This window comes from Heterodontus francisci, unplaced genomic scaffold (genome assembly GCF_036365525.1).
Source record: "Heterodontus francisci isolate sHetFra1 unplaced genomic scaffold, sHetFra1.hap1 HAP1_SCAFFOLD_58, whole genome shotgun sequence".
Lineage (NCBI taxonomy): Eukaryota > Metazoa > Chordata > Chondrichthyes > Heterodontiformes > Heterodontidae > Heterodontus > Heterodontus francisci.
In genome coordinates, this window is record NW_027142006.1 from 2,096,390 (window position 1) to 2,168,478 (window position 72,089).

Sequence of the window (72,089 nt, forward strand, 5' to 3'; positions counted from 1 at the left end):
GCACCAAGAAAAACAAGCTCAACAAAGAAGACACCAGTCCTTCACCTCACAAGCTGGAATGTAAGGACCATGTGTCCTGGCCTTACTGACATCCTTCTGCAGGTTGATGACACACACAAGACAGCTGTGATTGACAAGGAACTCACAAGGCTCAATGTGGACATTGCTGTGCTTCAAGAAACTAGACTCGTTCAAAGTGGATCCCTCAAAGAGAAACACTACACCTTCTTCTGGCAGGGGAAAGCCCAAGAGGCAACTCGTGAGCATGGAATGGTTTTTACAGTAAAAAACACGCCACTTGAGATGAGTGAACCACCCACAGTAGGCTCAGAGAGACTTCTTACTCTTCACTTGTCAACAAGCGTGGGCCCAGTTAATCTCATGTGCATCTATGTCCCGACACTCACCTCCACCCTAGATGTCAAGGATCAATTCTATGTGACACTTGACACTGCTATCAGTAGAATTCCCAGCACTGAGGGACTGTACCTTCTAGGAGACTTCAACACAAGCTTGGGTACTGACTACACAGCTTTGCCAATGTGCAAAGAGCACCAGGGGATTTGCAAGATGAATGAAAATGGACAGAGGTTGCTGGAGCTATGCTGTCACCATGGATTCTGTGTGATGAACAGCTACTTCCAGGTCAAGCTGTGCCACAAGGTGTCCTGGAGACATCCGACATCACGCCACTGGCACCAGCTAGACCTTATCATCACCAGACATACCACCCTCAGCAGTGTCCTCATCACTCACAGCTATCACAGCGCTGACTGTGACACTGACCACTCCCTGGTGTGTAACAAGGTCAGGCTTCAGCCAAGGAAGCTTCATCCATCCAAGAAGAACGTCGTCCTCAGATCAACACTTGACGACCCACTGATCCAGAAAGGACCCAGGAGTTCCTCAACATCCTCGATCAGGCTCTTTCAGACAACAATGCTCAAGGTCTCAGTGCGGTGTCAAAGTGGAATCATCTGTTAACAAGCAGATGGAAAGGTGAGTGGAGCATTACCTTAAACTCTACATAACGGAGAATATTGTCATTGAAGTGGCTCTCAGTGCCATTCCAGACTTCCCTGCCATGGAGGAGCTGGACAGTGACCCCACCATAGTGGAGCTCAACAAAGCCATTGACCATCTTGTCAGTGGTAAAGCCCCGGGAAATGATGGTATTCCACCTGGAATCATCAAGAGTGGAAAAGCGGTTCTACTGCAGCATCTCCATGAACTTCTGTGTCTCTGTTGGAAGGAAAGATCTGCACCTCAAAACATGCGTGATGCAAACATTGTCACCTTGGACAACAATAAGGGGGAATCGCAGTGACTTCAGCAATTAGCGAGGCATCTCCTTGCTAAGTATTGTGGGGAAGGTCTTTGCTCGCATTGCTCTGACCAGATTGCAGACCCTGGCATCACACATCTATCCTGAGTCTCAGTGCAGCTTCAGAGCTGGTAGATCGACAGTCGACATGATTGTCTCACTTCGGCAGTTACAGGAGAAGTACTGTGAACAGTACAGACCACTCTACATTGTCTTTACATATGAACATACGAATTAGGAGCAGGAGTGGGCCACTCGTCCCTTCGAGCCTGCTTCACCATTCAATAAGCTCATGGCTGAACTGATTACTCCACATTTCCATCTACCTCCGATAACCTTTCGCCCCCTTGCAGATAAAGAATCTATCCATCTCTCCCTTAAAAATATTCAAAGACTCTGCTTCCACCGCCTTTTGAGGAAGAAAATTCCAAAGACTCACGACCCTCTGAGGGGGAAAATTGCTCCTCATCTCTGTCTTAAATGGGTGACCCCTTATTTTTAAACAGTGACCCCTAGCTCTAGATTCTCCCACAAGGGGAAACATACTGTCCACATCCACCCTGTCAAAACCCCTCAGGATCTTGTATGTTTCAATCATGTCGCCTCTTTCTCTTCTAACCTCTAGTGGATACGAACCTAGCCTGTCCAATCTTTCCTCGTAAGACAGCCCACCCTTTCCATGTATTAGTCTAGTAAACCTTCTCTGTACTACCTCCAATGTATTTACATCCTTCCATAAATAAGGAGACCAGTACTGTACTCAGTATTGCAGAAGAGGTCTCACCAATGCCCTATATAGCTAAAGCATAACCTCCCTACTATTGTATTCAATTCCCCTGGCGAGAAATGATAACATTCTATTAGCTTTCCTAATTACGTGCTGTACCTGCAGACTAACATTTTGCGATTCGTGCACTAGGACACCCAGATCCCCTGCAACTCAGATCTCTGCAATCTCTCACCATTTAGATAATATGCTTTTTTATTCTTCCTGCCAAAGTGGACAATTTCCCACTTTCCCACATTATACTCCATTTGCCAGGTCTTTGCCCAGTCACTTAACCTATCTATATCCCTTTGTAGCCCCCTTATGTCCTCTTCACAACCTACTTTCCGACCTATCTTTGTCATCAGCAAATTTAGCAACCATACTTTTGGTCCCTTCATCAAAGTCATTTCGAGAATTGTAGAATGTTGAGGCCCCAGCACAGATCCCTGTGGACCACTCGTTACTTCTTGCCAACCAGAAAATGACCCATTTATGCTGACTCTCTGTTTCCTGTTCGCTAGCCAATCTTCTATCCATGCCAATATGTTACCCCTGACACCATGAGCTTTTATTTTCTGCAATAACCTTTGATATGTCACCTTATCCTTCTGGAAATCGAAGTACAATACATCCACCGGTTCCCCTTTATCCACAGCACATGTAACTCCCTCAAAGAACTCCAAAAAATTGGTTAAACATGATTTCCCTTTCACAAAACCATGTTGACTCTGCCTGATTACCTTTATTTTTTCTAAATGCCCTGCTATAACATCTTCAGTAATCGCTCCTAACATTTTCCCTAAGACAGATGTTAAGCTAACTGGCCTGTCGTTTCCTGCTTTCTGTCTCCCTCCCTTTTTGAATAAATGAATTACATTCGCTACTTTCCAATCTAACAGAACCTTCCCGAAGCGAGGGAATTTTGGAAAATTAAAACCAGCGCATCAACTATCTCACTAGCCACTTCAGGACCTGGCGACTTGTCAGCCCGCAGCTCCAACAATTTGTTTAGTACCACTTCCCTGGTGATTGTAATTTTCTTGAGTTCCTCCCTCCCTTCCATTTCCTGACTTACAGCTAATACTGGGATGTTATTTGTATCCTCAATAGTGAAGACCAATCCAAAGTATCTGTTCAATTCATCTGTCATCTCTTAATTATCCATTATTAATTCCCCAGACACACTTTCCATAGGACCAACACTCACTTTGTTAACTCTTTTCTTTTTAAAATATCTATCGAAACTCTTACTAGTTGTCTTTATATTTCTTGCTAGCTTTCTCTCGTACTCTAATTTTACCTTCCTTTTCAATCTTTTAGTCATTCTTTGCTGGTTTTTTTATATTCTGTCCAATCTTCTGACCTGCCTCCCATCTTTGCACAATTATAGGCTTTTTCTTTAAGTTTGATAGTATCTTTAACTGTTTTCATTAAACATGGATGGTGAGTCCCACCTTTGGAATTTTTCTTTCTGGTTGAAATGTATCTATTCTGTGTATTCTGAAATTTTCCTTCAATGTCTGCCACTGCATCTCTATTGACCTATCCCTTAACCTAATTTGCCAGTTCACTTTAGCTAGCTCTGCTTTCATGCCCTTATAATTGCCCTTATTTAAGTTTAAAATACTAGTCTGGGACCCACTCTCCTCTCCCTCAAACTGAATGTAAAATTCAATCATATTATGATCGCTACTACCTAGGGGCACCTTAACTATGAGGTCATTAATTAATCCTATCTCATTGCACAATGCCAGGTCTAGTATAGCCTGCTCTCAGGTTGGCTCCAGAACTTATTTTTCCAAGAAATTATCCCAAAAACATTCTATGGACTCCTCATCTAGGCTACCTCTGCCCATCAGAATTTTCCAGTCTATATGGAGATCAAAATCCCCCATAATTATTGCTGTACCTTTCTGACAAGCTGCCATTATTTCTTTTTTTATACCCCATCCTGCAGTGTGGTTAATGTTAGGTGGCCTGTACACCACTCCCACAAGTGACTTCTTGCCTGTATTATTTCTCATCTCAACTCAAACTGCTTCTACATTGTGATCTCCTGAACTTAGGTCATCCCTCCCTATTGCGCGAATACCATCATTAATTAACAGAGTTACCCCACCACCTTTTCCAAGCTTCCTGTCCTTCCTAAATGCCATGTAACCTCCAATATTCACATCCCAATCGATGTCGCCCTGCAGCCAGGTCTCTGTAATGACTATCAGATCGTACTTATTTATTCTATTTGTGCTCTCAGTTCATCTGTTTTGTTTCGAATGCTCCATGCATTCAGATGCAGAGCATTTAGTTTTGTCCTTTTATTATTTTTGTCACCTCTAGCCTTATCTGTCGATTTACTCTCAGATTTGTACATTCTGTCCCTTCCTATCACAGTCTGTTTATCATTTCCCATATTTATACCTTTCTCTCTTGCCTTGTCTCTCCTCCTTGATTCACCATATCTTCCCAAATTTGATCCCTTGCCCCCACGATTCAGTTTAAAACTGTCTCTACTTCCCTCGTTATGTGGCTCACGAGAACAACGGCACCAGCACGGTTCAGGTGTAGACCGTCCCAACGGTACAGCCACCACTTTCCCCAGTACTGGTGCCAATGCCCCACGAACCAGAACCCACTACTACCACACCAGTCTTTGAGCCACGCATTAATTTTTCTAATCTTATTTGTCCTATGCCAATTTGCACATGGCTCAGGTAATAATCCAGAGATGATTAACTTTGAGGTTCTGCTACTTAATTTGCTGCCTAGTTCCTCATACTGACTTTGCAGAACCTCTAACCTTGTCCTGCCTATGCCATTGGTACCGACATGGACCACGACGACTGGATCCTCTCCCTCACATTGTATGTTTCTCTCCAGCCCTGAGCAGACGTCCTGAATCCTGGCACCGGCAGGCAACACAGCCGTCTGGACTCTTGCTCTTTGCTGCAGAGAACAGAGTCAATCCACCTTACTATACTGTCTCCTACTACCACTACATTCCTTTTTTCTCACTCTTTGAGCCGCAAACACTTACTACAGATGTGTTTGCCCTGGATCACTCTGGCATCCAGGAGCTCCCACATGCTGCAGCTGTGACACATCACCTGTCCTGTCATCCTTAACGTGTTTCTATTAACTACTTAATTATTTTATTCAATTGTTTATTTTATTGTATATTTTATTAAGCTTACTACTAGTTTGTTTACTATTTTAAACATTAGGACTAAAATGGATCTTAATCACTTACCAGATCCTCATCAAACATGCAGCTTTTTCCAAACCAATCAACTACCTGCTTGCCTGTGATGTCACAGCTTACCGGATCCTCACCAAACAGCTCCTTCCACTGCACCGAAGCAAGAACCAAATCCTGTAAACTCACCCCAGCAGCTCTCTGTTTCCCTGCTCTCACTCTCCATTGTGATGTCACTCCTTGATTTTTTTTACCCCTGCTCCGCTCCTGCCGTGCTCCTCTCTCTCTCGCTCTGTCTCTGAGTTGGTGCTTTTGACACACTTGTTAACTCTCTGTTCCGTCGTGCTCTTCTGTCTCTGGTCCAAAATCTGACTCTGGTGGAATTTGAACCCACAACCTTTGAATGCCTTCTTTATCATTATTTAGAAGTCCAACACGCTATCCATTGCGCCACAGAGCCGCACATATTTTGAAAGAGATCACCAAGGCCTTTGATCTTGTCAGCAGAGACGGACTCTTCAAACTGCGATGGAAACTCGGCTGCCCTCCTGAACTCTTGGGCATCATCTCTTCTTTCCACGAGAAGATGCACAGTTCCATCAGTTACAGTGGAGCAACATCAGACACTTTCAAGATCAGCAGTGGGGTAAAGCAGGGCTGCGCGCTGGCGCCAACTCTCTTAGGAACAGAGGAACATCGGAGTAGGCCATTCAGCCCGTCGAGCCTGTTCTGCCATTCAGTTCGATCATGGCTGATCATCTACCTCAACGCCCCTTTCCCGTGCTATCCCCATATCCCTTGATGTCATGAGTATCAAGATTTCTAACAATTTCTGTCTTGAACATGCTCAATGATTGAACTGCCACAGCTCTCTGGGGTAGAGAATTCCAATGATTCACCACCGTCTGAGTGTAGAACTTCAACCCTATCTCAGTTTTAAATGGCCTACTCCTTATTCTGAGACTTGGTCCCCTGATTTTAGACTCACCAACCAGGGCAAACATCCTATCTACATCCACACTGTCACACCCTGTAAGAATTTTATCAGTTTCAATGAGATCACCTCTCATTCTTCGAAACTTTAAGGACTACAGGCCCAGTTTCAGTCCCACCATCCCAGGGATTAGTCTGGTGACCCTCTGTTTCACTCCCTCTATGGCAAGTATATCCTTCCTTAGATGAGGAGACCAAACTATACACAATACTCCAGCGCGGTTTCACCAAGGCTCGATACAATTGCAACAAGACATCTTTACTCCTGGACTCATGACCCCTCGTGTGAAGGCCAACATACCATTTGCCTTCCTAATTGATTGCTGCACCTGCACAAGAGCTTTTAGTGTCTCATGAACAAGGACACCCAGGTCCCTTTGGACATCAACACTTCCCAACCTCTCACCATTTAAGAAATACTCTGTCTTTCTGTTTATTCCACCAAAGTGGAGAACTTCACACTTATTCACATTATATTCCATCTGCCATGTTCTTTCCCATTCACGTAGCCTCTCCAGGTTCCCTGGAAGCCTGTCTGCATCCTTCTCACAGCTCACACTTCACCTAGCTTTGTGTCATCTGCAAACTTGGAAATATTACATTTAATCCCCACATCCAAATCATTTATTTCGGTTGTTAACATCTGTGGCTCCAACACTGATCCTTGCAGTACCCCAATAGTAACAGCCTGCCATCCTGAGGAGGACCCGTTATTCCTGCTCTCTGTTTTCGGTCTGTTAACCAATTCTCAATCCATACCAGTATATTATCCTCAATCCTATGTGCTCTAATTTTATTTACTCACCTCCTGTGTGGGACATTACCAAAGCATCCACTGGTTCTCCTTTATCTGTTCTACAGGTAACATCCTCAAAAAACTCAACGGGTTTTTTCAAGCCTGTTTTCCTTTTCATAAATCTATGTTGACTCTGCCCAATCATATCATGATTTTCTAACTGTCTAGTTATCACATCCTTTATAATTGGTGTATTCTTCTCCATGCTGCTATTGTACACTTTCAGTCACTCAGATGGGGGTGTTCACCTGTATATCAGAGCTGACGACAAGCTATTCATCTTTTGGCAAGACTCCACTTGGACGTAGAGACTTGGACGTAGAGACTCCACTTTCCATCAACACTGACCAGCTCACTTTGGAGGTTGTCAACAGCTTCACATACCTTGGATCAACAATCACCAGCAATCTGTCCCTTGATGCTGAAATCAGCACCAGGATTGTCAATGCTGCAGCTGTCATGTCAAAGTTGAGAAGACGGGTGTGAACCGACAGCAAACTGACCGAAAATACAAAATTCCACGTGTACCAGGTTTGTGTTCTCAGCACCCTCCTTTATAGTAGAGAAGCATCAACAACTTATACAAGCCAAGAAAAGCGGCTGAACAGCTTCCACCTCCACTGCCTCAGATGGATATTGGGCATCTCCTGGCAGGACAGAGTGCCGAATGAGGAAGTACACCAGCGTGCAGGGATCCGCGGCATGTTTGCCCTCTTGAGTCAGAGGCGGCTCTGTTGACTGGGCCAAATGAATGACAGTCACATTGCCAAATACATGCTCTGTGGTGAGCTTGCTATAAGCACAAGACCAACAGGTCAGGGAACAAATCAAGTCATTTGGAGAGGTTTGAGTTAATTAAGGAGAGTGGGCATGGATTTATAATTGGAATTTCATGCTTGATGAATCTAACTGCATTTTTTGATACACTATCTGAGAAAGTTGATGAAGGGAATGCAGTGGATGTTGTTTATATGGATTTTACAAAAGCATTTTATAAAGTACCACATAAAAGGGAGGTTAACAAAATTGAGGTTCATGGATTAGGAGGGTCAGTGTCCATTTGGATAGGAAATTGTTTTAAGGACAGAAAACAGCGAGTCATATGAAATGGTTCTTGGTCAGACCGGAGGATAGTCGACAGTGGTGTTCCCCAAGGGTCAGTGCTAGAACCATTGCTTTTTTTGCTACAGATTAATGACTTGGATCTTGGAATATCGAGTAGAATCTCAAAATATGCCGATGACACCAAACTTGGAGGAGTGGCAAACAGTGAGGATGATATGAACTGCCTGAAATAGGATAGTTATCGGCTAGTAGGATGGGCAGATAGGTGGCAGATGGAATTTAATAGTGACAAGTGTGAGGTGATGCATTTTAGCAGAAGAAATAGGGAGAGGCAATATATACTCAATGCTACAGTTCTGAAGAGTGTGCTGGAATAGAGGGACCTGGAGTACATGTCCATCATTCTTTGAAGTTGGCAAGACATATTGCGAGAGTGGTTAGCAAAGCATGTGGGATCTTGGGCTTTATAAATAGAGACATTGAGTACAAAAGCAGGGTTGTTATGCTGAACTCTGGTTAGGCCCCAATTGGAGTGTTGCATCCAGATCTGCTCACCAATCTTTAGAAAGGATGTGCGGATTCTTGAGAGGATGCAGAGGAGATTTACCAGTCTAGTTCCAGGGATGGAGGGTTTTAGTTTCAAGGTTAAGTTAGAAAAACAGGGTTTTTTCTGCCTGTATCAAAGGAGATTGAGGGGAGAATGGATAGAGGTGTCGAAGGCTCTGACAGTTTTAGATAAGTTGGCAAGGAAAAATTGTTCCCATTAACTATTGGTACAAGGACTAGGGGATTCAGATTGAAGGTTTTGGACAAGAGATGCAGGGGGAATGTGCGGAAGAGCTTTTTTACACAGTGATTGGTAATGATCTGTAACTCGCTGCCCCCGAGGGTGGAGGAAGTGGAGACAATCGTTGGTTACAAAAGGAATTTCGATGGGCATTTGAAGGAAATAAATTTACAGGGCTAGGGGGATCGAGCAGACGAGTGGGACTGACTGGATCGCTCCATGGAGAGCTGGCCTGTACTCGATGGTGCGAATGGCCTCCTTCTATACCACAAATGACCCAATGACTCGATGAGTCTATGTCACTCTCTGAATCAACACAACAGAGTGACAGATTTAACACAACATTATAACATATGTTTGGTTTGACAAATTCAATAATAACTCGTCTCCACTCCTAGTATTTCTAAATCCCACACATTCACTATAATGAGAACAATTATTTCCTGTTGTGTCTCTCTCACATTTGTAAACTTCACTATATTGGAGTGAGGTGACATCTACTGGCGGGAAGCAAGAACTGCAATCAAGCAGCAGAAACTCCACAGTCTGTCAGGGTTAAAGAAACATTGCAATATGAGGAAATAGTGAAGGGGTTTGATCGGGTTGATGGAAACATGATTCCACTTGTGGTATCATATGAAGCAAGGGCCAGAAATATAAAATTGTCGTTAATAAAAGAAATGAGGAATTCATGAAAAATGCATTTGCTCAGAGAATGGTTATCGAGATAGACAGCACTGATATAGGCCCTTTGGCCCACTGAGTCTGCACTGACCATCAACCACCCATTTATACTAATCCTATGTTAACCCAGAATTCCCTACCACATCCCCACATTTCTCCTATCACCTACCCTGGGGCCAATTTCCAACAGTCAATTTATCTATCAACCCACAAGTCTTTCGTTGTGGGAGGAAACCAGAGTACCTTGTGGAAGCCCACATAAACAACTTGCAAACTCCACACAGGCAGTATACAGAACTGAATCGGGGTCATTGAAGTTGTGAAGCTGCAGTGCTCACCACTGCACCACCCTTAGAATGTGGATAGAGTAAAAAGTGAGATTGGATGGACAGAAGCAGTCTGAAAAGATGGCTCAAACAAAAGGTGAAAACCCTGAAATGTTAACTCTGTTTCTCTCTCCACAGATGCTGTCAGAGGTGCTGAGTATTTCCAGCACTTTCTGTTTTTATTTCAGCTTTGTAGGATATTGTTTTGATCTGAAAAAAATGCATGATCGGCTGTGGGTGCCAGTGAAATTCCACAGGAGCGAATGAAAACCATGCCAACGGTGGCTCGTTGGTTTCGGGGTATGATTCTCGCTTTGGGTATATAAGTGATTAATATGTGAGAGATCCTGGGTTCAAATCCCAGACGAGCCCTTCTCTGTTGCCATTTTTAGTTTCAGGTCATTGATTGCTTTCAGCCTTCCAGAAAGCGGAATCGATTTCCAAACTGAGCCTGCTTGAGGACCGGGGAACTGGATTCAAAGAGCTTGTCGACAAAATTGAAATGAACAAAATATACAGATTGTCAAGTGACAATATAAGGTTGCAGCAGTAACTAAAGGCCTGCTCGGGTCAGCAAATGAAACCCGACCCAAGCCTGACAGCACCACATCCGACCTGGTCCGAGTCCTTTCATTTTTTCCCGTGCCCGAACTGACCACCAGAATGTTCAGTTAAACTTGCTTCCGTTTTTCACTTTTTAAGCTTGTGCAGGTAAGGCAACAAAAACTGTAACTGGACTTGAAAGGTTGTTTAAATGTACATTAAGATTAGAGCTATGTACGGGAGGTGATGAGCTGAAGATTGTTACCATAGTAGTTAGTGATTGTGAGGTCACTAGTTAAAGAGAAACTCATGGAGTTGTGCCCAGACAGGTTGTCCCACACTTCTTTGATTAAAATATTGCCCGAAGGCGAGAAAATATCATTATACATTCCCTAGACTCCTGCTTTACAGGTTGAAATACTTTCTGCAAGTTTATCCAGAGAGCAGCTGAGATGCAGAGACCAGGAAGGTCTTGAGTGATTAATTATTATAAAATATACATTCTTATATTAAAGAGATTGTGCTCTACCTTCGATGGAATCGCTCACTGCAGACTAGTGCGGAGTGTTTCCCGCCTTGACGTCCTGGCTGTCACTGGATCTTGAGTCCAGGCATCTGGATTACTGGTCCAGTAATCTTTGAAATTTCTCCCTTGTTCTAATATTTTAATCTGGTAAGTCAGATTTTACAAAAAAAATTAAATGATTTAAGACTGCTTCATGTTCAGCAGTGCCAAATGAATAAAGAAATTCAAATATATTCAAAATTATATATCAACTATTAAATACTAATGCCCAGCTTTGAATACAAAAAATGCCTCTAATTGTGTTCTGGTCTGGAATGGAATTCTTCAGTGTTTCTGTTTAGCTTGGATTGACTCATCGATTTTCTTGTTTTTCACTTTGTCGATGCCTTTGAATAATTGTGGATCCTTCTTCAGGGAGTCTTCTTTCACCAGGTAGTTCTGACCTCTGATGATGTTGATCGTAATCAGCTTCAATTTGCTGATAGTTTTGGAAGTGAGCAGATTTCCTTTGCTTGAGTTCACAACATGTAACTGTGTGGACCCATGGGAGGATTTGAAAGCTGCCCTTGCATTGGAGCATACAGTTGCATCCATCCAAACAGAGGGACAGTAGAAGTGACATATTCAGTTCAGTCTGTCGATCATGGGACTTTTAATCTCAGGGTTGTGAGTTTGAGCGCCATTTAGTTTTTCCATTTTTTAGGCTTCATTCGCAGAGAGTACAAGGAGTGTTTGAAATGAAATTCAACAACAGTATGAGAAACGCTCTCTTTCATTCGGGACTCTTAACTCTCTGCAGCATCTCGCTGTGAAAGACTGAACTTTATCTCATTTCTTTTTCAGCTGGGGGTCAGTGCAGCTCAGTGGGACTTTTGGCTGTCTCCCACCTCACAATTCATCAGTGCTGAGAAAGCAATGGGAAATATTACGCATGGCTGAGTAAGCAGAGGACACCGATTTAAGGTGAATGGGAAAAGAACCAAAGGCAACATGAAGAAAAACCTTTTTTATGCAGCAAATGGTTAAGATCTGATATTTACTGCCTGAGAGTGTGACGGAGGAAGATTCAACCATAGCTTTCAAAAGGATATATGATAATTATCTGAAGGGAGAAAAAATTCAGGTTTTCATGGAATACATGAGGATGTGGCATGAGCTGAGTTGCTTGTGCAGAGAGGCAGCACAAGCACGATGAGCTGAATCCCTCCTTTTGTGCTGTAAGTATTCTGTGATCTATGATTCTATACAAAGTGAAACCAACACTCACATATGAGAAACTGACAGGTACAGTGTAAACCCCACACTAACAAACCAGCAAATGCCATCGACAGAGTAAAACCAACAGTCCTAGACAAGAAACTGACAGATACTGTGTGGAACCCAAAAATCACTTATCAGGATTTGGCAGTTAATGTGTAAAAACCTCTCTTCAATATCCGTCCTGCAAGGTACAAAGAAAATTAGGTACAAACCCAGGCTCATACTTCGAAGACTGAGAGATGAAGAGCAAAACACAGACTCACCTACAAGAGGCTGACAAGTACAGAGAATAAAACAGAGGGGGTGCAGATTAAAAACACATGCATGTAACGGATACTGATAGGGATAGAATCAAACCCTTTCTCACACATGACATGAAAATTGGTGGTGTCGTAAATAGTGAGGAGGAAAGCCTTAGATTACAGGCCAATATAGATCGTCCGAGGCAGAGAATATAAGAGCAGGGAGGTTATGACGGAGCTGCATAAAATGCTAGTTAGGTCACAGCTGGAGTACTGTGCACTGTTCTGGGCACCACACTATAGGAAGGATGTGATTGCACTGGAGAGGGTACAGAAGAGAGTCACCAGGATGTTGCCTGGGCTGGAGCATTTCAGCTATGAAGAGAGACTGAAAAGGCTAGCGTTGTTTTCCTTAGAGCAGAGAAGGCTGAGGGGAGATAAGATTGAGGTTTACAAAATTATGAGGGGCATTGATGGGTTAGATAGGAAGAAACATTTTACCTTAGCGGAGGGGTCAATAACCAGGTGGCATAGATTTAAGGTAAGGGGCAGGAGGTTTAGATGGGATTTGAGGAAAAAAATTTTACTCAGAGGGTGGTTGGAATCTGGAACGCACTCCCTGAAGAGGTGGTAGAGGCCGGAACCCTCACAGCATTTAAGAAGTATTTACATGAGCACTTGAAATGCTATAGCATACAAGGCTACGGGCCAAATACTGGAAAATGGGATTAGAATAGTTAGGTGCTTGATGGCCAGCACAGACTCAATGGGCTGAAGGGCCTGTTTCTGTGCTGTATAACTCTATGACTCTATATCAGAAACTGATAGATCTGGACAAAAGCTGATGTTCACATACAATTTGTTGAAAGATATGTGGTGAAACTCACATTTATTTTTTATTTCCAAAATATACTTTATTCATAAAAATCTGTAAAAATTACATTCCCAAACAGTTTAAAACAGCATCAAGTCAAAAAATACAAACAGTGCAAAGGTGATCAGTTACCTTCTGTACAATCATGAGTTGCCTCACAACCCTTCCATTTCATTGTCATGCCATATACATTTTTACATTTACAGCGCACAAAATTTCTCCGATACAGTTCGAGGGATTTCATATGGATCCAGCCCCTCAGTTCAGCTTGGTGGGGGGACCTTACACTGTGGTCTTTCCCCATTGAGCCTTTGCTGCGGCTGCCCCAAGCTTTAGTGCGTCCCTCAGCACGTAGTCCTGGACCTTGGAATGTGCCAGTCTGCAACATTCGGTGGTGGACAACTCTTTTCGCTGGAAGACCAGCAAGTTTCAGGCAGACCAAAGGGCGTCTTTCACCGAATTGATAGTCCTCCAGCAGCAGTTGATGTTTGTCTCGGTGTGCGTCCCTGGGAATAGCCCGGAGAGCACAGACTCCTGTGTTACCGAGCTGCTTGGGATGAAGATCGACAAAAACCACTGCATCTCTTTCCACAAACTTAGCTCACATAGCAATAGCAGAAACAGTCACAAACCGACAACTGAAACATACAGAGTAAGAACCCACATTCTCACACCAGAAATTCACGGCTACAAAGTGAAGCTGACTCTCTCCTCCCAGGCACTGACAGGTACAAAATAAAACACGCACTAACATACCAGGAAATGAAATGTAGGAAATAAAACCTGATTATCATGTCAGAGATTGGCATTAATGACAGTTGTGGTACCACAGAATGCTCTGCGCTCCAGAATTTGCCTTGTCTCTGATAAGGAGCAGGCGCGGTAGTGGCTGAGCTCCATCTGCAGCTGGAGCGGAATATTCACAAAGTGCAGGGAGACCGCGCCCGTAGCGGGTGCACACAGCTGGAGCAGGGCGTCAAGGCCACAATAGGATGGAACGATCCCGTTTGTGTCCCTGCGGGTGGCGGTGAAGCTTTTCCCTGTGAGGCTTCCCGAAACTGCCCGCCAGCAAGGTCAACTGGTCAGAGAGCGTCTGTAAATGGATAGAAATTGGGGATTGGGCAGGGAGCGTCTCTAAATGAATAAGATTTGGGGACTGGGCAAGGAGCGTCTGTAAATGGATAAGAATTGGGGATTTAGCAGGGAGCGTTTTTTTATCCGTTCGTGGGATGTGGGCTTCGCTGGCTCGATCTCAGCTACAGTAATGTGTCCAGTTCTGGGCACCAGGTTTCAGAAAGGACATCAAAGCTTTTGAGACAGTTTGGAGGAGATTTACGAGAATGATACCAGAGATGAGGGGTTTCAGTTCTCTGGACAGGGTGGTGAAGCTGGGATTGTTGGCCAAAAATGCCAAGGGGAGGTGAGGAGAGATCTTTTTCCCAGTAACTGCTTCGGATTTGGAATGAATTGTCTGACAGGGAGGTGGAAACAGATTCAATTATAACTTTCATAAAGGAATTGGACAAATATTTCAAAGTGAATTTCTCCAGGACTATGGGGAAATAGGCAGGGGGTTGGACTAATTGCATCATTTTTTTCACAGATTCAGCACAGGCACAAAAGACCGATTGGCCTCCTTCTGTGCTGTATGATTCTATGAAATAGTGACAGTCAGGGCAAGTCTGTATAAGAAGGAGAAATGGAGACAGGTCAGGGAGAGCACATCACCAAAACTGGGAGATACTACATTGGACAGGGAGGGTCGGAGGGGGAGAGAGCACATACATACAGTCAGAATCAGCACCTTCAGGGGAAGACAGAGAGAGGAACCAGTGAGTGTAGTACTGAACCCAGCCAGAGTCAACCTGCTGAAACACCAGTGAGTTCACACTGGGGAGAGATCATTTACCTGCTCCGTGTGTGGGAAGGGGTTCACTCAGTCATCCAACCTCACTGAACATCAACTTGTTCACACTGATCAGAGACCTTTTCAATGTCCTGACTGTGAGAAGAGCTTGAAAAGCAGTAATGATCTGCTGAAACACCAACACATTCACTCTGGGGAGAGGCCGTTCCCCTGCCATGTGTGTGGGAAGGGATTCACTCAGTCATTCAATCTGCTGCAACATCAGCAAGTTCACATGTAACTGCAGGGGTTGGATTCTGCTGTTGTTGCTGCTATTCATCACTTTCAGAGACAAAGTTGGGTCTTACTTTATAACCAGTGTAGTCCAGAGCAAAAGCGTCTTCTTAATGTTGAGATAAACGGGAGAAGAAACCGGGAAGTGGCGGCGAGGATGGGGGAGGTGCTGCACCATCACTTTAATGGTGCACCCTCCCTCCCCCGGGTCCTTGCTGCACGCCCGCCAGGCCTGGTGGCTCTGATTGGGGTCCTGAGAGCCCCTGAGACTCGGTGCAGCTGAGGCTGCGCTCACCCCCGCACAGCTCTGTTGTGATATTTAAAATACGAAAGGCCTGTTGGACTGAGAGCTGATCTGGAATTTAGAAAGCATCATTACTGGAGGCTCATTGCTGCTCAGCACAATCTCACCCCCCGCTCCTGGGAATTGTTGATTCTACACCCTGTAGTTCAGTTCTGCAATTAACTCGAGGGGGAGATGTGTGAGCAGAAAAACAGAGCGAAATGAAAACACAGCTGGACAGATGTGCAACAGGTCAATCCACTGTTACAATAACTCCATCTCTGACTCCCTCCTGACAGTAACCAGACCTTTCACAGAGACTGTGGGTGGCTCTGAAAAGAGCCTTTGGTTTATTAGATGTCATTTTGGCCGCTTTACTTTTTCTGGGAGCTCTGAGCGCTGGTTTTCTTGGGCAGCAGCACAGCCTGGATATTAGGCAGCACCCCGCCCTGAGCGATGGTCACGTCTCCCAGCAGCTTTGTTGAGCTCCTCGTTGTTGCGGATGGCCAGCTGCAGGTGTCTGGGGATGATGCGGGTCTTCTTGTTGTCCCGGGCCGCGTTACCGGCCAGCTCGAGGATTTCAGCGGTCAGGTACTCGAGCACAGCAGCAAGATAGACCGGGGCTCCAGCACCCACACGCTCAGCATAGTTGCCCTTTCTCAGGAGCCTGTGAACACGGCCCACCGGGAACTGCAGTCCAGCCCGGGAGGAGCGAGACTTGGCCTTGGACCGAGCTTTCCTGCAGGTCTTTCCTCTTCCAGACATTTCCACAATCTCACAAATACTTTCACAAAGAATGGATAATTTCTCAGCTTTTGTCGTAAGCTTGAAACAGTCAAGATGGCCGAGTGGTCGAAAGGGCTGTGTTCAGGTCGTAGTGTTTTCTGGAGGCGTGTGTTCAAATCCCAAATCTACCAAGTTGTGTTTTGACTGAACTGGAGGGATTTGGGAGCAGCGGTGAAGGGAGAACTTGGAAGAATGTTGATAAGTAAAATGAAAATGGACCCAAAGATGTTTCTTCAATACATTAAGGTAAGAGGCAACTAAAGAAAGAGGAGTGCACTGAAAAGTCCCAAAAACTCACAGTGATTTTTGACATCTTGCCAGGATTGAGTGGCGCGTGCACGGGATGATGTCATTTTGCAGCGCCAACGTCATCACATTTCCGCAACAAATCCATCTTCGTGCATGCGTGATAAAGCGTCATTGGGTATCTAGCCACCCCATCCCCCCACCATTTGGCTGGAGGAAGTGGCTGAATGGGAGATTTTGAAGCTGTAGCTCTCCCCCCTCGGCAACTCACTCCAGGCCTCGACGATTCCCCCCCCTCAGCCGCTCGCTCCAGACCTCGCTGCTCCCCCACCCCCCCACTCCCCTGGCCAGTTGTTCCTCGCTTCGCACCACCCCACTCTCTGGCCACTCGCTCCAGGCCGCGCCGCTTCCCTCCTCTCAGCCACTCACTCCTCCGTCGCCCTGTCACCCCTTGCGGCCCTCCTGCTTCTACAGGTGGCGCCTGGTGAAGAAATGTGGGAGCGAGTGTCACGGCCAGAGCTAGTAGCTGTGGGCTGGGCTGGGACAGGGTGGGGGGTGGGGGTGCGGAGAGCGAACAGACAGAGTGCGGAATTTCACCAGTAGGGAGGAGGGGGAGAAAGCGAGTTGCAGAGGGGGGAGAACGGTCAGTCCGGTGGGAGCTAGTAGCTGTGTTCGGGTGAAGTCAGTCCTGGTCAGTTATATAAACAAATCACAATAACGAATTGGCAGCACATTTTATCCTCTGCCCGATTTTCCTTTCCATCGATCGGGATACTATTTCACTATATTCCAATGGAAATTCAATCATAAAATTCCTTTTGTATTTAATAGGATTACTGAAATGTTAAATGGATCTGAGGATTACAGTTAGTATTAACAAACGCACCCGAGTGAATTAGCACCCCAATCGATGGAAAGGAAAATCGGGGTAAGTCTAAAATGTGCCTCCAATTTCGTTATTGAGATTCGTTGAGTAATTCGATTTTGCCCAACACTGAAATTGGCGGCTTTTTTGAATTCAACCTTTCTGTCACGACGACAATTTAAGCCAATGATTTGCTGTATTTTCTAATTCGAGGCTCGGCAATTGGTTAAGACATGCGAATGGGAAGAGGGTGACCAATCAGAAGTGGGCTCTGGATAGCGCGGGCTCAAACTGCGGGAATTCCAGGTCCCTGAATGACTGAGCTGAAACTGATCAGTTTCACAAACCCTGTCAGTTTCAGTGCAGGAAACACTGTCTCGGGGGAAATAACATCACAAGTGGGTCTGGTTCCAGCGATGGCTGCTGCAAAACTCCCGGATTCCCTCATTGCAGCGAAATCATTTTGAAATTCTATGAAAACAATGAGTGATTCTGGAGGAGTGATGTGGCTTTTCACTGAGGGCATGTGTCGACTGGAGAAATAACTAACTGTAGAGCCTCAGGCGCTGTTTACACAGCCCGTTCAGAAAATCAAATCCACTGCACATCCTTGCTGCAAATGAAATGTCAAATTTGGGGATTCCAGTTTTGTATCTCGAACACAGCACAGATTTATTCTAGACAGTTCTAAACAGCCTATCCCAGCTCCCGTTTCCAGGTCATTGCTCTCTCTGTGAGGCGGTGGGTGGCTCTTAGAAGAGCCTTTGTTGTGTTTGCTGGAAAGGGTCGAGTTGTTCAGCCGCTGAATTCGTAGAGAGTGCGGCCCTGCCGTTTCAGAGCGTACACCACATCCATGGCAGTGACCGTCTTGCGCTTGGCGTGTTCAGTGTAGGTGACCGCATCCCTGATCACATTCTCCAGGAAAACCTTCAACACCCCGCGAGTCTCCTCACAGATCAAACCCGAGATCCGCTTGACCCCGCCACGGCGAGCCAGGCGGCGGATTGCTGGTTTGGTGATGCCCTGGATATTATCACGAAGCACTTTGCGGTGCCGCTTTGCTCCGCCTTTGCCCAGTCCTTTCCCTCCTTTACCTCTGCCAGACTTTCTTTTATTAATTTCCAAAATATACTTTATTCATAAAAATCTGTAAAAAAAAATACATTACAAAACAGTTCCAAAAAGCACCAAGTCAAACAATACAGAGAGTGCAAAGGAGATCAGTTTCCTTCAATACAGGAGTGAGTTGCCTCACAACCCTTCCATTTCATTGTCATGCCATGTACATTTTACAGCAAACAAATATTTTCTGGCTACAGTTCGAGTGGTTTCCCATGGATCCAGCCCCTCAGTTCAGCTTGGTGAGGGGACCTTATACAGTGGTCTTTCCACATTGAGCCTTTGCTGCAGCTGCCCCAAGCTTTAGTGCGTCCCTCAGCACGTAGTCCTGGACCTTGGAATGTGTCAGTCTGCAACATTCGGTCGTGGACAACTCTTTGCACTGGAAGACCAGCAGGTTTCGGGCAGACCAAAGAGCGTCTTTCAACGAATTGATAGTCCTCCAGCAACAGTTGATGTTTATCTCGGTGTGCGTCCCTGGGAACAGCCCACAGAGCACAGACTCCTGTGCTACAGAGCTGCTTGGGATGAACCTCGACAAAAAACCATTGCATCTCTTCCACACCTGCTTTGCAAAGACACATTCCAGAAAGAGGTGGGCAACGTCTCTTTTCCACCACAGCCACCTCGAGGGCCGCGTGTGGATGGGGTGAGACTTCGGGTGTGCAGGAAGGATCTGACGGGGAGGGCTCTTCTCATCATCAGCCAGGCTACATTTTGGTGCTTGTTTGAAAGTTCTGGTGATGAGGCATTCTGCCAAATGACTTTGGACTTCTGCTCAGGGGACCATCCGACAGGATCCACCATCTCCTTTTCCCGTAGGGCATTGAGGATATTCCGTGCAGACCACTGCCTGATGGATTGGTGGTCAAAGGTGTTTTTCCACAGAAACTTTTCCAAAAAGGATAGGCAATATGGCACAGTCCAACTGGATGGAGCATTCCGCGGCAATATGACCAGGCCCATCCTTTGCAAAACCGGGGACAGATAGAACCTCAGCACGTAGTGACACTTGAAGTTTGCAAACTGGGGATCTACACACACAAAGGTAGCCAGAAGGATGAGGGCGACGTTGGGTACATTTTTCCCGCCCTTATCCAGAGGTTTGAACATCGTGTCCCTCCGGACTCGGACCATTTTGGATCCCCAGATGAAGCGGAAAATGGCTCAGGTGATCGCCACAGCGCAGGAATGCGGTATGGGTCAGACCAGCACCACGTACAGCAATGTGAGCACCTCGCCCTTGATGACCAGGTTCTTACCCATAATGGAGAGAGATCGCTGCTCCCACATGCTCAGCTTATGTTGGACCCTGGCTACTCGCTCCTTCCAGGTTTTGGTGCACGTCCCAGCCCTTCCAAACCATATCCCCAGCACCTTCAGGTAATCTGACCTAACGGTGAAGGGGACAAAGGATCGGTCAGCCGAGTTCCCAAAGAACATGGCCTCGCTCTTGCCATGTTTAACATTGGCTCCCAAGGCCAGTTCGAGCTGGTCGCAGATGCTCATTAGTCTGCGCACAGACAGTGGATCCGAGCATAAAACGGCGACGTTATCCATGCACAGGGAGGTTTTAACCTGAGTGCCTCCGTTGCCTGGGATTGTCACCCCTCTGATGCTCGCATTCTTCCTAATAGACTCAGCAAAGGGTTCAATACTGCAAACAAACAAGACAGGGGAGAGAGGACAGCCCTGTCTGACTCCAGATTGGATCGGGAAACTTTCTGATTCCCACCCATTGATTGAGACTGCACTACTGATGTTTGTGGAGAGTAGTTTGACCCAATTGCAGATTCCCTCCCCAAACCCCATTTTGGAATGCACATCCATCATGTAAGTGTGCGATATCCTGTCAAAAGCCTTCTCCTGGTCCAGGCTGATGAGGCAGGTGTCCACCCTCCTGTCCCGTACATAGGTGATCATATCCCTGAGTAGCGCAATGCTATCAGAGATTGTTCTGCCTGGTGTAGTATAGGTCTGATCAGGGTGAATCACCAACTCCAGAGCAGACTTGAATCGACTGGCTATGACTTTTAACAGAATCTTATAGTCAGCATTAAGCAGTGAGATGGGCCACCAATTTCTTATTTCTGTCTGCTCCCCCTTCCGCTTGTCGATGAGGGTGATGATGCCTTTCCTCATGGATTCTAACATACTGCCAGCCTGGAGCATACTCTTGTTTACTGCCAGACATGTTGATTCTTGCCTCAAATCAGTGCACAATAAAAGAGACTGATTCCGTCAGGCTCCTTTTTTTACAGGCCACCCGGACGTGGCTGAGAAAGGCAGAGTGAGAGCAGGGAGGGGACGAGACAAGAGTGAAGATTAAACAGAGAGCTAGATGGAGGATACACCCAGAGTGACAGACAGAGAGAGAACGGCCCCTCATCTTTCAGCTCCACCTCCAGTTTCCTCCGGGCTGCCAATTTCAAACCCTTTATTAACAGTAGAACCGAAACCCAGCTCTCCACACAAACCCTTCCAGACTCGGCCTTCATAGTCAAGGCTTTCCAGAAAGCCGGAGCTTTTAAATATGGTCCCGATCCAATTAACACTCAGTAATATTCCCACCTAAACACAGTCCATTCTATACGAAGAAACCTCCTCAGTAACATCACCATTTCCACACACATCCGCTTCCAGCAGTTTACAACACCTTACTGTAGCTGTTTGGGGAATCTCCTGTGTTAAGATTGGAGTTGGAAAGCGGCCTTTACCCGGCAGTGTTATTGTCTCACACTGAATCTGCTAGACATCCTGTTCTCTTTATTGCGAGAGAGAAAGCACGGATTTGGGAAATGTTCATTTGAAATGATCTCTATTGAGAACGAGCCCGGCCGTGGGACAGGTATTCCAGTGCAAAGAGCTGTCCATGACCGAGTGTTGCAGACTGGCACATTGCAACGTCCAAGACTATGTGCTGTGGGACGGCATTCAAGCTTGGGGAAGCCACCATTGAGACTCAATGGGGAAAGGCTGCAGTCTGAGGCCCCAGTAGGCCATAGTACAGTGAGGGGCTGGAACCCGTGTAAAACCCCTCGGACTGTTTGCACCAGAGAATGTTTGATGTGTAATGTAAATACTGTAAATATAACCTGTGCAGGCAGGGATAGTGAGATACATCATGTGCATTATTGAAGGACACTGATCTGTATTGTACCTTATGTAATATTAAATTTGAACTGCTTTGCAATGTAATTGCACAAATTATATGAATAAATTACATTTTGTGCAAAAGAAAGCAGCTTTCCTGTCAACACACACCTTGTCTCAGGGCACAACTTTCCTGTGATCTTGTCATATCCAACTTCGCTCTATATCTTCTGACACACACACTTTACAGTCTGTCATTTCCAAAAACAAGCATTCTAAAATCAAAAGACCTTTTGTTTATTTCTCCTTTCTTTTCATTTCTCCTCTATTCTTCTCAATCACTCCCTTCAACAGTCCTATTCAGATCAAGGTGGAATGTGAATAGTGTCACAACTCACCTGACACTATTATTACCCTTCTCTTCTCTTGTCTCATTCAATGGGAAAGTTTTATTCACCAGTCTGTTGCTGTTTTACACTCTTGCCATACCATCTGGTATTGCATCCATCTGAATTCTGTGCTTTCATGGCCTGATATTTATTTTCCATTTCTGGATGATTTGTTTGCTTCAGTTCGATTCAACCAGGCTGGACCACAGAGAAGCTTAGAACCTTTGCCTTGGACGGGTCCACGTTGATCCATTACATTCAGAATCACCTCCTTGAAATAACGCCATAGTACAACTACAGTAACCACACAGCATCTGCTTCAAACACTCCTCCACATTTTATCTGTTCTGACCGTCAACACCTCCAGCTCTTTTGTTTAAGTGGAACCCATCAGGTGTGTATAGGCTCCTTCTATTCTGAAAGCTGTAGCACTGGTTCAGGGAATTCAGCCCTGTTTCTCTACTCAAAAGGATCAGCCCTGCTTGATCTGCCTCGTATTTTGCTTTTATTGCAACGTTACAAGACCTCCAATCCTCTGGCACCACACCTGTATCCAGTGAGGGATTGGAAAATGATGGTCAGACCTTCCACTATTTCTTCCCTGGCTTCTTTCAACAGCCTGGGGTACATTTCATCTGGTCCTGGTGATTTATCCACATACAAGGATGCTCATCCAATTAAGACTTCCTCTCTACTTTAGTTATCACGTCCAATACTTCACACTCCTCCTCCTTAATAACAATATCTGCATCACCCTCTCATTCGGGAAGACAGTGATGTATTCTTTCAGGATATTGGCAACATCTTCCAAACCGAAACAAAGGTTACATTTTTGATCTTTTCTGTGCCCTGCTGTTTGCTCAGTTGCCTCTGACTCTAATGTTTTCATGCAACATCTTTGGGTCCATTGTTATTTTGTTTGCCCATGTTCTTACCTGATTTTTCTTTGCTTTTTACCGCTGCTCCCAAACGCCTCCAGTTCAGTCAAAACACAACTTGTCAGAAGTGGGATTCGAATCCACGCCTCCAGTGGAGACTGCGACCTGAACGCAGCGCCTTAGACCGCTCGGCCATCCTGACTGCCTGCGGCATGCTATCAATGCTAAGGAAATTATTCATTCTTTGTGAAAGTATTTGTGAGATTGTGGAAATGGCTGGAAGAGGAAAGACCGGCGGGAAAGCTCGGGCCAAGGCCAAGTCTCGCTCCTCCCGGGCTGGACTGCAGTTCCCGGTGGGCCGTGTTCACAGGCTCCTGAGAAAGGGTAACTATGCTGAGCGTGTGGGTGCCGGAGCCCCGGTCGATCTGGCTGCTGTGCTCGAGTATCTGACAGCTGAAATCCTCGAGCTGGCCGGTAACGCGGCCCGGGACAACAAGAAGACCCGCATCATTCCCAGACACCTGCAGCTGGCCGTCCGCAACGACGAGGAGCTCAACAAGCTGCTGGGAGGGGTGACTATCGCTCATGGCGGGGTGCTGCCTAATATCCAGGCCGTGCTGCTGCCCAAGAAATCCAGCACTCAAGAGCTCCCAGAAAAAGTAAAGCGGCCAAAATGTCATCTAATAAACCAATGGCTCTTTTCAGAGCCACTCACAGTCTCTGTGAAAGGACTGGTTACTGTCAGGAAGGAGTCAGAGATGGAGTTATTGTCACAGTGGATTGACCTGTTCACATCTGTCCAGGTGTGTTTTCAGTTCCCTCTCTGGATTTCGCTCTGTTTCTCTGCTCACACATCTCCCCCTCTAGTTAAGTGAAGAACTGAACTACCGGGTGTCAGATTCAACAATTTAATAAATCCCGCTGAATTCGATTTGATAAATCCCGAGATTATCCCGGTACATTAACGGGAACTGGTTCGGAGCTGATGAATTAATTTAATCATGGAAGTGTCTGGGTTAATTCTCTGTTTTTCATTTGGACAGTTTGAATTGTGTCTTTTTTTTCTCTCTGGTGATCTGAGCGCCACTTCTCAATGAGAATCTGCTCCCAGAACAGAGTAAATGCAGGAAGAAAGAGGCCATTCTCGGGCTGTGTGTTTCTCTCCTAACCTGATCTGTTTAGACCGCACTGTTCCCAGAGGACGGAATCAGTGAGAGTTGTTCACACACAGGAGCTGAGTCCATTGCAGCGCTTTCAGATGTGCCTTCCCCCCAGCCCTCGCTATTCTCCAGACACAGAGCTGTCTGTTTCCCCCGGCGGCGGGATAGAGTCGGGGATTCTCTCCCCGCAGTGTCAGGGTCTGCAGCGCCGGGGAACTGGCGGTTTCAGTCAGAGTGACCGAGCTGCCTTACATATCCTGTGTACTGATCTCCAATGGATTCAAATATTAGTGAACTCATTGGGTAATGTTTGTAAATAACCCTCATGTGAACGGACCCGGCTCCATTAATGCCTTCCACATAAAACTGGAATCCATTTCATTTCCCCAAATGCCAGCTAACGGATCCCAGGAGCGGGGTTGAGATTGTGCTGAGCAGCAATGAGTCTCCGGTAATGCTGCTTTCTAAATTCCAGATCAGCTCTCAGTCCGACAGGCCTTTCGGGAAAGTGATGTGACAAAACAGAAACCATGTGACCGCCCCTCCAATCTAATGGGTTTGATGATGAACAGAGATGGCAGCTCTTTCCTTTGCTGATTTGGTGGCTCTGAAAAGAGCCCTTGTTACACTTGTTACTGAAGCTGGGTTTTAGGTGCGTTCCCCGCGGATGCGGCGGGCCAGCTGGATGTCTTTGGCCATGATGACCGGGATCATTCTGGTGAATCTGCTCATTTTCCGGCAGAAGCATCAGTCGCTGTTTGAACTGTTTAAAGTCAGGGGTGTATTAGCAGCCAGAAAGTGAAGGGCAGTTCATTGCTCCCTGCAGCATTATCCGCCTCTTTCAGGAGAAAAGATCAGAAACCGCTCGTTTCTGTCAGTCCCCGAGAAGCCTGTGAGAAGCGGTTAGTCGCTAATGTGTTCCTTTTACAGAGTGGAAGCTGATATTTGTCCCGTTTTAAATTGCTGTACTGGACCTTCCTCCCGCCGCTTACAGTTAACAGATTGACAAATGAAAACGATTCCTAAAATCGCGTCAGGATTTTGTGACGGTAAATACAGTAAAACAGAACATAAAATGAGAGGTTTTAAAATTGTTGCCTGAAAATTGAAATTTTCCATCACTTCAATTCCTTCTGGCTCTGGAATTGCCAGGCTTTTTCCAATTGGAAAATCTAAGCCAATGAGAACTTCTATTTACTTATATGTGAATCTCCTATTGGTTAAGAATTGCATTGAGAAGCGGGTGACCAATCAGAGACAGAGTCAAACTGCGGGGATTCCAGGCCCCCAGTAACTGAGCTGAAACTGTTCAGTTTGACAAACCCTGGCAGTAGCTTCACATATTGGACACTTCACACTGAGTCATTCAAGGGCTGGTGTGAGAGAAGCTTCAGATCCTGTCATTACTCTCTGACTCATTATTCATCTCGAACCAAACAATTAGTAAATGTGAAGCAGTGAAGAGACTTTTCATTCTCACTGCAGAATGTGTCATCTGGGGAAATAAGGAACTATTATTTTCGGAGATTCCAGGTACGTTCCTCCCCGAACAAATCCATTCCGAACATTCCCGATCACAGCCTATCCCAGCTCCTGTTGTCACCCGACTCCAGCTGAATTGGAGAAACTCATGTGTTGGGGTTTGAGTTGTGAGGTGGGGTTTCTCCGCCAGTGTTACTGTCTTACAAACTCTCCCACTGAATTTGTGAACTGAGACTGCACCGAACACATCCCCAGTTAGAGTGAGGGCCGGACATCCCTTTGTTTTATGACAGAGAGTGGGGAAAGGGCTGGGTGGAGGGGAGTCACCAGGGATCCTGGATTTACTCCAAATCATTTCCATGTGGAATCTGCAGGCGGGGCCTGGACAGGGATCATTTGATCAGGGGATCAGCTCTTTCCTGAGAGATGTGGGTGGCTCTGAGAAGAGCCTTTGTGTTCAGATGTTTACAAGTTTCCCGCGCTTTCACTTCTTTCCAGACCCTGCTTTCTGAGACTTCGCTGCTTTCGGCTTGACCTTGCTCTTCCATGTCTGCACTTTCTTCAGCGCCTTTCCGCCCGCCGCACTCTTGCCTTTTTTGACCTTCTTCGCAGGAGAATTTTTCTGAAGCGCTGCTTTCTTCACCACCTTATTTGGCGTTGCCGCCGCCTTGCTGCTCGTTTTCTTGGCTGTTACTTTCTTTGTTGTCACTTTCTTGTCTGCTGGTTTCTTCACTAAAGATTTCTTGTCTGCTGGTTTCTTCACTGAAGATTTCTTGTCTGCTGGTTTCTTCACTAAAGATTTCTTGGCTGCTGGTTTCTTCACCTTCTTTCCCACTTTTCCCTGGGTTTTCCTTCTTGCTGATTTTGAAGGAGCCGGAGGCTCCCTGTCCCTTGCTCTGCACCAGGGAGCCTTTGTTCACATTCCTCTTGATACTTTGCTTGATCTGGGTCTTGAGCTTCTCCTGAGCGGTGGCAGACCTGCAAGGAATCAACTACCAGCTAGCGTATAAAGCGAGACCAAGGCTCAGGGCCTTCAGTTACCTGGAGGGGAGTCGGAGAGGCAGCGGATCCTGTGAGGAACCACAATCCAGGAAGGATGAGAAGGTCATTGTCAGGGTACAGAGGAGATTAAGTTAAAGATTTACCAGTTTATAAGCAAGCGCAGAGCCAAGGAACGGTGCTGGGGCAGATCAAATAATAGGAAGCTGTGATCAGTTGGAAGGCAAGAGTGATTAAATGACAGAAGAGATGATGGTGCAAGGCAAAAGTCAGGGAAAGAATAAGTAACATTTTGTAAGCACAGATACCAGGAGTGGGGTCTGAACCCACGCAGACACATGTCTATTGGATCTTAAGTCCAACGCCTTAACCACTCGGCCATTCTGGTACATCAACCCAGCACTGAAAATGAAATTTAATGTGATCCGGGTGCCATCTGGCCTTTTCCAATATAAAGTTTTGACTCCTCTCCCATGCCAAATTGGACCCTTCATTATTTATGAACCTCAATCGGATCACCCCTCAGTCTAGGTTTCTCTAAGGTGTAGGGTCCCAACTCTTTTAGTCTACCTTGATAACCAAGATGTCTTATACTGGGAATTAGTCGAATGTCTCTCCTCTGTACCCTTTCCAAAGCCTCAATATCACCCATCATGTGAGGAGACCAAGACTGGATACAATATTCCAAGTGAGTCCTGACCAAGGTTTCATAAAAGGACAAATTCGGGACATCTCAGATACTGAAGGAGTCCGTGTCCAGAAGCAGCAAGACCTGGACAACATTCAGACTTGGGCTGCTAAGTGGCAGGTAACATTCACACCACATAAGTACCAGGCAATGACCATCTCCAACAAGAGAGAATGTAACCATCTCCCTTTGACGATCAACAGCATTACCATCGCTGAATCCCCCCACCATCAACATCCTGGGGGTTACCACTGACAAAAGCTTAACTGGACCATTCATATACATACTCTGGCTACAAGAGTAAATCAGATAGTGGGAATTCTGTGATGAGTAACTCAGCTCAAGGCACGTGGTGAAATGCTCATTAGGAGAGCTGGAGAAATGGACTGGTCAGGTGGGCAGAAAAGTGGCAAATGGAACTCAACTTGGAAAAGTGTGAGGTGATGCCTTTGGTGAGGTCAAACAAAGCAAAGGAATACACAATTAATGGGTGAATGCTGAGAGGTGTAGAGGAAGTGAGGGACCTTGAAGTGAATGTCCACAAATCCCTGAAAGTAGCAGGACAGGTTGATAAGTTGGTTGAGAAGGCTTATGGAATCCTTTCCTTTATTAGCTGATGTATAGAATATAAGAGCAGGGAGGTTCTGCTGGAACTGTATCAATCATTAGTTAGGCCACAACTTGAGTTCTGTGTGCAGTTCTGGTCACCTCATTCCAGAAAGGATGTAATTGCACTAGAGAGGTTACAGAGGAGGTTTACGAGGATGTTGCCAGCTCTGGAAAAATGCAGCGATGAGGAAAGATTGGATCAGCTGGGGTTGAATAGAGGAGGCTGAGGGGAGATTTGATTGAAATGTACAAAATTGTGAGGGGTCTGGATAGAATGGATGGGAAGGGTCTATTTACCTTGGTAGGGAGGTCAGTGACGAGGGGGCATAGATTTAAAGTGATGTGTTAAACAATTAGAGGGGAGATGAGGAAAGGTTTTTTCACCCAGAGGGCTGTGGGAGTCTGGAACTCACTGCCTGTAAGGGTAGCTGAGGCAGAAACCCTCAACTCATTTAAAAGGAGTCTGGATGTGCACCTCAAGTACCTGAACCTGCAGGGCTACGGTCCAAATGCTGGGCAATGGGATTCAGCTGGGTGGCTCGTTTTTTGGCCTGCCTGTGCTGTAAACTTTCTATGTTCTATGATTCTATGCAGACACAATGGGCCGAATGGCCTCCTTCTGCACTGCAATAATTTTGTGATTTTTGACTCTCCAAAACTTGTCAACCATCTACAAGGCACAAACCAGGATGAGTGCAGCACCAACAATACTCTAGAAACTCGACACTGTCCAGGACAAAGCAGCCGCCTTGATTGTCACCCCATTCACCACCTTAAACATTCACTCCCTTCATCACTGACGCACAGTGGCAGTAGTGTGTACCATCTACCAGATGCACTGCTGCAACTCACCAAGGCTCCGCAGACAGCACCTTCCAAACCGAAGACCTCCACCACCTTGAAGGACAAGGGCTGCAGATGCATGGAAACACCACCATGTGCAAGCTCCCCTCCAAGTCACACACCATCTGATCTGAAAATATATCGCTGTTCATGCACTGATGCTGGGTCAAAATTCTGGATCTCCCTTCCTAACAGCACTGTGGGTGTACCTACACCACATGGAGTGCAGCAATTCAAGAAGGGAGCTCACCGCCACCTTGTCAAGGACAATTAGGGATGGGTAACAAATTCTGGACTTGTCAGTGTCGCTCACATCCCATGAAAGAATATGCCTCATCTTATACTCAATTGTCCTCTGAATGCAGCCCAACCCTCTATTTGCTCCAACTATCACTTCACAGCATTGCTGCTGTAACTTTCGAGATCTGTGCACGAGAACATCCAGATCTCTGCTCAAAATTATTTTCTTTTTTCCACCTACTTTAATGTTTTTCCCTGAAGGGTGTATGAATGTTGAACATTCGCCCTGTCCACATGAATAACACTGCACTTACCCAAATTAAACATCATTTACCAGTCATGAACCCAATCTCCCAACACATGAAGATCAGCCTGAAACAGTCGAGTATCGTCTACAGTCTAAACACTCGCACAGATCTTCAAATCATCTGTAAATTTACAGATGGTGCCCCCTACACCTACATCCAGATCATTAATAAAAATAGTAAAGAGCAACAGTCCCAACACCGATCCCTGTGGGACACCACTGGTAACTGGTCTCCAAACAGATCCAGATCTATCTGTAACTACTTTCTGCCTTCGTCTGCCAGTCAGTTCCCAATCCAGATTAATATATTACCACTGATACCAGGGACTTTAATCTTGTAGAGAAGCCTCTTGTGTGGAACCTTATCAAAATCTTTTGGCTGAGATCTGCTAATTGAACACAGGCCGGGGATGAGGCCTAGGCCTGTCCTGCTTTGTGTGTGGGTCTCAGGACCACACAAGGTGAGATCAGCTCACTGAGCACAGGCCCATCCTGCTCTATATGGTGCTCAGTACCTCACCAAATGAGAATATCTGACACACCACAGGCCATGGAGCCTCGGCCCATCCTTCCCTGATTGTGGTTCAGTGCCAACCAGGTCAGATCAGCTAATTCAGCACAGGCCGGAGATGGAAGCTGGATCTTTCCTGCTCTGGGGACTCCGTACCATACCAGGTGCGATGAAGTAAAATACCACAGGCCGGGGATGGAGCCTGAGATTTCCCTGTTCTGTGTGGGGCTCTGCACAACAACGTGTGAGAAGAACTATCATCCCTCAGGCTGAGGAAGGAGCCTGGGCCCATTCTGTTCTGTGTGGCTCCTACCACACTGAGTGGGATCAGTTAACACAACACAGGCCATGAATCCAATCAGGCCCTTTCCTGCTCCGTGTGGCTCAGTATCACACCAGGTGGCATCAGCTAACACAGCACAGGCTGGGGCTGGGTCTGGAGCTGGAGCCTGGGCCCGCCCTGCTCTGTGGGCTCAGTAACAACCCGTAAGATGAACTTTTTTCAAAAGACTTCAGTGTATTTATCTCTGTCCAACACTCTGAGGCAGCTTTCTGTATTTATAAAGAGTGTAATTTATTGACTGGTCTCTTGGATCAAACAGGGCAACAGACAGAGGTCTGTGTGCAGAGGGTTTGGGGGTGAGCTCTGATTCCTAACCCTTTCTGGATTGTGAGGAATAAAGAATGAATGAGAGAGAGAGAATGTGGGAGAAGGGATGATGGAAGAATTTGTTCGTGAACCTGATTAAAAGTGGCTCAAACGCAAGATAATATTAAGATATCAAGAGCAGAACATTAACATAATCTGAGTTCCGCGATCTGGTCGGGTCCCATTCCCCTGAAGTGAGGAATGAACGCGTGGGGACATCCGGCCTGGAGTTATATTTGTCTCCAATGAAGATGAGTTCACAGTGAGGCTGGAATAGCTCAGTTGGGAAAACACTAGATTGAAGAACGAGGATACAATCCCTGGTTTCATCAGTTTTAATTTGGTGTCTCCTTCATTTTAAGTAGAGAGAATCAGAGGGGAGATTTTCCACTCTTGACCCCATGGGCTGAATTTTAAACTAACGGTGCGGCTCTCGGCAGAGGCACCGGAAGTGGGTGTCGTCACCACACGAGTGAAATGTGGCCGACCGACCCCGATCACGGAGCAGCCGACCAATTAATGAAGGGGAGGCGTGGGGCCTATGTAAACAAGGACCAGAGGTCGGGAACGAGGCACCGATGGCACCGACATCTGACACAACGGCAGGTGCTGGCACCATATTGAAAGGGCTGCCAGACCTGCATTCACTGCTGCCTGGTTTAAAGGAGTGTCTTCCTGAGAGCCCTCTGCTGCCCCAGGTCCCGTTCTGCTGCCTCTGCTGTCCCAGAACCCGTTCTGCTGCCTCTGCTGCCCCAGGTCCCGTTCCGCTGTCCCAGGACCCGTTCTGCTGCCCCAAGACCCGTTCTGCTGCCTCTGATGCCCCAGGACCCGTTCTGCTGCCTCTGCTGCTCCAGGACCCGTTCTGCTGCCACTGATGCCCCAGGACCCGTTCTGCTGCCCCAGGACCTGTTCTGCTGCCTCTGCTGCTCCAGGACCCGTTCTGCTTTCCCAGGACCCGTTCTGCTGCCTCTGATGCCCCAGGACCCGTTCTGCTGCCCCAGGACCCGTTCTGCTGCCTCTGCTGCTCCAGGACCCGTTCTGCTGCGCCAGGACCCGTTCTGCTGCCTCTGCTGCCCCAGGACCCGTTCTGCTGCCTCTGATGCCCCAGGACCCGTTCTGCTGCCCCAGGACCCGTTCTGCTGCCTCTGCTGCTCCAGGACCCGTTCTGCTGCCCCAGGACCCGTTCTGCTGCCTCTGCTGCCCCAGGACCCGTTCTGCTGCCTCTGCTGCTCCAGGACCCGTTCTGCTGCATCTGCTGCCCCAGGACCTGTTCTGCTGCCTCCGCTGCCCCAGGACCTGTTCTGCTGCATCTGCTGCCCCAGGACCTGTTCTGCTGCCTCTGCTGCCCCAGGACCTGTTCTGCTGCCTCTGCTGCCCCAGGACCAGTTCTGCTGCATCTGCTGCCCCAGGACCTGTTCTGCTGCATCTGCTGCCCCAGGACCAGTTCTGCTGCATCTGCTGCCCCAGGACCAGTTCTGCTGCCTCCGCTGCCCCAGGACCTGTTCTGCTGCATCTGCTGCCCCAGGACCTGTTCTGCTGCATCTGCTGCCCCAGGACCTGTTCTGCTGCCTCTGCTGCCCAGGACCCGTTCTGCTGTCACTGATGCCCCAGGACCCGTTCTGCTGTCTCTGCTGCCTGATAGGTAAGGAGCTGAATGCGAGCTTGCAGTGACCATGGTCCAATGGTTTGGCGATGCCTTCCTGCAGGTTCGCCTCCAGGTGACAACAGATCGGTGGAAGATCCTCTTCCCCAGGGATGGGAGGTGGAGACCTGTCCACCTGACCAAGCAAAGCTGCTTTGAGATAGTAGGTGAAGTCAGCAGCCGTGGGGTCACCTCCAAGACATGGATCCAGTGCACGAAGTGGGTCAATGACCGGATCCGGGCTGCTCAGGTGCAAACTCAAAACACTTTGGACCCTTTGGACATTGCGCATGGCAGAGTGAGAGGGAGTGTTTGGTGGAAAGGGAGTGACCACCCAGTCATGTGTATTGGGGAAGGGCAGCAGGACATGCTGCCTGAGGCTTGGCTGCATCTCGGTGGGAGGTGCACGTCAGTCATTGTATAAACTCACACAGTCCCTCGAGAGGGACACATGCAGGAGGAATATGTGTGTCCACATCATGGACTGCTGGACTATCACCATCAGAGATATTGGGTTTGTCCCCGCTGGGAGACTAACTTTGTTGATCATAGTGGCTGCAGGAGAAGACAGCCCACAATCAGAAAGAGCATGTCAAGACTGGCAGTGGATGCCTTATCTCCATGTCCTCATCCCGATGGAGGAGGAGGCCATGGAACAGGCCGGGCAGCAAAGCAGCTGCTCCATAGCTGATGGAGAGACAGGGACACCTACCTAAGAGAGTGAGTGAACATCTCCTGGGGCACAAGGGAGCATCCGCTGCAAAGGAGCCATACTGCTCATCTGTTCACCACTGCATCAATGGAGCTGCACAGTAGGGGTGGTTGGAATGTCACGATGGGCAGACCCTAACCCTTCAATGTCCCTGTTTTCACATGCAGGCTCGGATGAACGACAAGAGCGAAGAGCTGGAGAGACTGTGGGACAGCCAGACAACTCTGAGGAGGAGGAGGGAGCCTCAGATGGTGCACCTTCACCTCATTCCCCTGCACCCTCCACCAGCACAGAAACCCTCACTCGGTGGGTATCCACTGGATGATAGATTTGGGCACACAAGCTGGTGAGCACGTCACAGACAGGCCCGGGCAGCTGACGGAGGCTGTGACAGCCGAGGCCACTGGCAGTTGGAAGTCTGTGGGAGGCCAGGCCCATGCTGAGTCCCAGGCTGATGATGTGCCTCTGGTGTCACCAGCAAGACGGGAAATACTGCAGCTGCAGCTAGAGGTCAGGCAACTTCTGGCAGAGTTGCCGGAGGTTATGTGTACCCAAGTTCGGATGATGGAGGAGTCCATCCAGGCCTTGCATGCTGCACTGTCTCTGATGGGGGTGTGGCTGGCTTCCTTCCTTGAGAGATTGGTGACTCTGATGGAGAGCCAGATCCAGCCGACCAATCAGTGGCTGCCGGAGATGCGCGCAGACTTGCACTCCATCGCTTTGTCCATGAGATCCATCCAGCGGTGACAAGGTGAGAGGGGGGACGAGGCACCTGAACTCTTCACCAGGTCCACATCCCTCTCAGGTCAGCAGGGAGGTACAAGTGTGTCTTATAAGGGGGAGGAGCAGCTGGCTGCTACATCTGGGGTCTCCTCTCAGGGTGCTCCTGGTGTGGACAGTAGCTCCAAAGCCCCTCTGCCAGTGACACAAGTGATGCCAGTGCCTGCCTCCATCACCCTCGATGATAGAGGGGGGTCCCTGTACCTGTGCAGGAGGCCCTCAGTGTGCCGGGGCCCTCCAGGCCTCCGGCAGCAAGAGGACGGCCACCAATGTCATCCCAAGCCATGGGGCAGCAAGGTCAGCAGCCTGTCTCCATCTCAGCTGACAGAGCAGGGGGAGCACCAGGTAGGAGCACCCGGAAAAGATTTAATAAGAGCACCTAGATTCACTGAGGGGTTCACGGTTGAATGTACATTCCAGATGGATAGGGTTGTGTTTGGTGTCACACGGAATAAAGAAATGATGTTCCCTCACTATGTCTCCTTCTTATTGTTGATACCCTTTGGGACTTCATTTAAACCCTTCCTCCCAAGGGGCTGGAAGTGAGGGACCAAGCCCTGAGTTTACAAAGCTTCGGCCTTGTCACTGTGCGATGTGTACCTGGACGCTGCAGAACAGAAGGAGGAGGTGACAACAGGGCTGCTTAAAGCTAAGACTTTTTTGCTGTGGTTCCAGAAGGTGGTAAGGCTCAAAGGAAACTTGAATGTATAAGGGTGTCTCATGTCTCCCTTGTGTGTATCTCATGGCCCCTTTCCTGCTGTGCCTGAGGTTCTTCATCTGGCACTGCTTGGGCAGCATCCTCCTCCACGTCCTCATCATCAGAGGAGACACCACACTCCACGATATCCTCACTAGTCAACACATCACCCCTCTGTAATGCCAGATTGTGCTGTGCACAGCAAACCACCACGATATGCGAGACCCTCGCCGGGACATACTGAAGGGCTCCACTGGATCGATCTAGGCACCTGAATCTCATCTTCAGGAGACCAATGGCCTCCTTGATGGTCGCTCGGGTTGACCCGCAGCAGGTGTTGTACCTCTCCTCTGCATCCGTGCGTGGGTTCCTCACAGACGTCAGTAGTCATGTCCTCAGTGGGTAGCCCTTGTCTCCAAGGATCCATCTCTGAAAGCGGATTGGGCCGCGGAAAGGTTCTGGCACCTGGGAGTGCCTTGGTATGCAGGCGTTGTGGCTGCTTCCCGGGATTTGTGCACACACCTATGGGATCCATTTGCAGTGGTCGCAGACCAATTGCACACTGAGCAAGTGGAAGCCCTTCCTGTTGAAGGTTGCTGGCTGGTCTGCAGGAGCTTTGATGGTCACATGGGTGCAGTCAATGACACCCTACACCTGGTGGAATTCAGCGATGGCCACGAATCCTATAGCTCTCTCAGCTTGACTGTTTGGATCAATGTGCACATAGTCACCGGCCCTCCTGAACAGGACATTGGTGACCTCCTTGATGCACTGATTCACTACAGACTGTGAGATTCCACACATATCTCCAGTGGATCCCCGCAATGATCTGGTGGTGAAGAAGTTCAGTGGCACGGTGACCTTCAGTGACACTGGCATCAGGTGCCCACCAAGTCGCATGGGGCACAGCTGCATCATGGCAGAGAGATCAGTGACGACCTCCGTGGAGAGGTGCAGTCTGCGGAGACACTGTCACTCGGACATCTGCAAGTAGTTGAACCTCGGCTGACGTGTTCCTCTGCCTCCTTCTCCAGCCTCCTGTTCGAGGCTGGCCTTCCTGTGGGCCCCCAAGCTGCTGTGGTGCCCCTGCTGGTGCCTGCGCCTCCCATCCTTCCTCTCTACTCCTCCTCGTCCTCCTCAATGGGAGCCTCGAATCCAATGAGAGCCTCGAATGAGGCCCATGACAGGTTGCCCCTCCCTGAGTGCAAGGCCTTCACAGTAAACAACACCCAGCCACATTTACCTTACTTGTCACCCTCAATGAAGTGGCACTGCCCCAATGGCACTCTGGTGTTGTTCCCTCTGCAGAGCTGGCACATTGGCCCCCACTCCTGACAGTGTTTCCCGATGCCCTTTCCCCCTCCACCCTTGCTGCCAAGTTTTGCTGCCTCACCCGATAGCTTCCCAGTGAAGACAACACTCAGCTCCCACCTCCCAGTCACCTCCTTGAACCTGGCGAGGCTCTGAAGCCCCGTGGTTCCCTTGTGCTATTAGTTCAATTGGATCCAGTGAATAAAATTGCTGACAATTGGACTCATAAATACTTTAAATGCCTTCTTGCCATGTGGATGTGCGAAGTCTGCCCTCCATGTCAGCCGCCGACTGAAAAATCCGGTCCAACGTCTTCCATCCCTATTTTATACACCCCCCCTCCCCCTCCCCGGCCTCCATTCCCGTCTCCAACGGGCCCATAAAATTCTGGCGCATGTCTCTGAGACTAATGGGAGTGAAACCAGATCTGCTCCTTCGACTGAACAGGGAGAGCTGCTCTCTCTGTGTTTAAAGTGAATGAATCTGCTCTTTACCTTGTCTTACTGGAACGTTCACATTCTGGAGATGTCTGTTTGAAAATGTTTTCCTGTTATATTAATGGAGCAGAGGAGCAGATGTGAGGTACTGTTGAACAGAGAGGTTTGGAAGTGGGTGAAGGGGTGGAGTGACGGTGGGAGTGAGAGGCGCAGTGAGTTGGCCATTCTCAATAGAGTGTCAGGAATGAAGGTCAGAGGAACAGACCAGACAGGAAACACAGAAAGAGCGAGGAGAAGCTGGTGTGAAAAACAGAGATTAAACAACAGGCTTGTTCATTTGGTTTGGGTCTGGTGTTTACAATACCTGGAATCTGGGTTCACTTCCCTTCCAACTCAGTGAATTGTATCAACATTATGTTCATAAAACCATGGAATGATACCCAAAGAAGGAGACCATTTGGTCCATTGTGTCAGTGCTGTCTCCTGTAATCTGTACATTTTTCCTTCCAGTATTTATCCCTATCGCTTTTCAAAGTTACTACTGAATCTGCTTTCAAGTCCTGATCAGACAGTGCATTTCAGATCACAACACATCACTGCATAAAAAATCATTCCTCATTTCGCCTCTGGTTCTTTTCTCAATCACCTGATAAATACATCCTCTGGTTACTGACCCTTTTGCCACTGGAAACAATCTCTCCTTATTTAACTTATTGAAAACCTTCTTGATGATGTCACATACTAGACTGCCAGTAAAACTGAAGCCCATGGAATAAAAGGGACAATGACAGCATGCATATGAAGTTTGCAGACTGATAGGAACATAGGAGCAGGAGTAGGCCATTTAGCCCATCGAGCCCACCCTGCCATTCAATATGATGATGACTGATCGTCCACTTCAATGCCTTTTTCCCACACTATCTCCATCTCCCCTATGTCATTTGTATTTAGAAATCTGTCAATCTCTGCTTTAAACATACTCAATGACTGAACTTCCACAGCCCTCTGAGGTAGAGAATTCCAAAGATTCACAACCCACTGAGTAAAGAAATTTCTCCTCATCGCTGTCCTAAGTGGCTTTCCCCTTGCGTTGAAATTGTGTCCCCTGGTTCTCGACGCCTCAACCGGGGATAACATCTTAGCTTCATCTACCTGTCTATCCCTTTAAATATTTTGTAAGTTTCAATGAGATCACCTCTCGTTCCTCAAAACTCTAGAGAATACAGGCCCAGTTTCCCCAATCTCTCTTCATTTGACAGTCCCGCCATCCCGGGAACAAGTCTGGTGAACATTCGTTGCACTCCCTCGATGGCAATGATATCCTTCCTAAGGTAAGGGGAACAAAACTTCACACAGTATTCCAAAGTGCAGTCGAACCAAGGTTATATACATCTGAACAAGACTTCACTACTCCTATACTCAAATCCTCTTGTGATAGAGGCTAACATATCATTCGTCTTCCGAATTGCTTGCTGCACCTGCATGTTAGCTTTCAGTCACTTATTGACAAGGACACCCAGGCCCCTTTGTACATTCACACTCTTACCATTTAACAAATAATCTGCACATCTGTTTCTCCTACCAAAGTGGATAACCTCACATTTTTACACATTATATTTCATGTGCTACTTTCTTGTCCACTCACTAAGTCTGTCCAAATTCCCTTGAAGCCGCTTTGCATTTTCCTCACAACACACATTCCCACCTAGTTTTGTGTCATCTGCAAACTTGGAAATACTACATTTGGTCCCCGCATCCAAATCATGTGAACAGCTGGGTCACAGTGTGGTGGTGAACAGTTGTATTTCTGTCTGGTTTACAGTGGGTTCCCCATGGTGCCACATAACTTCAGTTATGTGCAGACACTGGAAAAGCTGGGGTTGTTCTCCTTGGAGCAGAGCAAGTTCAGAACAACTTTGACAGAGTTAGAATCAAGGAATCAAATGGTTACAGTACAGAAGGAGACCATTCAGTCCATCATGTCCATGACAGCTCTTTGCAAGAGCAGATCAGCGAATTCCACTCCTCTGCCCTTTCATTGTAGCCCTGCAAATTTTCTCTATTCAGGTGTTTATCCAATTCCCTTTTGAAAGCCACGATTGAATCTGCCTCCAGCACACTCTCAGGCAGTGTATTCCAGATCCGAACCACACCCACACCCACACCCCTGGTACCATTGCAGAACATCTTTTCTGTTCATTTCATCCCTCATAAATAATTGAAATGAAATGTTTATTTGGAAATGCACAACATAAAAAGGAGAGAGAAATAAATGCTGAGTAAAATAGAAGTCAATGTTTGGAAGGTAAAAAGAGCAAAAGATGGAACTTTTATTCTGGATGAATGAGAGGAATATATCACACTTTGGAGATTTTGTAAGAGGATTTACTGATAAACCTGGGATTTGAAAGGAAGCTGGTTCATGGTTTACAGAACAAATTCAGCCCCTGGGGTGGAGCCAACAGCTGCACCGTCCAATAACAGACAGGCCGGGGACACTGTCTCGGGCCTAGTGAGCTCAGTCGATGAAAACATGAAACTCTGAATCTCAAGTTTTTGAGTTTGAGCCCACGGTGGGTGTTTTTTATTTCCTTTTTAGGCTGATTTTACAGGCGTTATCCAGCTCTGAATTCCTCGGCAGGGAGTTCAAGGAGTGTTTGAAATGAGATTCAACAGCAGTATGAGAAAGTCTCTCCTTGATTCAGGACTCTTACCTCTCTGCAGCATCTCACTGCTGAAGACTGAACTTTATCTCATTTCATTCTCAGCTCAGGGTCAGTGTGGTTCACTGGGACTTCTGGCTGCCTCCCACTTCACAATCCATCAGTGCTGAGAAATCAATGGGGAATATTACATCACATGTTGTAATGTTTTATAAATACTTGAATGTATTTCACACTGTGTCTAACAGTGTGAATCTCCCCTGGTATATCAGCTCACCAACACTTCAACAGAACATTCACATAATGTGAGCTCTGTCATCTGTTCGAATCCCATTCCCAAGACCTGGAAAGTGGGATTGGGCTGGATCACTCTTTTTCAGCTGGCACAGACACGATTGCTAAATGGTCTCATTCTGTGCCATAAATGTTCTCCATTTTCTATGTTCTATGAAGTGAGGTGTGATTGGGAGGGGCAATTCCACCAGGGTTATATTTTCTACCAAAACAATGACACAAGGGATACTTCACATTTTTATTCATTCATTCATGCGATGTGGGCATCGCTGGCCAGGCCAGCATTTATTGCCCATCCCTAATTGCCCATGAGAAGGTGGTGGGCTGGGCTGCATTCTTGAACCACCGTGGTCCATGTGGGGTAGGTACACTCACAGTGCTGTGAGGAAGGGAGTTCCAGGATTTTGACCCAGCGACAGTGAAGGAACGGCGATATAGTTCCAAGTCAGGATGGTGTGTGGCTTGGAGGGGAACTTGCAGGTGGTGGTATCCCCTGCATTTGCTGCCCTTGCCCTTCTAGGTGGTAGAGGTTGCTGGGTTTGGAAGGTGCTGTCGAAGGAGTCTTGGTGCATTGCTGCAGTGCATCTTGTAGACGGTACACACTGCTGCCATTGTGTGCCGATGGTGGAGGGAGTGAATGTTTGTAGATGGGGTGCCAATCAAGTGGGCTGCTTTGTCCTGGACGGTGTTGAGATTCTTGAGTTGGAATTGCACCCATCCAGGCAAGTGGAGAGTATTCCATCACACTCTTGACTTGTGAATTGCAGATGGTGGACAGGCTTTGGGGAGTCAGGAGTCATGGATGAGTGAGAGGAATATATCACACTTTGGGGCTTTTGTAAGAGGATTTATTGATAAATCTGGGATTTGAGAGGAAGCTGCTTCATGGTTTACAGAACAAATTCAGCCCCTGGGGTGGAGCCAACAGCTGCACTGTAATTACTCGCCTCAGGATTCCAAGCCTCTGACCTGCTCTTGTAGTCACGATATTTGTATTTCTCCCCATGTTAACCCCCATGATGTTGATAGTGGGGGATTCAGTGATTGTAATGCTATTGAATGTCAAGGGGAGATAGTTAGATTCTCTCTTGTTGCAGATGGTCATTGCCTGGCACTTGTGTGGTGCGAATGTTACTTGCCACTTATCATCCCAAGCCTGTGAGACTGAAATAGCTCAGTTGGGAGTGTGTTAGACTGAAGATCCCTGGTTCAATCTGGGGTTTTGGCAGTTCTCCTTTATTCTGCATCGCCCTTTGGTTTTGACTCTTGAGCTGCACAATTTGCACTGAAATTATTTCCCCAACTCTGAAGGCTGGATTGGAATAGAGAGATATCAAGGATGGGAAATATTTACATTGTCAGCTTTAGCTTATTCTCTATCTCCTTGTGTCCTTTTCCCCAGTTTTTGAATCTTTCGGGGTTGGGTGAACATTTGATTTGCTGAATTTGTCCCAAACTGAAGCCTTTTCCACATCTCTGGGCGGTCAGACTTGCTCTGTCTGTTTTTGCTGCTCGTGACCATTAACGAGAACAGGCCACGAGTTCAATGTTTATCAGCAAACGGAAGATAACTGGAAAGAATTCTGTGTTACTCCAGACCAGTGACAAAGATGCAATGGATGTTATTCAAAATAAATTCCCTCTGACATTTTATGTAAACTTGTTTGCATCTAAAAGTTGGATTTTAAGTGTTACAAAAATGTGTCAAATTAATGACTGACCATGTGACAGCGCACATGGGGATCAAATCCACAGCCTTGTTGTTATCAACACTGCGTCCTAACCAACTGAACTAAGTGGCCTATAGACAGAGCCAGGTATGGGTTTGAGCCGCACGCTGTGCGGTTTGTGTTTTATTTCTCACACTGGGTGACAGAGCGATTGTACAAACAATGGACACATCACATCCCTGAAACATTGTGCTGATATAAAACAGTGTGAAATAAGAACTGAGCATGGAAATGGAACGGTACCAGAAATCAGGACTTTAATCTATTGAAGTTGATCTTGAAATTCAACCATTCACTAAACATTCCAATCGATCGAACTCTCTTCTGATATAAAATCCAGGAACTTGAGCTGCTGTAAAACATAACTGAGCCTGACGTGATTTGAACACACAATCTTCTGATTTGTTGTCAGACGCGCTACCATTATGCCACTAGCTCACAAATAGAATAAAGTGTTTCATTCCTGACAGATTTACTTCTTGTTTAGATTCAGTGATTGAAATTAATTCAATCCTCATCTGACCTCCACTCTGTGAAGGCCTGCTACCCGACCTGAACCCGACGAGACCCGCGACCTGTGTCGGTTCCGGGTCGTGTCAGGTCGCTCTTCCGGGTCTGGCTTTCGGGCTCAGGTCAGGTCGGGCCAGGTTCGGGTCGGGCTGTGATGTCAGAGGAGAGCTGCAAGGTGATTGGTTGGTGAGTCACTGCTGTTAGTGTATTTAAATATCATAAAGAAAAGGGCAAAGTTTTTTAGTTGAAAAAAAAAACCTCTGCTGATAAGATGAGCACCACTAAAGTGTTTCTTTTATTCAGTGTAAATTATGAAGGACTTTAGATTGTAGTGGGTAGAACAAGGCCCCGAGTGTCATTAGCATTTTTTAATTAAGGGAGTAACTAATTAATCTAAGGGTAAGTCATGGCAGGAGAACTCAGTCCCGTGATATGCTCCTCCTGCGCTATGTGGGGATTCAGGAACCCTCCCAGTCTCCATGACGACCATGTGTGCAGGAAGTGTATCCAGCTGCAGCTACTGGCTGCTCGCATTATGGAGCTGGAACTGCGGGTGGTTTCACTGTGGAGCGTCCGCGAAGCTGAGGGCGTCATGGATAGCATGTTTAGTGAGGGGGTCGCACCGCAGGTAATGGATGCACAGGCAGAAAAGGGATGGGTGACCACCAGATGGAATAGTAGGAGCAGGCAGGTAGTGCAGGAGTCCCCTGTGGCCATCCCCCTCTCAAACAGAGATACTGCTTTGGTTACTGTTGGGGGGATGACCTCAAAGGGGAAAAGAGCAACAGCGCGGTCCGTGGCACCACAAAGGGTTCTGCCGCACAGCAGGGGAGGAAAAGGGGTGGAAGAGCTATTGTGATAGGGGATTCTATCAGAAGGGGTGCAGATAGGCGTTTCTGTGGCCGCAAACGAGACTCCAGGATGGTATGTTGCCTCCCTAATACTAGGGTCAAGGATGTTTCTGGGCAGCTGCCGGAAATTCTGAAAGGGGAGGGTGTGCAGCCAGAGATCGTGGTCCATATTGGTACGAACGACATAGGCAGGAAGACAGATGAGGTTCTGCAAAGTGAATATAGGGAGTTAGGCAGAAGGTTAAAGAGCAGGACCTCTAGGGTTGTAATCTCAGGATTACTCCCTGTGACACGTGCTAGTGCGGGTCGGAATAGGAGGATTAGGCAAATGAATGCGTTGCTAAAGACTGGCGAAGGCGGGAGGGCTTCAGGTACTTGGATCATTGGGATCACTTCTGGTGTATAGGTGACCTGTACAAGAGGGACGGGTTGCATCTGAACTGGAAGGGGACCAATATCCTTGTAGGGAGATTTTATAGTAATACACTGGAGGGTTTAAACTAGTCTTGCAGCGGGCGTGGGACCCAAAGTAGTAGTCTCTCCGATGAGATAGTTGAGGCAAATGGAGAGGTTAAAGCAAGCAAGTCCAGTAGGCAGGCCAGGCAGGGGCAGGACAGGGAGCGTGGAAGGTCTGGTGGGCTAAACTGCATTTACTTTAATGCAAGTATCCTTACAGGTAAGGCAGATGAACTCAGAGCATGGATCGGTACATGGGCAGGACTGGCAGCTCAATGTTCCGCGGTACCGATCCTTCCGGCCTGACAGAGGTGGAGGTAAGAGAGGAGGGGGAGTTGCACTATTGATTAGGGAGGACATCACGGCAGTACTTAGAGAGGATATCCCGGGGTGAATGTCCAGTGAGGCCATACTGGTAGAACTTAGAAATAATAAAAGGGTGATCCCTTTGATGGGATTATACGATAGGCCCCCCAATAGTCAGAGGGAAGTGGAGGAGCATATATGTAGGGAAATCACAGATAGGTATAGGAATTATAGGGTTGTAATAGTAGGTGATTTTAACTTCCCTAATATTGACTGGGACTGCCGTAGTGCTAAGGGATCAGATGGGGAAGAATTTGTTAAGTGGGTCCAGGATAGTTTTCTGAAGCAGTACGTGGATGGCCCGACTAGAGAAGGGGCTACACTCGATCTCCTCTTAGGAAATGAGAATGGGCAGGTGGTTGATATGGCAGTGGGGGAGCACTTTGGGACCAGTGACCATAACTCTATTAGCTTCAAGGTAGTTATGGAACAGGATAGGACTGGTCCTCAGGTTGAAGTCCTAAATTGGGGGAAGGCTAATTTTGATGGCATCAGACAGGAACTCTCAAAAGTTGAATGGGAGAGGCTGTTTACAGGTAAAGGGACGTCTGGCAAGTGGGAGGCTTTTAAAAGTGAGATAGGAAGAGTTCAGGGCCAGCATGTTCCTGTTCGATGGAAGGGCAAGGCTGGCAAGTTTAGGGAACCTTGGTTGACGAGGGATATTGAGTGTCTGGTCAGGACAAAGAAGGAGGCATACGCCAGGTATAGGCAGCTGGGATCGAGCGAGTCCCTCGAGAAGTATAGGGGATATAGGCGTATACTTAAGAAGGAAATTAGGAGGGCGAAAAGGGGCCATGAGATTTCCCTGGCAGATAAGATAAAGGAGAATCCTAAAAGATTCTATAAGTGTATTAAGAGTAAAAGGGTAGCTAGGGAGAGAGTAGGTCCCCTTAAGGATCAGTGTGGCAATCTATGTGTGAAGCCACGCGAAATGGGCGAGGTCTTAAATGAATATTTCTCGTCTGTATTTACCGTGGAGAAGGTCATGGAAGCTAGTGAGTTCAAGGGAGGGAACAGCGATATCCTGCAGCATATCAACATTACAAAGGAGGAGGTGTTGGAGGTTTTGAAGCGCATTAAGGTGAATAAATCCCCAGGGCCTGATCAGATGTATCCTAGGATGCTATGGGAAGCAAGGGAGGAGATTGCTGGGGCGCTGGCAGAGATTTTTGTATCATCGTTAGCCACGGGTGAGGTACCGGAAGACTGGAGGATAGCTAATTTGTTAATTAATAAATTAAATAACAAATCATGTCGCCTCTTTCTCTTCTAAACTCTGGCGGAGACAAGCCCAGCTTGTCCAATCTTTCCTCGTATGACAGCCCACCCATGCCATATATTATTCTCTTAAACTTTCTCTGTACTGCCTCCAATGCATTTACATCCTTCCGCAAATAAGGAGACCAGTACAGTACTCAGTACTGCAGAAGAGGTCTCACCAATGTCCTGTATAGCTGAAGCATAACCTCCCTACTATTGTATTCAATTCCCATGGTGATAAATGATAACATTCTATAGCTTTCCTAATTACGTGCTGGACCTGCATACTAACCTTTTGCAATTCATGCCCTCGGACACCCAGATCCCTCTGCATCTCAGAGCTCTGCAATCTCTCACCATTTAGATAATATGCGATTTTATTCTTCCTGCCATAGTGGACAATTTCCGACTTTCCCACATTATACTCCATTTGCCAGGTCTTTGCCCAATCACTTAACCTATCGATATCCCTTTGTAGCCCCCTTATGTCCTCTTCACAACCTACTTTCCTACCTATCTTTGTGATCAGCAAATTTAGCAACAATACCTTCGGTCCCTTCATCTAAGTCATTTATATAAATTGTAAAAAGTTGAGGCCCCAGCACAGATCCCTGTGGCACACCACTCGTTACTTCTTGCCAACCAGAAAGTGACCCATTTATGCTGACTCTCTGTTTCCTGTCAGCTAGCCAATCTTCTATCCATGCCAATATGTTACCGCCGACACCATGAGCTTTTATTTTCTGCAATAACCTTTGATATGGCACCTTATCCTTCTGGAAATCGAAATACAATACATCCACTGGTTCCCCTTTATCCACAGCACATGTAACTCCCTCAAAGAACTCCAATAAATTGGTTAAACATGATTTCCCTTTCAAAAAACCATGTTGACTCTGCCTGATTACCTTAATTTTTTCTAAATGCCCTGCTATAACATCCTCTGTAATAGCTCCAAACATTTTCCCTCAGACAAATGTTAAGATAACTGGCCTGTCGTTTCCTGCTTTCTGTCTCCCTCCCTTTTTGAATAAATGAGTTACATTCACTCTTTTCCAATCTAACGGAACCTTCTCGAATCTAGGGAATTTTGGAATATTAAAACCAGCGCATCAACTATCTCACTAGCCAATTCAGGACCTGGCGACTTGTCAACCCGCAGCTCCAACAATTTGTTTAGTACCACTTCCCTGGTGATTGGAATTTTCTTGAGTTCCTCCATCCCTTCAATTTCCTGATATACGGCTAATACTGGGATGTTATTTGTATCCTCAATAGTGAAGACCGATGCAAAGTATCTGTTCAATTCATCTGCCATCTCTTAATTATCCATTATTAATTCCCCAGACACACTTTCTATTGGACCAACAGTCGCTTTGTTAACTCTTTTCTTTTTAAAATATCTATCGAAACTCTTACTAGTTGTCTTGAAATTTCTTGCGAGCTTTCTCTCATACTCTAATTTTACCTTCCTTATCAATCTTTTAGTCATTCTTTGCTGTTTTTTTAATATTCTGTCCAATCTTCTGACCTGCCTCCCATCTTTGCACAATTATGGGCTTTTTCTTTAAGTTTGATAGTATCTTTCACTGTTTTCGTGAACCATGGATGGTGAGTCCCACCTTTGGAACTTTTCTTTCTCGTTGAAATGTATCTATTCTGTGTATTCTGAAATATCCCCTTAAATGTCTGCCACTGCATCTCTATTGACTTATCCCTTAACCTAATTTGCCAGTTCACTTCAGCTAGCTCTGCTTTCATGACCTTATAATTGCCCTTATTAAAATTTAAAATACTAGTCTGGGACCCACTCTCCTCTCCCTCAAACTGAATGTAAAATTCAATCATATTATAATCGCTACTACCTAGGGGCACCTTAACTATGAGGTCATTAATTAATCCTATCTCGTTGCACAATGCCAGGTCTAGTATAGCCTGCTCTCTGGTTGGCTCCAGAATGTATTGTTCCAAGAAATTATCCCCAAAACATTCTATGTATTCCTCATCTAGGCTACCTCTGCCCATCTGAATTTTCCAATCTATATGTAGATTAAAATCCCCCATAATTATCACAGTACCTTTCTGACAAGCTGCCATTATTTCCTCCTTTATATCCCATCCGACAGTGTGGCTAATGTTAGGTGGCCTGTACACCACTCCCACAAGAGACTTCTTGCCTTTATGATTTCTCATTTGTACTCAAACTGCTTCTGCATCCTGATCTCCAGAACTCAGGTCATCCCTCTCTATTACGCTAATACCATCATTAATTAACAGAGCTACCCCGCCACCTTTTCCTAGCTTCCTGTCCTTCCAAAATGCCATGTCATCTCCAATATTCACATCCCAATCTATGTCGCCCTGCAGCCATGTCTCTGTAATGACTATCAGATCGGACTTATTTATTCTATTTGTGCTCCCAGTTCATCTGTTTTGTTTCAAATGCTCCATGCACTCAGATACAGAGCATTTAGTTTTGTCCTTTTATTATTTTTGTCACCTCTAGCCTTATCTGTCGATTTACTCTCAGATTTGTACATTCTGTCCCTTCCTGTCACAGTCTGTTTATCATTTCCCATATTTATACCTTTCTCTCTTGCCTTGTCTCTCCTCCTTGATTCACCATATCTTCCCAAATTTGATCCCTTGCCCCCACTATTCAGTTTAAAACCGTCTCTACTTCCCTCGTTATGTGGCTCGCTAGAACACCGGCACTGGCACGGTTCAGGTGTAGACAGTCCCAACGGTACAGCCACCTCTTTCCCCAGTACTGGTGCCAATGCCCCACGAACCAGAAACCACTACTACCACACCAGTCTTTCAGCCGCACATTACTTTCTCTAATCTTTTTTGTCCTTTGCCAATTTGCACATGGCTCAGGTAATAATCCAGAGATGATTAACTTTGAGGTTCTGCTTCTTAATTTGGTGCCTAGTTCCTCATACTGAGTTTGCAGAACCTCTATCCTTGTCCTGCCTATGTCTTTGGTACCGACATGGACCACGACGACTGGATCCTCCCCCTCCCATTGTATGTTTCGCTCCAGCCCTGAGCAGACGTCCTGAATCCTGGCACCGGCAGGCAACACAGCCGTCTGGACTCTTGCTTTTGCTGCAGAGAACAGAGTCAATCCACCTTATTATACTGTCCCCTACTACCACTACATTCCTTTTTTCTCCCTCTTTGAGCCGCAAACACTTACTGCAGACGTGTTTGCCCTGGATCACACTGGCATCCATTAACTCCCACATGCTGCAGCTGTGACACATCACCTGTCCTGTCATCCTTAACGTGTTTCAATTAACTACTTAAATATTTTATTCAATTATTCATTTTACTGTATATTTTATTAAACGTACCACTAGTTTGTTTACTATTTTAAACGTTAGGACTAAAATGGACCTTAATTACTGAACAGATGTGCATCAAGCGGGTCGGTTCTTCCAAACCAATCAACTACCTGCTTGCCTGTGATGTCACAGCTTACCAGATCCTCACCAAACAGCTCCTTCCACTGCACCGAAGAAAGAACCAAATCCTGTATCCTCACCCCAGCGGCTCTCTGTTTCCCTGCTCTCACTCTCCATTGTGATGTCACTCCTCGATTTTTTTTCCCCTGCTCTGCTCCTCTCTCTTTCGCTCTGTCTCCGAGTCTGTGCTTTTGGCGCATTTCTTCATTTGTTGTTCCGTTGTGCTCCTCTGTGTCTGGTCCAAAACCTGACTCCGGTGGGACTTGAACCCACAACCTTTGAATATCGTCTTAATCATTATTTAGAAGTCCAACACGCTATCCATTGCGCCACAGAGCCTCACACATTTTTGTGAACATCACTAAGGCCTTTGATCTTGTCAGCAGAGACGGCCTCTTGAAACTGCGATGGAACATAGGCTGCCCTCCTGACCACTTGGGCATCATCTCTTCTTTCCACGAGAACATGCACAGTTCCATCAGTTACAATGGAGCAACATCAGACGCTTTCAAGATCAGCAGTGGGGTAAAGCAGGGCTGCGCGCTGGCGCCAACTCTCTTAGGAACAGAGGAACATCGGAGTAAGCTATTCAGCCCGTCGAGCCTGCTCTGTCATTCAATTCGATCATGGCTGATCACCTACCTCAAAGCCCCTTTCCCATGCTATCCCCATATCCCTTGATGTCATGAGTATCAAGATTTCTATCAATTTCTGTCTTGAACATGCTCAATGATTGAGCTGCCACAGCCCTCTGGGGCACAGTATTCCAATGATTCACCACCGTCTGAGTGAAGAAATTCCACCCATCTCAGTTTTAAATGGCCTACTCCTTATTCTGAGACGATGTCCTTTGGTTTTAGACTCACCAACCAGGGCAAACATCCTGTCTACATCCACACTGTCACGCCCTGTAAGAATTTTGTCAGTTTCAATCAGATCACCTCTCATTCTTCGAAACTTTAAGGAATACAGGCCCAGTTTCCTCATCAGACAATCCCACCATCCCAGGGATTAGTCTGGTGACATAAAAACAAGAAATGCTGGAACCACTCAGCAGGTCTGGCAGCATCTGTGAAAAGAGAAGCAGAGTTAATGTTTCAGGTCAGTGACCCATCTTCGGAACTGACATATATTAGAAAAGTCACAGGTTATAAGCAAGTGGGGTGGGGGTGGGGCAAGAGATAACAAAGGAGAAGGTGTAGATTGGACAAGGCCACATAGCTGACCAAAAGGTCATGCAGCAAAGGCAAACAATATGTTAATGGTGTGTTGAAAGACAAAGCATTAGTACAGATTAGGTGTTAACGGACTGAATATTGAACAGCAGCAAGTACAAACCTGAAAAAAAACAGTAGGTAAGCAAACTGAACAAACTGAGATGAAATGAAATAAATGCAAATAAAAGATTAGTCTGTTGACCCTCTGTTTCACCACCTCTATGGCAAGTGTATCCTTCATAAGATGAGGAGACTAAACTGTACACAATACTCCAGTGCGGATTCACCAAGGCTCTATACAATTGCAGCAAGACATCTTTACTCCTGTACTCATGACCCCTCGTGTGGGTACAACATACCATTTGCCTTCCTAATTGATTGCTGCACCTGCACAAGAGCTTTTAGTGTCTCAGGAACAAGGACACCCAGGTCCCTTTGGACATCGACACTTCCCAACCTCTCACCATTTAAGAAATACTCTGTCTTTCTGTTTATTCTACCAAAGTGAATAACTTCACACTTATTCACATTATATTCCATGTTCTTGCCCATTCACTTAGCCTCTCCAGGTCCCCTGGAAGCCTCTCTGCATCCTCCTCACAACTCACACTTCACCGAGCTTTGTGTCATCTGCAAACTTGGAAATATTGCATTTAATCCCCACATCCAAATCATTTATATAGGTTGTTAACAGCTGTGGCTCCAACACTGATCCTTGCAGTACCCCAATAGTAACAGCCTGCCATCCTGAGAAGGACCCGTTATTCCTGCTCTCTGTTTTCGGTCTGTTAACCAATTCTCAATCCATATCAGTATATTATCCCCAAGCCTATGTGCTCTAATTTTGTTTACTCACCTCCTGTGTGGGACCTTACCAAAGGAAAATACAAATACCACACATCCACTGGTTCTCCTTTATCTCTTCTATAGGTAACATCCTCAAAAATCTCAACAGGTTTTTCAAACCTGTTTTCCTTTTCATAATTCTATGTTGACTCTGCCCAATCATGTCATCATTTTCGAACTGTCTAGTTATCACATCCTTTATAATTGGCATATTCTTCTCCATGCTGCTATTGTGCACTTTCAATTACTCAGATATAGGTGTTCACCTGCACATCAGAGCTGACGACAAGCTGTTCAACTTGGCAAGACTGTGCGCCAAGACCAAAGTGGGTAAATTCCTAGTCTGTGAGTTGCTATTTGCTGATGATGCTGTGCTGACATCCCATAATGAAGTTCAGTCACAGCAGCTTGTAGATCGGTTCTCCCTGGCCTGCAAAGAGTTTGGACTGACAATCAGCATCAGGAAGATGAAAGTTACGGGCCAGGACGTAGAGACTCCACTTTCCAACAACATCGACAACCTCACTTTGGAGGTTGTCAACAGCTTCACATACCTTCAATCAACAATCACCAAAAATCTGTCCCTTGATACTGAAATCAGCACCAGGATTGCCAATGCTGCAACTGTCATGTCAAAGTTGAGAAGACAAGTGTGAACCGACAGCAAACTGACCGAAAATACAAAGCTCCACGTGTACAAGGCTTGTGTTCTCAGCACCCTCCTTTATAGTAGAGAAGCATCAACAACTTATACAAGCCAAAAAAAGCGGCTGAACAGCTTCCACCTCCACTGCCTCAGATGGATACTGGGCATCTCCTGGCAGGACAGAGTGCCGAATGCGGAAGTACACCAGCGTGCAGGGATCCGCAGCATGTTTCCACTCTTGAGTCAGTGGTGACTCTGTTGACTGGGCCAAATGGATGACGGTCACATTGCCAAATACATGCTCTCTGGTGAGCTTGCTATCAGCATGAGATCAACAGGTCAGGGGAAAAAAATCAAGTCCTTTGGAGAGGTTTGAGTTAATTAAGGAGAGTGGGCATGGATTTATCAATGGGAGTTCATGCTTGACGAATCTAACTGCATTTGTTGATAAACGATCTGAAAATACTGATGCAGGGAATGCAGTGGATGTTGTTTATATGGATGTTACGAAAGCATTTTATAAAGTACCACATAAAAGGGTGGTTAACAAAATTGGGGTTCATGGATTAGGAGGGTCAGTGTCCATTTGGAGAGTAAATTGTTTTAAAGACTGAAAACAGCGAGTCATATTAAATGGTTCTTGGTCAGACTGGAGGATAGTCGACAGTGGTGTTCCCCAAGGGTCAGTGCCAGAACCATTGCTTTTTTTGCTGAAGGTAAGTGACTTGGATCTTGGAATACAGAGTAGAATCTCAAAATATGCCGATGACACCAAACTTGGAGGAGTGGCAAACAGTGAGGATGATATGAACTGCCTGCAACAGGACAGCGATAGGCTAGCAGAATGGGCAGACAGGTGGCAGATGGAATTTAATAGTGACAAGTGTGAGGTGATGTATTTTGGCATAAGGAATAGGGAGAGGCAATATATACTTAATGGCACAGTTATAAAGAGTGTGCTGGAATAGAGGGACTTGGGGTTCATGTGCATCAATCTTTGAAGGAGGCAAGTCATATTGCGAGAGTGGTTCGCAAAGCATATGGGAGCTTGGGCTTTATAAATAGAGGCATTGAGTACAAAAGCAGGGAAGTTATGCTGAACCATTATAATACTCTGGTTAGGCCCCAATTGGAGTGTTGCTTCCAGTTCTGCTCAGCAGACTTCAGAAAGAATGTGAGAGTCCTTGAGAGGACGCAGAGGCGATTTACCAGAATGGATCCAGGGATGGGGGATTTTAGTTACAAGGTTAGGTTCGAAAAGCTAGGATTATTCTGCCTTTCTCAAAGGAGATTGAGTGGAGAATTGATAGAGGTGTATAACACCTCCAGAGAACAGGCCATCCTGGACTGGGTATTGTGTAATGAGAAAGGATTAGTTAACAAGCTTGTTGTGTGGGGTCCCTTGGGGAAGTGCGCCCATAATATGATAAAATTCTTCATTAAGATGGAGAGTGAGAGAGTTGATTCCGAGACTCGGGTCCTGAATCTAAACAAAGAAAACTGTGAAGGTATGAGGCGTGAGTTGGCTATGATAGATTGGGGAACGTTACTTAAAGGGTTGACAGTGGATAGGCAATGGCTAGCATTTAAAGAGCGCATGGATGAATTACAACAATTGTTCATTCCTGTCTGTGCATAAGTAAAACAGGAAGGGTGGCTCAACTGTGGCTTACAAAAGAAATTAAGGAAAGTATTAGATCCAAGGAGGAGAAATATAAAATGGCCAGAACAAGCAGCAAACCTGAAGATTGTGAGCAGTTTGGAATTTAGCAGAGGAGGACAAAAGGATTGATTAAGAAGGGGGAAATAGAGTATGAGAGTAAGCTAGCAGAGAACATAAAAACTGACTGTAAAAGCTTCTATAGATATGAGTAGAGAAAAAGATGAGTGAAGACAAAAGTGGGCCCTTTACAGTCAGAAACGGGGGAATTTATAATGGGGAACAAAGAAATGGCAGACCAATTAAATACATACTTTGGATCTGTCTTCACAAAGGAGGATACAAATTATCTCCCAGAAATGTTGGGGAACATAGGGTCTAGTGAGAAGGAGGAACTGGATGAAATCAGTATTAGTAGGGAATGTTGGGGAAATTGATGGGATTGAAGGCCGATAAATCCCCAGGGCCTGATAATCTACATCTCAGAGGACTTAAGGAACTGGCCCTTGAAATAGCAGATGCATTTTTGGTCTTTTTTCAAAATTCTATCGACTCTGGAACAGTTCCAATGGATTGGACGGTAGTTAATGTAACTCCACTATTTAAAAAAAGAGGCAGAAAGAAAACAGCGAATTATATACCGGTTAGCCTGACATCAGTCGTGGGGAAAATGCTGGAGTCCATTATAAAAGATGTAATAGCAGAGTGCAATAATAACTCGTCTCCACTCCTAGTATTTCTAAATCCCACACATTCACTATAATGTGAACAATTATTTCCTGTTGTGTCTCTCTCAGATTTGTAAACTTCACTGTATTGGAGTGAGGTGACATCTACTGGCAGGAAGCAAGAACTGCAATCAAACAGCAGAAACTCCACAGTCTGTCAGGGTTAAAGAAACATTGCAAAGTGAGGCAACAGCGAAGTGGTTTGATTGGGTAGATGGAGACATGATTCCACTTGTGGTGGTGTCTGAAGCAAAGGCCAGACATACAAAATTGTCATTAATAAAAGAAATGAGGAATTCATGAAAAATGTAGTAACGTAGTGAATGGTTAGAATGTGGATAGAATAGAAAGTGAGATTGGATGGACAGAAGCAGTCTGAAAGGATGGATGAAACAAAAGGTGAGTGCCCTGAAACGTTAACTGTGTTTCTCACAGCACAGATGCTGCCAGAGCTGCTGAACATTTCCAGCACTTTCTGTTTTTATTTCAGCATTTGCAGGATGTTGCTTTGATCTGAAAAAAATGGATGATTGGCTGGGGGGTTCCAGTGACATTCCACAGCAGCTAACAAAGCCTGACCTGTCAGTGGCACGTTGGTCTAGGGGTATGATTCTTGCTTTGGGAGTATGGTTAATTAACATGCGAGAGATCCCGGGTTAAAGTCCCGGACGAGCCCTGGTCTGCTGGCATTTTTAGATTAAGGTTATCTATTGGTTTCAGCCTTGCAGAAGGTGGAATTGACTTCCATACGGAGCTGGCTTGAGGACCAGACAACTGGATTCAAAGAGCTTGTCGACAAAATTGTAATTAACTAAATGTACAGATAGCCAAGTGGGAATATAAAGTTGTTGCTGGAATTGTGACCTGACTCCAAAAACAACAGGACTGGGTTCTGGACTGGAATGGAATGGAATTCTTCAGTGTTTCTGTTGTTTGGCTTGCATTGACTCATCGATTTTCTTGTTTTTCACTTTGTCGATGCCTTTGAATAATTGTGGATCCTTCTTCAGGGTGTCTTCTTTCACCAGGTAGTTCTGACCTCTGATGATGTTGATTGTAATCAGCTTCAATTCGCTGATAGTTTTGGAAGTGAGCAGATTTCATTTGCTTGAGTCTACAACATGGAACTCAGTCTGACATGTGGACCCATGGGAGGATTTGAATGCCACCCCTGCGTTGGAGTTGCATCCATCCAATAAGAGACCGAGTAGAAGTGACAGTTCTGTCAGTCGAATATGAGACTTTTAATGGCAGGGTTGTGAGTTTGAGTGCCATTCTGTTTTTCCCTTTTGTAAGGCTTCATGAGCAGAGAGTACAGGGAGTGTTTGAAATGAGCAAGTCTCGCTTCGATTCAGGACTCTGACCTCTCAGCAGCATCTCACTATGAAAGATTGAATTTGATCTCATTTCATTCTCAGCTCGGGGTCTGTGCGGCTCAGTGGCACTTCTGTCTGTCTCCCGCTTCACAATCCATCAGTACTGAGAAAGCAATGGGGATTATTACTCACATGTTGTGTTCTTTAATTTTTTGGAAAACTTGAATGTATGTATATTCTTCCAAAACAAGGACACCAAACGGCTGTTAATGTAGGGCTGAAATAGCTCAGTTGGCAGAGCGTTAGACTGAAGATTTAAAGGTCCCTGGTTCAATCCCGTGTTTCAGCTATTTTGCTTCCTTATGCGTCCCTTGCCTTGGTTCTGATTTTCCGGTTGCACAATTTACTTTGAAATTATTTACCAAGCACCAGTGGATTGAATTTGAGAAACAACACAGAGTCATTTACAGCACAGAAGGTGGTCGTTTGGCCTATCACGTCCATGCTGGCTCTCCCCGGAGCAATCTGGTCAGTTCCACTCACCAGCTCGGTCCCTTTCCTCCTGCAAGTTTCTTTCCTTCAAGTATCCATCAAATTTCCTTTTCAAATCATTGATTGTCTCTGCTTCCACCACACTCGTGGGCCAAGACATTACTACCCACAGCATAAAAAATTCCACCTCATCAAGGATGGGAAATACTTATATCTTCCATATTTGCTTATTCTCTATTTCTATGATAATAGAGCGACAGTCAACATGAAAGGAAACCCAAAAATCTTCGAGCAGCATGAAAATGATAAGTGGGTAGTAAGATGTTGAGTCGGGCCTATTAGGAACAAAAAGGTTAATATAAGCTTCGAGGTGCAGGGCAATGTTAATCTACTTAATGAGTACTTTGCATCAGTGATCACTGAGGAAGTGGAATTTGACAAAATATCAGTCGAAGTGAAGACAGTAGAGTCAATGGAGAGGGTACAAATTGAGAGAGGGAGGTACTAAAAAGGCTGGCTGTCCTTAGGGTAGATAAATCACCTGGTCTGGATGGCTGGCATCCCAGGTTGCGAAAGGAAATGCGGATGCAGATACTGGAAGAGTTTGCCATAATCTTCCAATCTTCCCTGGATACGGGGGAGGTGCCAGGAGTAAACAGTGGCAAATGCGACGCCCTTATTCAAGAAAGGGTGTAAGGACAGTCCGGCTAACTACAGGCTAGTTAGATTAACAGCAGCGGTGGGGAAGGTTTTAGAAAGAATAATCAGGGTAAAAAAATCAACAGTCACTTGGAGAGGTTTGAGTTAATTACGGAGAGTGAGCATGGATTTATAAATGGGAGTTCATGCTTGACTAATCTAACTGCATTTTCTGATGAACTAACAGAGCAGCTGGATGAAGGGAATGCAGTGGATGTTGTTTATATGGATTTTAAGGAAGCGTTTGACAAGGTACCACATAAAAGTGGGGTTTACAAAATTGAGGTTCGTGGTATAGGAGGGTCAGTGTCCAATTGGATAGAAAATTTGTTTAAGGACAGAAAACAGCGAGTCTTATGAAATGATTCTTTGTCAGACTGGAGGATAGTCGACAGTGGTGTTTCCCAAGGGTCAGTGCTGGAACCACTGCTTTTTTTGCTAAAGATAAATGACTTGGATCTTGGAATATTGAGTAGAATCTCAAAATATCCCGATGACAACAAACTTGGAGGAGTGGCAAACAGTGAGGATGATATGAACTGCCTGCAACAGGACAATGATAGGCTAGCAGAATGGGCAGACAGGTGGCAGATGGAATTTAATAGTGACAAGTGTGAGGTGATGTATTTTGGCATAAGGAATAGGGAGAGGCAATATTTACTTAATGGCACAGTTCTGAAGTGTGTGTTGGAATAGAGGGACTTGGGGTTCATGTGCATCAATCTTTGAAGGTGGCAAGACAGGTTAGCAAAGCATATGGGATCTTGGGCTGGAAAAAAAGAGGCATTGAGTACAAAGCAGGGAAGTTATGCTGAACCATTATAAAGCTCTGGTTAGGCCCCAGTTGGCGTGTTGCTTCCAGTTTTGCTTACCACACTTAAGAAAGAATGTGAGCGTCCTTGAGAGGATGCAGAGGAAATTCACCAGAATGGATCCAGGGATGGAGGATTTTAGTTACAAGGTTAGGTTGGAAAAGCTAGGGTTGTTCTACCTGCATCAAAGGAGAGTGAGGGGAGAATTGATAGATGTGTTTTCGGCTATGACAGTTTTAAATAAGTTGGCAAGGAAACATTGTTCCCGTTAACTATTGGTACAAGGACTAGGGGACACAGATTGAAGGTTTTGGACAGGAGATACAGGGGGAATGTGCGCAAGAACTTTCTTACACTGATTGGTGATGATCGGCAACTCGCTGCCCACGGGGGCAGTGGAAATGGAGACAATCGAGGATTACAAAAGGAATTTGAATGGGCACTTGAAGGAAATAATTTTACAGGGCTATGGGGATCGAGCAGACAAGTAATAACTCGTCTCCACTCCTAGTATTTCTAAATCCCACACATTCACTATAATGTGAACAATTCTTTCCTGTTGTGTCTCTCTCAGATTTGTAAACTTCACTGTATTGGAGTGAAGTGACATCTACTGGCAAGAAACAAGAACTGCCGTGATGAGATCAGCCATGATTGTATTGAACATAGAACATAGAACATAGAACATACAGCACAGAACAGGCCCTTCGGCCCACAATGTTGTGCCGATCCTTTGTCCTCTGTCAAGGACAATTTAATCTATACCCCATCATTCTCCTTTATCCATATACCTATCCAAAAGCCTTTTGAAAGTCCCTAAAGTTTCTGACTCAACAACTTCCCCGGGCAAGGCATTCCATGCCTCGACCACTCTCTGGGTAAAGAACCTTCCCCTGACATCCCCCTTATATCTCCCACCCTTCACCTTAAATTTATGACCCCTTGTAACGCTTTGCTCCACCCGGGGAAAAAGTTTCTGACTGTCTACCCTATCTATTCCCCTGATCATCTTATAAACCTCTATCATGTCACCCCTCATCCTTCTCCTTTCTAATGAGAAGAGGCCTAGAATGTTCAGCCTTTCCTCGTAAGACTTATTCTCCATTCCAGGCAACATCCTGGTAAATCTCCTCTGCACCCTCTCCAAGGCTTCCACATCCTTCCTAAAATGAGGCGACCAGAACTGCACACAGTACTCCAAATGAGGCCTTACCAAGGTCCTGTACAGCTGCATCATCACCTCACGGCTCTTAAATTCAATCCCTCTGCTAATGAACGCTAACACCCCATATGCCTTCTTCACAGCCCTATCCACTTGACTTGCAACTTTCAATGATCTATGCACATAGACCCCAAGGTCTCTCTGCTCCTCCACATGCCCAAGAACCCTACCGTTAACCCAGTATTTTGCATTCATGTTTGTCCTTCCAAAATGGACGACCTCACACTTTTCAGGGTTAAACTCCATCTGCCACTTTTCAGCCCAGCACTGCAACCTATCCAAGTCCCTTTGCAGACGACAATAGCCCTCCTCGGTATCCACAACTCCACCAACCTTTGTATCATCTGCAAATTTACTGACCCACCCTTCGACTTCCTCATCCAAGTCGTTAATAAAAATCACAAACAGGAGAGGACCCAGAACTGATCCCTGCGGCACGCCACTGGTAACTGGGCTCCAGGCTGAGTATTTACCATCTAAGACCACTCTCTGCCTTCTATCAGTTAGCCAATTCTTAATCCAACTGGCCACATTCCCCACTATCCCATGCCTCCTGACTTTCTCCATAAGTCTACCATGGGGGACCTTATCAAATGCCTTACTAAAATCCATGTACACCACATCCACTGGTTTACCCTCATCCACTTGCTTGGTCACCTGCTCAAAGAATTCAATCAGGCTTGTGAGGCAAGACCTACCCCTCACAAAACCGTGCTGACTGTCCCGAATCAAGCAGTGTCTTTCCAGATGCTCAGAAATCCTATCCCTCAGCACCTTTTCCATCAACTTGCCTACCACCGAAGTAAGACTAACTGGCCTGTAATTCCCAGGGTTGTTCCTATTCCCTTTCTTGAACAGGGGCACAACATTCGCCACCCTCCAATCACCTGGTACCACCCCCGTCAGCAGAGAAGATGAAAAGATCATTGCCAGCGGCTCTGCAATTTCATCCCTTGCTTCCCATAACATCCTTGGATATACCCCGTCAGGCCCGGGAGACTTGTCTATCTTCAAGTTATTCAAAAACCCCAACACATCTTCCCTCCTAACGAGCACTTCCTCGAGCTTACCAGTCTGCTTCCCACCGTCCTCTTCAGTAATACACCCCTTCTCATTTGTAAATACCGAAGAGAAGTACTCATTCAAAACCTCACTTATCTCTTCCGGCTCAACACACAGTCTCCCGCTATTGTCCTTGACCGGACCTACGGTCCCCCTAGTCATCCTCATATTTCTGACATACGCGTAAAAGGCCTTGGGGTTTTCTTTTATCCTACCCGCCAAGCATTTTTCATGCCCTCTCTTAGCTCTCCTAATCCCTTTCTTCAGATCCTTCCTGGCCATCTTGTATCCCTCCAGAGCTATGCCTGTGCCCTTTTTCCTCAACTTTATATACGCATCCTTCTTCTTCCTAACAAGACTCTCAACCTCTCTTGTCAACCACGGTTCCCTCACATGACCATCCCTTCCCTGTCTGACAGGGACATGCTTATCAATGGCCCCTACTATCTGCTCCTTGAAAAAGTTCCACATTTCGACCGTGCCCTTCCCTGCCAGCATATGCTCCCAACTTATGCTCCTCAGTTCCTGCCTGACAGCATCATATCTACCCTTCCCCCAATTGTAAACCTTGCCCTGTTGCACATACCTATCCCTCTCCATTACCACAGTGAATGCTACAGAATTGTGATCACTATCTCCAAAGTGCTCGCCCACCAACAGCTCTATCACTTGCCCTGGTTCATTACCTAGTACCAAATCCAATATTGCCTCCCCTCTGGTCGGGCAGTCTACATACTGAGTCAGAAAAGCTTCCTGGACATACTGCACAAACACTACCCCATCCAAACTATTCGATCTAAAGAGTTGCCAATCAATATTTGGGAAGTTGAAATCCCCCATAATTACTACCCTGTGACTTCTGCTCCTTTCCAAAATCTGTTTCCCAATCTGCTCTTCCACCTCCCTGCTGCTATTGGGGGGCCTATAGAAAACTCCCATCAAGGTGACTGCTCCTTTCCTGTTCCTGACCTCAACCCACAGTGCCTCAGTCGGCAGATCCTCCTCGAAAATTCTTTCAGCAGTTGTTACACTATTTCTAACTAACAATGCCACCCCCCCACCTCTTTTACCACCATTCCTAATCTTATGAAAACATCTATAACCAGGTACTCTCCAAAAACCATTCCTCCCCCTCACCTATCCACGTTTCAGTGATGGCCACAACATCGTAGTCCCAAGTGCCCATCCACGCCTTCAATTCACTCACCTTATTCCTGATGCTTCTTGCGTTGAAGTATACGCACTTTAACCCTTCTCCGTGCCCATCTGTCCTCTGCGACAGTGCTACCTTCCCCAATACCTCACTACACTCTTTGTCTTTCTGAGTGGACCCACTGGTCCCTGGATTACAAGTCCGGTTCCCATCCCCCTCCCAAACTAGTTTAAACCCTCCCGAACAGTACTAGCAAACCTCCCTCCCAGGATATTGGTGCCCCTCTGGTTCAGATGCAGCCCGTCCTGTTTGAACAGGTCCCATCTTCCCCAGAATGCAGTCCAATTATCCAAGAACTGGAAGCCCTCCCTCCTACACCATTCCTGCAGCCACGTGTTCAGCTGTGCTCTCTCCCTATTCCTAGCCTCACTATCACGTGGCGCCGGCAACAAACCAGAGATAACAACTCTGTCCGTCCGAGCTTTCAGCTTCCAGCCTAACTCCCTAAACTCACTTCTAACATCTGTGCCACCCTTCCTTCCTACGTCGTTGGTGCCAATGTGCACCACGACCTCTGGCTGCTCCCCCTCCCCTTTAAGGATCCTGAAGACGCGATCACAAACATCACGGACCCTGGCACCAGGGAGGCAACAAACCATCCGTGCGTCTCGCCTGCGCCCACAGAACCGCCTGTCCGTACTCCTCACCATCGAGTCCCCGATGACTAGTGCTCTCCCATTCTCCCTCCTTCCCTTCTGAGCCACAGTGCAGGACCCCGTGCCAGAGGCCCGGTCACTGCAGCCTGCCCCCGATAGGCCGTCCCCCCCAACAGTATCTAAAACTGTATACTTGTTGTTGAGGGGAACGACCACAGGAGATCCCTGCACTGACCTCTTCCCACCTCTAACTGTTACCCAGCTGCCTTTGATTTGTGGAGTAACGACCTCCGTGTAGCTTCTATCTATCAACCCCTCAGCTTCCCGAATGATCCTCAGTTCATCCAGCTCCAGCTCCAATTCCCTAACACGGTCTGATAGGAGCTGGAGACGGATGCACTTCCAGCAGGTGAAGTCGGCAGGGCCACCGGAGGTTTCCCTCACCTCGAACATTCTGCAGGAGGAGCAATACACTACACTGGCTGCCATTTCTTTTATTCAATTACCCCTTAGTTAAGTACAACTATAGATATTAACAAAAACAGTAAATAGCTTACCTGCTCAGTCCTTTTTGGTTAGAGCAGGAGGGTAAAAAGGGTCTTATTATTAGGTTAGAGGAGGAGGATGGGTGGGAGACACTACATGTGTAGTGGCTCGGGTTTACTCAGCTCCGCACCTTTAAGGAAAATACCCACCCAGGAGTCCTCGCTGCCGACCAGCTTCCGGTTCCTCCGGCGCCAAAAGAAACTCAAAGACAAGGAAAACAGTAAGTAAAACAGTAAGTACTTACTTTTAAAACACAGCTCCTGATGCCTTCACTCACCCACCGAAGAGTCGCTACCTTCTCCTGCTGCTCCGCCGGGAAATGAGGCCGAGTCCACGGAGCTCCGCACCTTAAAGGAAAATACCCACCCAGGAGTCCTCGCTGCCGACCAGCTTCCGGTTCCTCCGGCGCCAAAAGAAACTCAAAGACAAGGAAAACAGTAAGTAAAACAGTAAGTACTTACTTTTAAAACACAGCTCCTGATGCCTTCACTCACCCACCGAAGAGTCGCTACCTTCTCCTGCTGCTCCGCCGGGAAATGAGGAATTGAATGGCAGAGCAGGCTCGAGTGGCTGACTTGCCGACTCCGGCTCCTCGTTCTTATGTTCATAGAATCATACAGCACAGAAGGAGGCCATTCGGCCGCATTGTGTCTCTGCTGACTCTCTGACAAAAAGATGCAATTAGTCCAACCCCCGGCCTATTTCCCCATAATCCTGGAGAATTTCACTTTGAAATATTTGTCCAATTCCTTTATGAAATTTATAATTGAATCTGTTTCCACCACCCTGTCAGACAATTCATTCCAAATCCGAATCAGTTACTGGGTAAAAAGATCTCTCCTCACCTCTCCTTGACATTTTTGGCCAATTATTTTAAATCTGTGTCCTCTGGTTACTGACCCCCAGGACAGTGGAAACAGTTTCTCCCTCTCTACCCTATGACAATCCTTCATGATTCTGAACACCTCTATTAAATCTTCCCTTAACCTTCTCTACTCTGAAGAGAACAATCCCAGCTTCACCAGCCTGTCCAGAGAACTGACACCCCGCATCTCTGGGATCATTCTAGTAAATCTCCTCTGAACTGTCTCAGAAGCTTTGATGTCCTTTCTAAAGCCTGGTGCCCAGAACTGGACACATTACTCGAGCTGAGATCGAGCCAGCGACGCCCACATCCCACGAACGAATAAAAAAACGCTCCCGAACCAGTCCCCAATTCTTATCCATTTATAGACGCCGTTTCGGGAAGCCTCACCGGGAAAAGCTTCACCACCGCCATCCGCAGGGATACAGATGGGATTGTTCCATCTTATTGTGGCCCTGAGGCCCTGCTCCAGCTGTGTGAGCCCGCAAAGTCTTCTCGCACTTTGTGAATATCCAACTCCGAACCCGCAGCTCTTGCTGCTGACAAAGCTCTCTACCGCGCCTGCGCGCCCCGCTCCTGTCACAGATAGGGCGGATTCTAGGCCGCTGAGCATTCTGGGTATCACACCTGTCATTAATGCTATTCTTTCAGCTGAAAGGTTTTATGACGTACATTTCATGACCTGGAATCGTCGTGAGTGTTTTCTTTTGCACCTGTCAGTGCCTGGGAGGATAGAGTCAGCTTCACTTTGTAGCCATGAGTTTCTGGTGTGAGAAAGTGGTGTTTAACTCAGTATATTTCAGTTTTTGGTCTGTGACTGTGGGTATTATTCAGTACTTGTTTGTTTCTGCTATTGCTCTGTGAGTTTCACCACATATCTTTCAACAACTTGTCTGTGAGCATCAGCTTTTGTCTATATCTATCAGTTTCTGAGAAGTGAGAAAGGGTTTGATTCTATCCCTATCAGTTTCTGTGACATGCATGTGTCTTTAATCTGCACCTCCTCTGAGTGTGTCTTCTTCTCTGTACTTGTAGGTGAGTATGTGTTTTGCTTTGTATCTCTCAGTCTTTGAAGTGTGAGCCTGGGTTTGTACCTAATTTCCTTTGTACCTTGCAGTTGGGATATGAAAGAAAGATTTTTACACGTTACCTGCCAACCGCTGCTACGTGACTGTGGGTTTCACACTGTATCTGTCAATTTCTTGTCTGGTAATGCGAAGTTTACAGTGTACCTGTCAGTTTCTTGTATGTGAGTGTTGATTTCACTCTGAAAAGAATCATAGATCATAGAATAGTTACAGAACAAAAGGAAGCCATTCAGCTCATTGTGCTTGTGTTGCTTCTATGCACGAGCAACTCAGCTCATGCCACAGACTCATGTATTCCATGAAAACATGCAATTTTTCCACTTCAGATAATTATCTTATACCATTTTGAAAGCCATGGTTGAATCAGCCTCCATCACACTCTCAAGCAGTGCATATCAGATCTTAACCACTCGCTGTGCAAAAGAAGTTTTTCCTCATGTTGCCTTTGGTTCTTTTGCCATTCACCTTAAATCGGTGTCCTCTGGTTACAGAGCTTAGAATAATATTCCCCATTTCTTTCTCAGCACTGATGTATTGTGAAGCAGGAGACAGCCAGAAGTCCCACTGAGCCGCACTGACCCCGAGCTGAGAATGAAATGAGATGAAGTTCAATCTTTCACAGCGAGATGCTGCAGAGAGATGAGACCCGAATCAAAGTGAGACTTTCTCATACTTCTGCTGAATTTCATTTCAAACACTCCTTGTACTCTCTGCTAATGAAGCCTTAAAAAAGGGAAAAACAAAATGCCACTCAAACTCACCACCCTGAAATTAAAAGTTTAATGTTTGACTGACTGAACTGTCACTTCTACTCGGTCTCTTATTGGATGGATGCAACTGTATTCTTCAACGCAGGGGTGGCATTCAAATCCTCCCATGGGTCCACATGTCAGACTGAGTTCCATGTTGTAGACTCAAGCAAAGGAAATCTGTTCAGTTCCAAAACTATCAGTGAGTTGAAGCTCATTACGATCATCATCATCAGAGGTCAGAACTACCAGGTGAAAGAAGACAATCTGAAGAAGGATCCACAATTATTCAAAGGCATCGACAAAGTGAAAAACAAGAAAATCGATGAGTCAATGCAAGCCAAACAGCAGAAACACTGAAGAATTCCATTCCATTCCAGTCCAGAACCCAGTCCTGTTGTTTTTGGAGTCAGGTCACAATTACTGCAACAACTTTATATTCCCTCTTGGCTATCTGTACATTTAGTTAATCAAGCTCTTTGTATCCAGCTCTCTGGTCCTCAAGCAGGCTCCATATGGAAATCAATTCCGCCTTCTGCAAGGCTGAAACCAATCAATGACCTTAAACTAAAAATGCCAAAGAAGAAGGGCTTGTCTAGGATTTGAACCCAGGATCTCTCACACATTAATTAATCACTCATCCTAAGCAAGGATCATACCCCTAGATCAACATGCCACTGTTATCAGAACTTCCTTTTAGCTCCTGTGGAATTTCACTGGCAGCCAAAGCCGACCATCCAGTTTTTTTCAGAGCAAAGCAACATCTTGCAAATTCTGAAATAAAAACAGAAAGTGTTGGAAATGTTCAGAAACTCTGGCAGCATCTGTGGAGAGAGAAACAGAGTTCACCTTTCAGGGCGTTTACCTTTTGTTTGAGCCATCCTTTCACACTGCTTCTGTCCACACAATCTCACTTTCTATTTTATCTAGATTCCACCCACTCACTACCTGAATACATTGATCATGAATTCCTCATATCTTTTAATAATGACAATTTTATATTTCTGGCCTTTGCTTTGGTCTCCACCACAAGTGGAATCATGTCTCCATCAACCCAATCAAACCCATTCACTATTTCCTCACATTGCAACGTTTCTTTCACCCTGACAGACTATGGAATTTCTGCTGCTTGATTGCAGTTCTTGCTTTCTGCCAGTAGATGTCACCTCACTCCAGTACAGTGAAGGTGACAAATCTGAGAGCACACAACAAGAAGTAATTGTTCACGTTGTTCATTGTTCAGTGAACAGGTCCCTCTATTCCTGCACACTCTTTAGAACTGTGCCATTAAGTATATATTGCCTCTCCCTATTCCTTCTGCTAAAATGCATCACCTCACACTAGTCACTATTAAAATCCATCTGCACCTGTCTGCCCATTCTGCTGGCCTATCACTGTCTTGTTGCAGGTGGTTCATTTCATCCTCACTGTTTGCCACTTCTCCAAGTTTGGTGTTATCGGCATATTTTGAGATTCTACTCTATATTCCAAGATCCAAGTCATTTATTTGTCGCAAGTAAAAAGCAGTGGTTCCAGCAGTTACCCTTGGGTTACAGCACTGTCGACAACCTTCCAGTCTGAGAATGAATCATTTATTACGACTTGCTGTTTTCTGTCCTTAAGCCAATTTTCTATCCAATTGGACACTGACCCTCCTATTCCATGAACCTCAATGTTGTTAATCACCCTTTTATGTGTCGTTTCTTAAAATCCATATAAACAACATCCACTGCATGCCCTTCATCAACCTTCTCTATTAGTTCATCAAAAAATGCATTTAGATTAGTCAAGCATGAACTCCCATGTCTAAATCCATGCTCACACTCCTTAATTAACTCAAACCTCTACAAGTGACTGTTGATTTTTTCCCTGATTGTTCTTTCTGAAACCTTACCCACCACTGCTGTTAATCTAACTAGCCTGTAGTTACCCGGACTGTCCTTACACCCTTTCTTGAATAAGGGTGTCACATTTGCCACTGTTTAATCCTCTGACACCTCCCCCGTATCCAGGGAAGATTGGAAGATTATAGCAAGCCTTTCTGTTATCTGCATCCACATTTCCTTTCGCAATCTGGGATGAAAGCCATCCGGACCAGGTAATTTATCTTCCTGAAGCATAACCAGCCTTTTCAGTACCTCCCTCTCTCAACTTGTACCCTCTCCATTGCCTCTACACTCTCCACTTCTCCTGATATTTTGTCAAATTCCACTTCCTCAGTGATCATTGATACAAGGTACTTATTAACTAGATTAACATTGCCCTGCAGCTCTAAGTATATATTGCCCTCTTTGTCCCTAATGGGGCCCACTTCACCGCTGACTACCTGCTTATTATTTATATACTGCTCGAAGATTTTTGGGTTCCCTTTCATGTTGACTGCCATTCTATTCTCGTAGAGATAGGGAGTAAGCTAAATATAGAAGATATAAATATTTCCCATCCTTGGGTGAGGTGGAATTTTTTTATGCTGTGAGTGGTAATGTCCTGTCCCATGAGTGTGGTGGAAGTAGAGACAATCAATGATTTGAAAAGGAAATTGGATGGATACCTGAAGCAAAGGAACTTGCAGGAGGAAAGGGATCGAGCAGGTGAGTGGAACTGAGTAGTTGGCTCCGATAATTGCTGCAGTCACTGCGATCCCCCTTAATTTTGTACAAGGTGACAATGTTTGCAGCACGCATGTTTTGAGCCCTTGTTGAGCTCGACTATGGAGGGCTCACTGTCCAGTTCCTCCATGACAGGGAAGTCTGGAATGGCACTGAGAGCGACTTCAATGACAATGTTCTCCGTTATGTAGAGTTCAAGATAATGCTCCACTCACCTTTCCATCTGCTTGTTAGGTTCAGTGATGATCACCCCTCTCTTTGTCTTCAAAAGGTGCTGATTTAGTTACTACTGGGCCCATTGCTTTCTTAATTCCTTCATACATCCCTCTAGCATCCCCGGATTCATCAGCAGAGTTTTAACCAGTATTGATTGGTGCAGTGCCGAGCAGTCTGCAGAGACTTGATTCTGGCAGCTCTGAGAGCATTTAGATGTTGTTTGCTGGGGACTTGTTTGTAGTTCATGAGGGCTCTCCTCTTAGTTACAGTAACTGACACCATTTCAGTCCAATAAGCCTCAAACCAGTCAGCATTCCTCCCATCTCTTTTCCTATACACAGTGAGTGCAGAGTTATAGATGGTGGTGTGCAGATGATTCCACTTTGACACTGCACTGAGGCCTTGAGCATTGTTGTCTGAAAGAGCCTGATCAAGGATGTTGAGGAACTCCTGGGTCCTTTCTGGATCAGTGGTTCGGCAAGTGTTGATCAGAAGACGAGCTTTCAACATGGATGGATGAAGCTTCCTTGGCTGAAGCCTGACCTTGTTACACACCAGGGAGTGATCAGTGTCACAGTCAGCGCTGTGATAGCTGCGAGTGATGAGGACACTGCTGAGGGTGTTATGTCTGGTGAAGATAAGGTCTAGCTGGTGCCAATGGCATGATCTCGGATGTCTCCAGGACACCTTGCAGCACAGCTTGACCTGGAAGTAGCTGTTCATCACACAGAATCCATGGTGACAGCATAGCTCCAGCAATATCTGTCCATTTTCGTTCATCTTGCCAATCCCCTGGTGCCCTATGCACATTGGCAAAGCTGTGTAGTCAGTACCCAAGCTTGTGTTGAAGTCTCCTAGAAGGTACAGTCCCTCAGTGCTGGGAATTCTACTGATGGCAGTGTCAAGTGTCACATAGAATTGATCCTTGACATCTGGGGTGGAGGTGAGTGTCGGGACATAGATGCACATGAGATTAACTGGGCCCACACTTGTTGACAAGTGAAGAGTAAGAAGTCTCTCTGACCCTACTGTGGGTGTTTCACTCATCTGAAGTGGCGTGTATTTTACTGTGAAACCCACTCCATGCTCACGAGTTGCCTCTTGGGCTTTCCCCTGCCAGAAGAAGGTGTAGTGTTTCTCTTTGAGGGATCCACTTTGAACAAGTCTAGTTTCTTGCAGCACAGCAATGTCCACATTGAGCCTTGTGAGTTCCTTGTCGATCACAGCTGTCTTGTGTGTGTCATCAACCTGCAGAAGGTTGTCGGTAAGGCCAGGACACATGGTCCTTACATTCCAGCTTGTGATGCGAAGGACTGGTGTCTTCTTTGTTGAGTTTGTTTTTCTTGGTGCATAGATAATCAATCCGCCTGTTGAGAGATGACTCTCTAAGCTCCAAGCACCCATTGAAGCAAGCAGGTCGTGGCTTCACAGCACCTAACTAACTGGGGGCTGCCCAGCTTGGAGTGAATGGTAGCTATCCAATGAGACACTAAGAGCTCTCCCACTGTCCGAAGTAACCCCTGGCGCTCATACTCTGCACCAATTGAATGAGAGCTTATAATCAGTAACTGTTTCTTCCCGGGTTGTGCTCATGTTTAACCACAAAGCTGGAGTGTCCTCTCTAGGGCACAGGCCTGGGCAAACAGTATGGAGACCCTGAGCATCAGGACCCCCTCTCAGCATTGCTCGTATTGTCCAAAGGAAAGGAAAAACCAGTACTGTTTGTTGCCAGCTCTGCTGTCGGAGTTGCTGGAAAACTGCCTGATAAGTCACAGGTAACCGCCTCCAGGACTCCACTCCGGATTTACTGTCCAGGTTTACTGCCTCAGCCTTCTTATTTATTTATTTAGAGATACAGTACTGAAACAGGTCCTTCCAGCCCACCGGGTCTGTACCGACCATCAACCACCCATTTATACTAATCCTACATTAATCCCATATTCCTACCACATCCCCTCAATTCCCCCACCACCTACCTACATTAGGGGCAATTTACAATGGCCAATTTACCTATCAACCTGCAAGTCTTTGGCTGTGGGAGGAAACCAGAGCACCCGGCAGAAACCCACGCAGTCACAGGGAGAACTTGTAAACTCTGCACAGGCAGTACCCAGAATCGAACGCGGGTCACTAGAGGTGTGAGGCTGCGGTGCTAACCACTGCGCCACTGTGTCTTCTCGAGACACCCCTTGAGAAGTGAGACTTTTTGCCCAGAGATGGGGCTCTGTTTCTTGGCATCAGGATGGAACCACACACCAGTGGGCCTGTATGACATGCACAAGGATATCACACACTGCCCCATCTCTGGTACAGATCAGAGTCAGACACTGAACAGATTGCAACCCACAAGGACATCACAACCTTCCCGCTCTCTGGGACAGGTCAGTGTGATACACCAAACAAACAGCACCCCACAGGGACCTCATAAATGCCACGTCCCTGTGACAGATCAAGGTCAGACACTGCAAATATCGCAACCGCAGGAATGTCACAAATTGCCCCATCCCTCGGACAGCTCGGGGTCTGACATTGAACATATTGCAACAACAAGGTCATTACTGTATAACTCGCTCCATTCTGAAAAACAAGCATTCACCCTACTTTTTACCCTGCAGCCAATTTTGGATCCACACTGCCACTGCCTCTTTAATCCCATCTGCTTGAATTTTGTTAACAAGTCATAGAGAGGTGCAAAACTGAAAAAGGCCATCCGGCCCACTGAGTCTGTGTTGACCAACCACAACCCATTTATAGTAATCCTACAGCAATCCCATATTCCCTACCACGTCCCCACCATTCTCTTACCTACACTAGGAGCAATTTACAACAGCCAATTTACCTGTCAACCTGCAGTCTTTGCTTGTGGGAGGAAACCGGAGCACCCAGCAGAAACACACACAGTCACAGGGAGAACTTGCAAACTCTGCACAGGCAGTACCCAGAACTGAACCTGGGTTGCGAGAGCTGTGAGGTTGCAGTGCCAACCACTGTGCCATTGTGCTGCCCCAAGTCTAGTTTATGGTACCTTTTCAAACACAATTTTGATGTCCAGACACGTACCATCAACCTCACCACCCTCGTCAACTCTCTCTGAAACTTCATCAAAGAAATTAATTCATTAATTATTTCAGACACAATCTTCTGTTAACCAATCTGTACTGGCTGTCGTTTATTAGCCCATGTTCTACCAAGTGACAGTTAATTTCCTCCTGGATAATTGTCTCTAAAAGTTTCCCCACCACCGACATTAGACTAATTGGTATGTAGTTCCTGGGTTTATCTCTCTTTTTAAACAGGGCTGTAATATTCACAATCCTTGCAGACTTATCTTTTAATTCTGGAAAGTCTATTGCAGACAATCACTTTGGGCATGACTTTAACCAATTAAAGCAACAGGATACTTGATTAATAAGTCCAGAACTTTTATTGAGAGTAAAATGGTACTTAATAATTGAAAGTAAAATTATACTTAACAAACTTGGGGAATATAACTTGACAGCTCTGGGGACTGGTCGAGCTTGGTCTCAGAGTGTCACGGTCCTCTTTGTCCAGTCTAGATCCCTCATCAGGTGGAGAACTTGGTCGATGATCTGAGCCTTTACCCCTGAGATCTTCTAGTGTTCCTGCACACTGAAACCTGACAAGATCCCTACTTTTAACCCCTGGATGGCCATCACACCACCATGTAAAATAATAATTGGTCCCAGCTGTTGCTAGGTACATTTAATTAGTTCTTAATAATGTCTTCCACGAACAGCCACCTGTCCTCAGAATCTCAGATATGAGTACAATGGAGTGGTTTCACACTGTCTCCCAATCTGATCTGAAACAAGTTTCCTGTTCATTAAATCAAGACTCTTGAAGGTCACGATGTGGCATACCATGGGTTTTATCAGGGGTCCGAGAAAGGTCCATTGTTTGAATAAATTTAGCTGAAACTGCCCTTTCCCACAAAGACACAGAAACTCACAGTAATTAGATTGAACTAACTTTAAATGAAAACCCATTCTCTCGAAAATGTTTATTGATTCATTAATTATAACTCAATCAAGGTTCATTACTTTTACAATCATCTGTTTCAGGATGGGTAGCTACTCATTAATTATACAGGATTTAAACATTAGTACTGAACACAAAATGGTTCCTTTGGTCATGTGTTAATTATAAAATGGCTTTCGTAATGTTGTTAGTTATGACAATGGATACATTATAAAAATGGTCAAGTTAAACTAAGATCGAACTACCCAAGCTTACCTCCATCCTCCAGTCCTCTGGCATCATTCCCATATTCAAGGAGGATTGAAAGATTGTGGTTCGAGTCTCCTCTATTACCACCCTTACTTCCCTCAGCAACCCAGGATGCAGCCCATCCAGACCGGGTGACTTTTCTACTGTGAGCACTGCTAACCTTGTAATTGTCTCCTCTTTATCTATTTTCATCTCCTCCAAATTCTCCACTTCCTCCTCCTTTACTGTGACATTTGCAGCACCCGTTTGTTTTGTGACAGATGAAATATTAGATTATTAGAATATTACAGCGCAGTACTGGCCCTTCGGCCCTCGATGTTGCGCCGAGCTGTGAAACCATCTGACCTACACTATTCCATTTTCATCCATGTGTCTATCCAATGTCCACTTAAATGCCCTTAAAGTTGGCGAATCTACTACTGCTGCAGGCAGGGCATTCCACGCCCTTACTACTCTCGGAGTAAAGAAACTACCTCTCACATCTGTCCTATATCTATCACCCCTCAACTTGAAGCTATGTCCCCTCGTGTTTGCCATCACCATCCGAGGAAAAAGACGCTCACTATCCACCCTATCTAACCCTCTGATTATCTTATATGTCTCTATTAAGTCACCTCTCCTCCTCCTTCTCTCCAACGAAAACAACCTCAAGTCCCTCAGCCTTTCCTCGTAAGACCTTCCCTCCATACCAGGCAACATCCTAGTAAATCTCCACTGCACCCATTCCATAGCTTCCACATCCTTTCGATAATGCGGTGACCAGAACTGCACGCAATACTCCAGGTGCGGTCACACCAGAGTCTTGTACAGCTGCAGCATGACCTCGTGGCTCCGAAACTCGACCCCCCTACTAATAAAAGCTAACACACCATATGCCTTCTTGACAGCCCTATTAACCTGGTTCGCAACCTTCAGGGATTTATGCACCTGGACACCAAGATCTCTCTGCTCATCTACACTAACAAGAATCTTCCCATTAGCCCAGTACTCTGCATTCCTGTTACTCCTTCCAAAGTGAATCACCTCTCACTTTTCCGCATTAAACTCCATTTGCCATCTCTCAGCCCAGCTCTGCAGCCTATCTATGTCTCTCTGTACCCTACAACATCCTTCGGCACTATCCACAACTCCACCGACCTTAGTGTCATCTGCAAATTTATTAACCCACCCTTCCACACCCTCTTCCAGGTCATTTATAAAAATGACAAACAGCAATGGCCCCAAAACAGATCCTTGCGGTACACCACTAGTAACTAAACTCCAGGATGAACATTTGCCATCAACCACCACCCTCTGTCTTCTTTCAGCTGGCCAATTTCTGATCCAAAGCTCTAAATCACCTTCAACCCCATACTTCCGTATTTTCTGCAATAGCCTACCGTGGGGAACCTTATCAAACGCCTTACTGAAA

General features: G+C 46.1%; 4 non-coding genes across 4 annotated transcripts; all 4 read right to left on the reverse strand.

The window, feature by feature from the left end:
- Nucleotides 1-5,655: 5,655 nt before the first annotated feature.
- On the reverse strand, nt 5,656-5,746 carry trnar-ucu (transfer RNA arginine (anticodon UCU)). The gene is given in 2 exon segments: nt 5,656-5,691; nt 5,710-5,746. It is a non-coding gene; the product is annotated as a tRNA-Arg (tRNA).
- Nucleotides 5,747-23,300: 17,554 nt separating this feature from the next.
- Nucleotides 23,301-23,383, reverse strand: trnal-cag (transfer RNA leucine (anticodon CAG)). The gene has a single exon. It is a non-coding gene; the product is annotated as a tRNA-Leu (tRNA).
- A 3,744-nt stretch (nt 23,384-27,127) lies between these two features.
- Nucleotides 27,128-27,210, reverse strand: trnal-uaa (transfer RNA leucine (anticodon UAA)). Its single transcript has one exon. It is a non-coding gene; the product is annotated as a tRNA-Leu (tRNA).
- A 20,886-nt stretch (nt 27,211-48,096) lies between these two features.
- Nucleotides 48,097-48,187, reverse strand: trnar-ucu (transfer RNA arginine (anticodon UCU)). Its single transcript is given in 2 exon segments — nt 48,097-48,132; nt 48,151-48,187. It is a non-coding gene; the product is annotated as a tRNA-Arg (tRNA).
- Nucleotides 48,188-72,089: the final 23,902 nt, after the last annotated feature.